The 60,948-nt window shown below is 35.9% G+C and overlaps 3 protein-coding genes, 1 long non-coding RNA gene and 1 pseudogene across 4 annotated transcripts; all 5 read left to right on the top strand.

Moving 5' to 3' along the window:
• Nucleotides 1–2,249: 2,249 nt before the first annotated feature.
• Nucleotides 2,250–4,536, top strand: LOC101245977 (uncharacterized). Its single transcript, XR_182296.5, has 3 exons — nucleotides 2,250–2,579; nucleotides 3,404–3,563; nucleotides 4,276–4,536. It is a non-coding gene; the product is annotated as an uncharacterized lncRNA (long non-coding RNA).
• A 23,212-nt stretch (nucleotides 4,537–27,748) lies between these two features.
• Nucleotides 27,749–33,335, top strand: LOC104649391 (ABSCISIC ACID-INSENSITIVE 5-like protein 5). The gene is made up of 5 exons (XM_010328438.4): nucleotides 27,749–27,868; nucleotides 30,296–30,463; nucleotides 31,146–31,375; nucleotides 32,377–32,448; nucleotides 33,022–33,335. Exons 2-5 carry the CDS (start codon nucleotides 30,298–30,300, stop codon nucleotides 33,100–33,102), a joined length of 549 nt encoding a protein of 182 aa, XP_010326740.1. The 5' UTR covers nucleotides 27,749–27,868; nucleotides 30,296–30,297; the 3' UTR covers nucleotides 33,103–33,335.
• A 2,079-nt stretch (nucleotides 33,336–35,414) lies between these two features.
• Nucleotides 35,415–38,778, top strand: LOC101245686 (large ribosomal subunit protein uL1z). The gene is made up of 5 exons (XM_004228405.5): nucleotides 35,415–35,600; nucleotides 36,780–36,999; nucleotides 37,560–37,725; nucleotides 38,220–38,425; nucleotides 38,508–38,778. The coding sequence occupies exons 1-5, from the start codon at nucleotides 35,596–35,598 to the stop codon at nucleotides 38,559–38,561; spliced, it is 651 nt and encodes a 216-aa protein (XP_004228453.1). The 5' UTR covers nucleotides 35,415–35,595; the 3' UTR covers nucleotides 38,562–38,778.
• Nucleotides 38,779–39,164: 386 nt separating this feature from the next.
• Nucleotides 39,165–40,713, top strand: LOC101245789 (uncharacterized; annotated as a pseudogene).
• A 12,269-nt stretch (nucleotides 40,714–52,982) lies between these two features.
• LOC138340789 (uncharacterized) lies at nucleotides 52,983–60,205 on the top strand. The gene is made up of 5 exons (XM_069293013.1): nucleotides 52,983–53,222; nucleotides 53,472–55,676; nucleotides 55,794–56,512; nucleotides 56,758–58,949; nucleotides 59,004–60,205. Exons 1-5 carry the CDS (start codon nucleotides 52,983–52,985, stop codon nucleotides 60,203–60,205), a joined length of 6,558 nt encoding a protein of 2,185 aa, XP_069149114.1.
• Nucleotides 60,206–60,948: the final 743 nt, after the last annotated feature.

The raw sequence follows: 60,948 nt of genomic DNA on the forward strand, positions 1-60,948 counted from the left end.
AAATTTTTAAAGTAGTTACTTATATACATATACAAAAAATTGTATATGTATAAAAAAAAGTTAATATACGAATATAAATAAAATGCATAATTCGATGTACAAACAACTATATTCACAATATTCAAGCAAGTAATTCTTACGGAAAGAGATGAATCTTTCATTCTGATTTTGAAGAACTTGTAATTTAATAAGAAAAATAGATTTTTTAAAAAAATGTATATGAAAAAGTAAGAAGTATAATACATATACAATTGTTGATGAATGAATTTTTTTTTTTAAAAAAATAGATTCATGGGTTGATTTTGGCGATTACCTGCGAGAATTAAGAGCAAAACAAATGAAGAACGTGAAATCTCCCATAGTTTTATACAAATTTTTCTTCCAAACTATACAAAAATTAAAGTTTGTTTAGCCAAACTTCTAAAAAATGTCCCAAAATTGAAGGGATCAATTGGTTCTGGTGTTTTATCTATGATCTAACGAATAAACTATAACACAAGTGTGATACACATTCTCAATGTATATTTTTTAAAAAAGCATAACTCAATTTTGTAAATATTTTTTTGAGCTTGAAAAATCAATAAAAGTTTAATAATCAACTAGAGTTAACATTTTTAAAATTAAATTTTGAACTTAAACTTAATCATAAAAGCTATATCAAGATGTGAGAATTATTCAAATTATATCAAACAGACCTCTTAAAGAGCGATCGATGCAAAACACTTCATACACATCTCACCACCCATAACATTTTATAAAAGAAAATTTTCCTTTTTATGCATTTGTTGCTTTGATATCACCATTTTAATATATTATAAACTTGTTTGAAGCACGATCTTTTTATTTTAATAAACAAAAAGATATATTGTAATTTAATAAGCATCAGTACAAGTAAATGGCCGAGTATGGCTAGTAACGTCCGGGAAAGGAATTGGGATTACATTATACGACTTTTTTGGCCTAACATAAAGAGTTTCTACTTTATCTACTTCTGTTCTACTAGAAATAATCAACAGAGGAGCTATCAAAAATACGTAAAAAATATAAATATATATATTTTACCGATATATAAAGAATTATATTTCAACAATATAAGTCAACTAAGAGTGTGTAGGAGACAAGATCCATTGATCCAATCTAGCCATAATTAAATAATAAAATGGAAGCTACGCATAAATCTTGCCAATCCGTTAAGGAAGCTACAAGGTTCACTCTCTTAGAATTTGACCTAAAATATTTAATCTTACTCAAATATCTATGCACATTTATATTTACATAATAAGATTATTTATAGGGTAATTTTAAAATAATTTATGTTATGAACGAAGTTCATCCCAATGTGGATATTAACATCATATAAGTAGTTATTAGACCGACAAGAGTTATGGGCCGAGAACAAGCAATATGATTAGGTTAATTTAGGATTCAGGTTGAGTAGTGGACATGGAAACAGTTCCAAAAAAAAAAGGATAGTGGTATGTAATTTAGAGATTATGCAAATTGTCGAGAGCAAAATGTCTAGTCCTCTCAATCCCTTTCTTTGAATCTATACTTCTCATCTCCCTTCTAATTATCTTTTATACAATACTTTTCTTTGTTAGTTTCATTTTCCGTTATAACTTCAAATTTAGTGATTTTAATATTTGAATGTTTCTATCGTGAAATAGTATTTGTTACAATTTATGATATGCCTTAATTGATAATTTATGATGACATATGTAGGGCTCCTTTCTTTTTTTTAATAATCGGTCTCAAAAAATATATATTTCTATATTTGATACTTCTTCTACCCAATGTTACCTCTTCAGTATTGCGATAAATAAAATAATAATTTTATTATATTAATTTTTGAATATAATAAATTTAATATTTTGATAAACGTATTCATAAAATTTAATATAAATTAACAATAAAGATCAATTAAAAACTAAGTTATAAATTTTATCTTGTTTTTCAAACTGGACAAATAAAAATTCACATCTATATTTAATATTGTAAAGTGTGAACAAGTAAAAAATAAATAGAAAAAGTAACAATTTAACTTTAAACAACTTACATCAGAAACAATAGTTTTTAAAGAAGTTCTTTCATTTTTTTATAACAAGAAAAACTCACGATCAATATCCTTTATATGTATACAAAATAAAACCCTCATTTTTATATAATAACTCGCAAACCACACCAAAAAAATTTCCATGCAAATAGAGAGTTAAACAATCTTTATATATAACTTAGATCCAATATTGTCCATCTAATAAAACCTCAATACTTGCTACAAATTTCTGCATCATTCTTTTTTACCAATAGACAAAAGTTTATAAAATTGCCCACCACTTCTTGAGATCTATGCATGCATTAATTGCTTCATTCAATAAAACCTTAGCCTCTCAATATATATATATCACTAGTACATATATCATGGACTTAAGTCTTAAATAACCTTAAAAGAAAGAAAAAAAAAAGTTCAATTATTAGAGATGACAAATATTAGGGGATTGAGTTTAACCATTTTGTTAATTAGTGTTGTTTTAGCTTCTACCCTCCTACATGGAGCTTTTGGAAGTATTGACCCCTTTCAGGTAAGTATGGATTCAGGATTTAAGTTTTATATAATTTAGATTATCAATATATTATTTTTTTTATTTTAATTTATTTACCTTAATTTAAATTGTAATGAAAGTTTAGGAAAATTAATCTTTTTTTAAAAAAGTTTTCTTATATTATATTTGCAATACGTGAACTCAAAAATCTTTGAATCTTGTAATCTTAATAGAAAGGGCTATGAGGAGTTACTCCTACTAAATATTGTCTTTATTCGGGTAAAATTTACCCGCATCGGGTGTACACCAATCCAATACATATGCACCACGTGTTTAAAATTACAGTTCATGTTATCCAATCTTTATTAGTTAACATGTGTTTTATTTCATTAAATCACATAATAAAAGATTTTGGTGTAAATACTCGATGCGAATAAATTTTTTCCGTCTCGATTCCTAAATAAGTTAGTTTTTAACTTTTGCATTTTGTTTCAAAATAAAGTGATGTTTATATCATCAAAAAGACAATAATATTGTTCATTCAATTTTACCTTATTAAAATAAATAAAGTTTTACATAGTCAAGAAACTAAAACATATTTTTTTTCAAGGTATTTATAAAGAGAAAATTAATAAAAAAATACTTTTTTATTTTCCAGGAAGAAGTATATTTTCACGGGGTATACACAAGCTAAAAACACCATTTACTTAGAAACAAACGAAGCGTAAAAAGTAACAATATTTTTTTTAAAAAATAGATTGAAAATAACAGTGTTTATAATTTTCATGAAATTTAAATATATTCCACGTTAGAAATAATGAATTCAGATGAATCTGACTCTGTGTCTGTGCCCCTTATTGCAGGCAGCTTTAGTTCATTGCAATGCTGGCCCTATTGAAAAACAAAATTGTTGCAAAGCACTAAGTGTTGCTGTAAACAATGAGAGATTTTGCTGGTCTTCTTTGTTTGGACAGATTTTTGTTGCTGATCTTATTAATTGTCGTGTTATTCCAAAGTGCTAAAGTAAGTTAATTATATTACACTATATGTACTATATTGTTTAACGAAACAAAAAAGATTTTTCATATATATTAAAAGGGCCGGCCTAACTCGAGATATAATAGGGTTGGACTAAGATTTTTGGAGCCCATTTAAAAAAAAAAATTTTTTAGTCCGACCTGAATAAGTCTGCTAATTTGTGGGGCTTGAGAAATATTGGTAGGACTGTCATGTGGGTCCAATAAAAATTAATTAAAAATATAATATAATTATTAAAATATAAAAATAGAGTTCAAGCTCAAAACAACAGGTTAATATTTCTATTTAGATATTTATATTTTTAGTTGAAAAAAATTTAATAAATATTATAAAGACAATTTTATTTGTGGATTTGATTAACAAGTAGTAACATTAACATAATGTAATATTGTTTTGTCCATATTTAAATTATAATTTAATTTAATAATTATTAAAAAAAACATAATTTTTAAAAAAGTAGACTAGCCTGGCAAGCCTGTAGCCCACGTTCTTGTGGGTTACGCCAACCGTTTTCTGGCCCACGCAAAAAATGGGCTAGCTCGGCTTGACCCATAAAATGTCAAAGCCTGTATGAACTAGCTCAGATGGGATGAGTTAGACCATATTGACAGCTCTAATTAAAAATAGTTTTAAATGTGTTATTCTGAATAAATATTCATACTTATTAAGTCTGATTTTGATTTTATTTTATGTGCAGGTACTTGCCTAACAACAAAAGAATGTCAAACAAGAAATCAATTAGCTGGTGTTTTGACATTGATTTTCTACTATTTCTAGAGAGGGAAAAAAAAAACAAAGAATGAAAAGTTGAGTGTTATAGTTCTATATAATATTAATATTACCTCAATATTGAGTACTTAATTAGTTTGTGCAACTTTATGATGAATAAATGTGTTTTGGTACCAATTACATCGTGTAATTTGTCTTAAATAATATATTTTAACATGTTTTTTTTTTACCTCTCCGTAGAGCTTAGCTTTCACTATTTTGCTTCCTTGATGACTTAAGCTTACAATCTTAAGATTAGAAGCGAGAATTGATCAGGATACTTACTATCCGAATAGTTCTCTTAATAAAGACAATTTATTATTTAATCCTTGTATATAAAAGTGAGTATGATTACTAGAATATATATGTCCTCAGTTCAAAGAAAGTCAAAATTATTTCAATAAATATTTTTAAAAAGTTTAATTCAAGTCAAACTTTGGTAAATTGGGGTTATAAGTAATGATCCTCATAGACACTTCATAATTTTGTGTTTTGTCTTAATTAATTTTTTTTTTCGTAGCTTAAATGTGGTATTTGTGATCTTTGGAAATGGGTGATATAGTTCTAATGTAGTTGAATATGTTCTAAAAGAGGTTTTATCTTTGAAAAGTTGATAAGTTCGATTAAAACCGATATTTGAGTAAGAAGAGATCAAATAAATTTTCGATAATTTCGTTTAGGTCCAAAATGTGATTTTTGATTGGGATGAATGTGGATAGATCTCGTGAGGCTCGAGTGTGATACGGGCCCTTGGATCAGTTTCTAGTTAAGTAAAAAGAATAAGTTTGACCACGGTCAACTTTTGATCAAGTCGATATTATATTCGTGATTTAATGATTTCAACAAGTTCATAACGCATTTTACAAACAATACAGGAGAAACACATATTGTTAAAGATCACCAAGTTTACCTAGGTTTTATACCCAATAAAAGTCACCATATAAGAACGAAAAATTTATTAACAATCATAGAAACACCAACATGAGTAGAAACATGAACAAGAACATCAAGCGAATCATAAATTATATATAGACCCACCACAAAATAAATACACATAAGAGAAAATGGAACCTAGGTCGAATAAAATTTCGAAGTTGGGGTAGGTGCAACCATCTCCTGAAGTGGTGCCTCCAACTCATCCAGAAGCTAATTTGGATCACTAGATACCAATTGTAATCAAGTAATAACACGAAGAAAGAAAAAAGAAATTAGTTTTCCTATTGCCTATTAGCCTCTCGAAGAGCAGTACAAACATATTTGTACCATTCAAATCTACTAGACATGTTTTTATACAATGAAATTGACGAATCTAAGACTCTAATATCAATCTTGTCACAATCCAAACCCCTTGTGATTGACACACACTAATCCCTCGATGATAATCATATCTAACCAACTAAAACATGTTGTAACTAAGTCATTAGTCATTATTTAAAAGCTTTTAAGCAAGAAATGAGAGGTTCAACATGCTTTGTGTTCTATGTACAATGATTTCAATACAATTGTATAACCTATGTATCATATTAGTCTCATCTATCACTTATTTAATCACTCATATGTACACACTCGCTAAAGTAGGATCAACTACCTCTAAAGTACACACCTCTCGGATACGTCTCTACCGCTGAGTCGAAGTAACTTTGCGCTATTTTTGCAGATGTCGCGAAATAACTGAGTTAACTCTGGTGGAGGGCTCGGCCTAACAACCCCATTATTCCACAAGTAGGATAGAAGTGACCCGACTTGACGGTATTTGAGGATATGATGGATTGTCCTCTCCCAGCAAGAAAATGGATGTGCGTCTAACGCGCAACGGCTTTCGCGCTAGCTCAGTCCGTTGCTTGTTCGATCTGAAGGAATCAAAATTCCTACTTATTACTTATTGTCGCTCAGACAATTATTTTATTACTGATCAAGTAGCGTTTCGTGAATAATAATATAGAATATGTAATTCACCACACTAAGTCCAGAATAAACATTCTAAGCCCAATCACGAGCCCTTAAGAAATAAATGAATATAACAATGAATATTCATTTATTGTTATAATGAATATAACAAGTACATATTACAAACAAAAGCTTCAATAATTCACATCTTATTTATAAAAGCATTATCAACCCAACTGAAATTAATCACAAACTACGGCTAAAGACCAATCAATATGATTTATAGATTCACAACACACACGAGAATAATCAAAGTATAAAACTCTCGATAAAATATAACCTACCTCAACCAAACACTTGGACAAGCAAGATATTTCATGTGAGCCTTTCTTTCCTCAAAGTCACAAAATGCTCAAAATCTAAAACTAATAAATAGAATAATATTTCATCATATTATTTTTTATCAAAATAACCTTGACCATTCAAAACTCACTTAATTCTATCCTCTATCAAGGTATAAGTCATTAGTGGAGGGTTATATCATCATACAATAGTTTTTCCATCATAATAGTAGCCTAACAAATAGAGTTTCTACTTCATTTGCCCCTCTAAGGGAATTTTTTATGCCATAGGAATCATTTTAGGAAAATTACGCGGTTAATCAAAACTTATACTATTTAATTACTCATAATTGCTGCATTTTGTTATAATTACCACTCACGACTAACATTATACATTAATTATGTTGGTTGACTTCTTTGTATAATTAGTCATATTTGTATATGTATAATTCACCAGAATATACAAATACATATGTATAATATACAATTATCTAATCAATATACATATACAATTCACCCTCTCCCACTCTCTGCCTTCTCTTGCTCGCCTATCTCTTCTCTCCATTCTCTCCCAATCTCACTTGCTTTTTTTTATACAAACGAATGTGTATAATATACAATTATCTAACCAATATACATATACAATTCACCTCTCTCTCACTCTCTACCCTATCTCGCTCGCCTTTCTCCCATTCTCGATCGCCTCTCTCATCCCTCTCCCAATCTCGCCCGCCTCTCTCCTCTCTCTTCCAATCTCGCTTGCTAAATATACAAATACATATGTAATATACAATTATCTAATCAATATACATATACATTTCACCTCTCTCCCACATTTTGCCTCTTTCTGGCCTCTCGCCTCTCTCTCCCAGTCTCGCTCACCTCTCTCCTCCCTATAACATGTAGCTATGAATTGTAATTATCAGACTATAGCTATAAAGAGTAATTAGGCTAACTTTAGTGGCTATATGTGAAAGTTCCCTATTATTTTATGGTGTTCCAGGTCCCACAACATCATGAACAATAACTAGATTATCAATTTCATGCTAAGAATAATAAATTAACAACTTAAAATCAATGTGACCTCTAATCAGATCAATCCATATGCTTCCTCAAAAAAATCTAGGGTTTTAATCCATAATATCTCCATTAAGAATATCCCTTTCAATTTGAGGATGATATCGAATTACTAGATGAAATGGTTGACAAAAAAGACTTACCTCAAAAATGAAAATAGCCTTAGACCTAGAAAAATTACCTATTTTGAGTTATCTGGTTCGAATATTTTAAGTTATGACGAAGGACTTGGATAAAATTAATTTAAAACGTACATTCTGTCTCGTATCGTCTGCTACAACGATAATTACTTTTGCTACAGAGGAATCATTGTGTTGATCCTTGACACTTGAATCTATTTTCGCTATGGCGAACTAAAACTTGTTATGATGGTCTCATTGTAGAGAAATACCCAATTAATGCAATAAAAGCCCCTAACAAAAGTAGCTCGGGGGAGATAATGGAAACCCTATTCCAGAACATGTATTTTTCATTATAATAAACAGAACAACATAAAATGAATGTGTCAAGAACCAAAAATACTTGTTTTGAACTCTCTACTCAGACTTTGAGTCTCATATAGAGGTCTAAATCACTATGTTACTGTCATGACGCAAACTATTTAGACGTGATCTGGCGAATAGGATCCTAAAAGATTCCAAACAAGGCACTTAGCATAATCATAACACTAAGATGGACAAGATAAAGAAATAAAGAGGTAAATCTCGATATAAGTCTCTATACTTCAATGGCATACGATACCAAAATTAGAGTACAACAATCTCATATGAGAAAATATACTAAGTCTAGCATCAAGCCTTTATTGTGACTAGAACAAACCTTTAGCTCACAAAAGAAGTCTAAAATTAAAATGACGTGAAACTTGTTATTTGTAGTTTTGATGATGTAACAAACTCAGGGACCTTGTGAAGGTACCAGGTTCTCAACATGAACAGCTTGTTGACTGCCAGTTGGAGAAGGTACAGAAAGTTGGTGCACATTTCCCAACTGCGTCAGAAAAGTCAGACCTTTCCAACCAATGACATAAGTTTAAGGAAAGGGACTTGTCTATATAATGTCACTTTTCTTAACATTGTTCTTTAGTTTTTGCAACTTGAAAAAGTACACTCAAGAAATCTTGCAAAGGCTATAGAAAATCAAAGTGAAGAATTATTCAAGAACAACCAAAAACCCAGGCATATAGTGTGTAGTTGTTTGAGAATATATTCTTTTGGTCTTACATTGTAAACTGATCCTAAATCTATAAAGGAATCAGTGTGGTGGGTGTTGAAATTCTAAGTTGTCTAGAGTGATAGCTTAGTGGGTAATAACTTCTACTTAGGCTCATCGAGCAATAGAGTTATTGCTTGTTGGTGAGATTAAAATCTTTTTCTCACATTTGTGTAACTGGTTTTACTTTTGCTTGTGAAGATTAGTGAAACAGTTGTAAAAATCCTGTGAGACAGGTCGTGGTTTTACTCCCTTGAGCAAGGAGGTTTCCACGTAAAATTTATGTGTTGTTAAACTGCATTTGCTTTCTGTTATATTCTTGTTTGTGTGTCAAGGGACCTGGTCCATTGACTGATAGTGGATGCATAGATTCTAACAAAAGCAATAAAAAATAGGTCCTTGAATCATGAGAACTCACTAATCTGCTAGGAATGTTGAATCAATACGATCTATCTAAGGTTAAATGAAGAAATGCCAGACGCTATATTATGAAACAATATATATATATATATATATATATATATATATATATATATATATATATATAGTACTTTGAATGTACTGAATATGGAGAACATGCATAAACATAAACGTGAAATATGATAAGTCTTGAAAACATAATGATGCATGACCAAATAATACATATCAAGTCTTGATAAAGTTAATATCATAAATCATGAGACAATGTCAACGTAACAATTGAAAAACATAACATAATATTAAATCATAATCTTTGAGGAAGTCATAACTTTTTAAGAAAATCATAATCCACTAACCGATATAAATCATGTGAGCTAAAACATGGTGGTGTCTTATTCTCATACCAAAAAGAGATTGTCCTACTTGCCAAGGTAAGTACCTTCATACTTAAGCTTAGGTTGATCCATTAGCTATGTCTAATCGAGACCATGTCGTACATGCATACACAGTTTTGGGACAAAAAGATTGCTTCTACAAACCCGACCTTTACTAACGGGAGAGACTCCATCCCAAAGTTCTCTTGGTATTGAGGAAACTTCCAACAAAATAAGCATAATCATATTATAATTATAATACTTGAAAAGGTAAGAATCCAGTAATACCGACCCAATCATAAACTTCATATCATAGAATAAATCCTTTAAAAATAATGATCTCCATAGAATATTAATAAAAGCACTTATCTCCGAGCAATTAAATCATGATCATCTTTCATAATGAGAATACTTCAATTTGAAGCAACCTCTTTCATAAAACATAATGATACTTTATCTAAAAACTATTGAAGAAGAAGGAAGCTGACGATTGGAACATGTTAGAGGAACAGGTCTAACACAGTTGACTGACATGTCTACAACAAATGTTAATGAAGAAGGAAGCTGAGGATTGGAACATGTTGAAAGAATAGGTCCAACGAAGCTGACTGGCGAGTTGACATCACTGTTGTAGAATTAGAGTCGCATTAGGATTAGACTAATTATATTTATTTGGATTATATTTCGTCTAGAATTATATTACGACTAGGATTAGATTACTATTATAATTATAGTACAACTAGGATTAAATTATTTATAATTTTCTTATTATTATTATAGTAGTAATAGATATTCTAGTAGGACTCTAAGTATAATTAACTTAGGACTCAACAATTCTCTCCTATATAAAGAACTTGTTACTCAACATTATTGATCTTAGGCATATTTATATGCCTAATTAGTCAAAATGTGTCCATAAATTGATTATGTTTGAGGACGATCTTGAGTTATTAGCTTGGTTTTTGGGTGTACTTGTGATGATTTTGCACTTACACACGTGATTAGTGATTTCAGGAACCCTCGGAGAAATTGGAGTTGGAACAACAAAAGAAAAGAGCAAAGACGAGCATGAAAATGGCTAAGTATGGAAGCACCTAGGTGATGTGTGTCGCGCCAAGGACTGACATTTAAAGAGGTTCTAAGTCGCACTTCTAGGCGCCGCACCAAGGCCTGACGCTCAGAGTCATTCTTCAGACACACTGCTAGGCGCGCTGCGCCACGAAGTCAATTAGTGCTAGGCACTGTTAGGCACGATGCAGGCGTGCCGCCCCAGCCCAATTCCGAATTTGCCAAGTTTTAAACATTTCCTAGGAATTCTAATTTGAGTAGGATTTGTTCTTAAATGTCTCTACTATTGTAAATAAATCCTTAGACCTCCATTGTTAGGGGTCGATGTTTGTTTAATCTGAAGGAGCAAGAAGTTAAGTTTGTAATCCTTTTAACTTTTTTATTTTTTTGATTTTGCATGAACGATTATCTTTTCTTGATTTCTAAAAGCATAAGTAGCTGAATGCCCTAGTTCTAGGGTTGTGTTTACGAATTGATTATTGAATATGTGAGGCTAATCTCCGATTATCAATTCAAATTATTTCTGTATTCTTGTTTTACTATTTTATACTTGCGCACCATAAAATATACCTAGTGTCTAATCTTAAAATCGACCAGAGAAGAGATTAGATAGACAAGAGAATAATAATCGACCCGATGAGAGATTATTATTATCTCAACATGCTCTGCGTTCCTTATTTCTCAGGACAACACAACAAGTATAATGAATATAACAAGTACATATTACAAACACAAAAAGACAAAGCTTCAATAAGTCACATGTTATTTATACAAGCATTATCACCCAACTGAAATTAATCACAACACATACTAGAAATCAAAGTATAACTCTAGTCTAGATAAAATATAACCTACCTCAACCAAACACTTGGACAAGCAAGATACTTCATGTGACCCTTTCTTTCTCAAAGTCACATAATGCTCAAAATTGAAAACTAATAAATAGAACAGTATTTCATCATTTTTTTTTTCAAACAATAACCTTGACCATTCAAACTCACTTAGTTTTATCCTGTATCAAGTTATAACTCATTAGCGAAGGGTAATATCATCATACAATAGTTTTTACATCATAACAATAGCCTAACAAATGGAGTTTCTGTTGAAAAACTATATGCACAGCGGAAGCATATCATGATCTTTACTGCTTACATGAATAATAGATAACCAATACCGTTTATACTAGAACACATAATCATGCTAGAACACATAAACATGCAAAATTTAATTCGATACAACCTCTTGAAGCGTGAGCAGATACCTTCAAGCGAATCCCCAAGATAGATAAACCTTCAAGCGAATCTACAAGATAGTTATGGTCTTCTACACTGATCCCAAGTCACATCCGAACTCTCTCAGTACTTGGGTGGGAAAGTATCGAATAGAAAACTAATTCCTCTATCTTCTAGGTTAGGAGAATCCCTATTTATAGAGATGTCTTCATAATTCAAAAAGGACTAGAAAACCTAGTTTTTCTAGAAGACTAGAAACACCTATATTATTCTTCCTTTTATCATAGAATTAGAATTTTGAGTTTTAGTGAAATATGGGCAGTATAGGGACCACATAATTAATTATTGAGGCTTCCTATTATGGAAATAATTCCAAATAATTAATTTGAATTATTCTTACCATGATTAATTACAAATGACTCCATTAGAAATTCATAATTGCACTCCTCTATTTCGTAATTGCCTATTAAACACCTGTGTAATTCCCCATGTTAAGATTTTAGATACTAATCAATACATTAAATTACTGACGAATTTAATTTAATGATTAATTTCCTTTAGAGCATTGCTTAACTTATTTCATGTGTCGGATTCATAAATCCACATGCAAAATTTGGCACGATGAAAACTTATAAGTTTCTCAAAAAGACATATCAATCAATCTTATAACGAGACATAAATTCAATCAACTAACTTATTATTTCACCAATATATATTATTATCATCTAACTTACCAAGCATATTGATTCATCTCAGAATCTCACCTTTTTATAAATTAAAATGATAATTAATATATACATATCATAATAGTTATATAAGGATTAAGAATATAAGTACATTTAATAGTTTAGAGAATATGTTTTTGTTAGTCAGTCTATAACAACTATCTCTACTTAGTCTCGTTCAATACATAAAAAATCTACTAGTACAAGAAGTTGGAACTATACCGTTTCCATAATTAGGATAAATTACATATAATCTTGAGCTATAAAGCTATAATCGTATCCGATGACATGTCCAATTTTCATCCTAGATTGTGAACCAAAAACTTTATACTTATAAGAACCGATGATTTAGTTCTCTGTGTATAAGCTAAAACTCTACACACTAAATCATCTACTATATAAGTAATAGACACCATAAACGAATATATGATCTATTGAAATTGGACAAATATTTATTCTCTATTAAATATTATTTCTTCACACATGGTAAATAGTATATATCTCAAACAGTTTCTACTTTATTCTCCCCCTTAAGGGCAGTTTTTATGCCTAAGGAATCATTTATGGGGTTGTAAGTCCCACAACATCATGAATGCTAAGAATTATAAATTAAAAACTTAAAATCAATATAACCTCCAATTACATTAACCTATATGCTTCCTAAAAAAATTCATGAGTTCTATGGTTCTAACTCAATAATCTCTCCATTAAGAATATTCCTTTCAATTTCAGGATGATATCAAATCACTAGAAATGGTTGACAGAGAAGGCTTACCTCAAATATGAAAATAACCTTAGACCATGAAAAAATAACCCCTTGAATATCTAGTTCGAATATTTTAAGTTATGAGGAAGTGATAGAATATATGTCTTCACTTAACAAAGTAATGGACCAGGTCCCTTACTACACTAATGAATAAACCAGAAAGTTAAATGTAGCAAAATCAACACAATGAATCTACCCACTAAGCTATCCCACTTAGATAACTTAGAATTTCAACACTACCCACTGATTCCTTTATACTTTCAGGAATAGTTTACAATATAAGAACAAGAGAATATATTCCTAAACAACTACACTAAAAGCTCCAGAGATTTCTGTTGTTCTTGGAATGATTCTGCCTTTGCTTGGTAGTAGCCTGTGCAAGAGTTTTTGAAAAGTTTCTTATCAAGTTGCAAAAACTACCAAAGATGTTTAGGAAAGTGCCTTTTATATGGACAAGTCACTTTCCCTAAACTCTTTGCCATTGGTTGGAGAAGTCTCACTTTCTGACGTCATCGGGAAGTGTGCACCTACTTTATGTACCGTCTCCAGCTGGCAGTCAACTGGCTCGTCACAATGAGAGTCTGGTACCTCTACAAGGTCCCTTGGTTTGTTTCATCTGCAACATTCAAGTAAGAAACCTGGTACCTTTACAAGGACCCTAAATTTGCCAAATCATCAAAACTACAAATAACATTTTCCCCCTTTTTGATGATGACAAACAATGATCTCAGATCTTCTCCAACTTTGTTCCCCCTTGCTATATTCCCCCTTACTGTGTTCCCCCTTGCTATATTCCCCCTTACTGTATATTCCCCTTCACTGTATTCCCCCACATCAATAATCATTTAGCTACTTACAGTTTTACTTCCCCCTTTTGGCATCATAAAAAAGATATGCAGTAAACCAATGATGTCAACAGAAATACTAAACAAGATCAAAGCTAAAGAGCAATCAATCAGTAAGGGAAAGCATGCACAAAAGAAGATAAGCAGAACAACAAAGGAATAAATTAACCAGCATGCCATCATACATTAATACATTAAAAACAAACTGAATATTCATCAACACAATGATAAGCCACAAAAAAAAGACGACACAGGGGATGATTGTTTAACAGGCTAGGAAGAGGGGGGAGTATGAGACAGGGACTAGATGACAAGAGTGAGTCGTGCATTGGCAACATCATTATCTTTGATGGCCTTTTCCTGCAAGGCAGTTATCTTTGACTTCAACTCAGTATTCTCTCTCTCCAGAGCTTGTATCACTGAAGAAGCAAGTCCCTCACTCTGTGCAGTAAGCAGTTCTGCTTTGAGTGTAGCAATCTCTGCCTCTTTACCACTCAACCGCACAATGAGCTCCTCAACCTCGTGCTTAAGCTGATCCTGATCTTCGATAAGTTGAACCATTTTGATCTTTGGATAGCCTCTTCCTTCAATGCACTCGCATTCAACCAAGGTACTCTCGGAGATAGTCTGCTTAACCGTCCCAACCTTTCCAACACTGAGAGGAATTTGAAAATACTTGAATACTTTCGTGAGAAAGTATCCGTAACCCATTCCGTGAACACCTTTCCTCTCAATGACAATTTTGTGGATATGCTCAAGCATTAGACCAGGGAGGTTCAGGTCTTCGAAGCTACACAACATCTCCATCACAAACAAATCAGCAGCAGTTTCTACTGTCCTCTTTTCAGTGCGAGGAAGGAGAACTTTTTTGATGAACTCAAAGACCAACTAGTACTCACTCTTCATGATTTTCGTATAAATCCCAGCAACCTTTGTTGTGGGTGTCTTAGAAATCACAGAATCAAACTCAGAAGAGCAAGTTCTGCCCAGTACAGACCGGGTCCCCTCTCTAGGCACCCTGAGAATTTTGCTCAACACACCCTCATCTAAATATACAGCAATGTCATTTACCCATGTGAGGATGCTCCCATCGTCTTTGAATTGAACATTATAGTGAAATTCGCGCACTTCTTCTTCATGGAGGATGGGGGATTTCCTGTCGAACAAGTGTAACCAAGATTAGATCTCTACCATATCATGAAGAGAATCCATGCCAGGAAGAGTTATGATTCCCATATCAAAAACTCTCTCTGCCAAGACGGCTTGGTTTCTCAGGCTGTCAGCAACTTCCTGCATGTTGACACTTTCATCTCTCCTGGCGTGGGAACCAGTCCCTGTGACCTCTTCCTTTTTCCCTCAGAACATCTTTTTCGACTTAGTGTTTTCAACCTTCTTTGTGACCTTTCCCTTTTTCTTCTCTGACCTCTTCTTCTTAGTTTTCTTTTCCATCTCCTCGCCAGACAACTCAACAACATTAGTCTCAGGCATTTTGAAATTTGATACCTTGAAGGTTCTGGCACTTCTAACTGCAGTAGTAGAACGTGCACTGGCCTTCAAGACATCAGCCGTCAACTTTTGAGCAGCAGACCTAGTGGTAGGTATTCTCCTAGGGGCCTCCTCTATAAACTTTTCCTTCCCTTTTCTAGATATATCACCTTCTCTTCGCTAAACCTTCCATTTTAAAGGTTTCCTCCTCACTTTCAGAGTCAGAGGAGGAGGAAGAAGGATACCTTTCTATATCAGGCGTTTTATCAAAAATGGGTTGATTAGTTCTTACCTCTTCCCTCTGTAAAACTTCAGTTTGCTCCGCCATTGCTTCTTCCCTCATCATAGCCAAGCTCTCAATCACCAACTCTTCACTTGATGTTAATATATTGGACTTAGATGCTTTATGCTTAGGCAAATCTCCTTCAAAGAGATTGTCAGGAAACATATCTTGAAACGGACCAGGTCCGGTAGGCACACAAGAACTATTTAGATCTATGGCATAAAAAGGGTTATCAGGTGTGTTTTGTTGAGAACTGGAAGAGGGATTGGGTCTGGCCTGTACAGTTGCCGGAGAATAGAAAGCAAGAGGCTCGATTTCGCTAAGAGCATCTAGCATCTGTTTAGAGGAAGATGAAGGAGAAGACATGTTTTACACACAAGAGAAAGGTTTCGTTGTACAGAGAAAAGAAAAAGAAGAAACAAATTTTGCCTTTTTGGCTTTTGCTAAAAACCTTCGTGAAACAAGAAGAATGTTACAGGACAGGTGTGGATTTCAAAAGAAGTAAATGGGGTTTTTAAAAGGCGTGAAAAGGTGCCAGGTCCGTGATTGGATGTGTCATTTGAGAGAGAAACGATGGGACTAACGGTCAGAGTGACCGATGACTGACATGTGGCATTATCAACAGTCATATTTTTTAGTTTCAATTTAATGTATAAATGCTAACCTGGACAGGCACCAGGTACCATAGCACAGTTAAATCTCATTCCTCAGTTGTTCTAGTTGCTTCCCTAACTGAGCAGGTCCTTACTGAGAGTATACCTACAAAAGGTACAAAAAGAATCTTTGTTCAGATATTTAAATATTCACACAAAGGATACCTGCACTGCAATTTTAGTCATCAAGGGAGTTCAACTATTGGAAGCTAAGAACATCACTTGGAGATCAACATGCCCAACTTCAATCGATTTCTCTCAAATTGATCCTTGCTGAGAGCCTTGGTGAAGATGTCTGCAATTTGCTCCTTCGTTGGACAATATGTGAGCACAATATTTCCCTTCTCAACATTATCTCTTAAAAAGTGATGTCTAACATCAATATGCTTTGTTCTCTTATGATAGACTGGATCCTTTCCCATACTAACAGCACTAGTATTGTCACACATAAGAGGAATTGCTTTGATGTGAATCCCAAAATCTTCCAAGTGTTGCCTGATCCACAGCAACTGAGAACAGCAGGCTGCAGCAGCTACATATTCAGCTTCAGCAGTTGAAAGAGCCACAGAGTTCTGCTTCTTGGTACCCCAAGAAATAAGTGATGATCTAAGGAAATGAGCCATTCCAGAGGTACTCTTCCTGTCAACTTGATAACCAGCAAAATCAGCATCTGCAAAACCAACCAGATCAAAAGTGTCAGCTGCTGGATAGAAAAGAACCAGGTCCCCTATTTTCTTCAAGTATCTGAGAATACGTTTTGCAGCCTTCAAGTGTGAATCACGAGGACATGCTTGAAACCTGGAACACATTCCAACACTATACACAATATCAGGCCTGCTAGCTGTCAGATATAACAAGGATCCAATGATTCCCCTGTACATTGTTTGATTCACAAGAGGATCGGTTTCCTCTACTACCATCTTGGAATTTGTTCCCATAGGAGTATCAATAGGTTTAGAATCAAACGTATTGAATTTCTTCAGTAGCTCCTTAATGTATTTCTCTTGACAAATTAAAATCCCATTTGATGACTGCTTGATCTGCAGACCCAAGAAGAATGTCAATTCACCCATCATGCTCATTTCAAATTCCTTTCCCATTAATGATGAGAATTCTTCACACAAATGTTCTGAAGTAGCTCCAAAAATTATGTCATCCACATAAACTTGAATAATAAGCAATTCTTGTTCTCTTTTTAATAAGAACAAAGTATTGTCTATCTTGCCTCTTTTAAAACCATTCTTCAGCAGAAACTTTGACAACCTTTCATACCATGCTCTTGGAGCTTGCTTCAGACCATAAAGTGCCTTATTCAATCTGAACACATGATCTGGTAGCTCTGCATCTTCAAAACCAGGAGGTTGTTTGACAAATACCTCCTCCTTGAGATCTCCATTCAGAAATGCACTCTTCACATCCATTTGATACAGCTTGAACCCCATTATTGCAGCAAAAGCTATTAAAATTCTAATAGCCTCCATTCTAAAGGTCTCATCATAGTCTATTCCCTCTTCTTGATTGTATGCTTATACTACCAACCTGGATTTATTTCTAGTAATCACTCCATTTTCATCAAGTTTGTTTCTAAAAACCCATGTGGTTCCTATTATTGTTCTGCCTTCAGGTCGAGAAACCAAGTACCATACCTTGCTTCTTTCAAACTGATGAAGTTCTTCTTGCATATAGTTGATCCAATCTGCATCACCCAATGCTTCTTTCACATTCTTGGACTCAATAGATGATATGAATGCTGAGAATGCAACTAGATTTCTTGTTTTTGATCTAGTATGAATTCCAGAATTCAAAGGAGAAATAAGATTATCAAGAGGATGTGATGAACTATGCTTCCATCCTGATCTTGGAGCAGACTGGTTGAGTTGAACAACACGTTCTTCTTCATCAAGAGAGACATCATTTTCTGGGGAGTTTGATGTACTCTGGCTGGAATTCTGAGAAGTACCAGGTACCTCATCGCCCTTTTCAACCTCATCATCCTCTTCAGGTAAACTATGATTTTGATCATCACAGTCATTTCCAGTTGTTGTTCTGCATCATCTTCACTCCCTTCAATTTTCTTTGAATTGAATAGTTTCATCACATCTTCTTCATCATTTGATCCATTTTTCTTCAAGCTTCCATCTTCATCAAATACAACATGAATGTTTTCTTCAATGCATTGAGTTCGTTTATTGAATATTCTGTAAGCCTTGCTGGATGAAGAATATCCAACAAACACTCCTTCATCGCTCCTAGGATCAAATTTGCCCAGATCATCCTTTCCATTATTCAGCACAAAACACCTGCATCCAAATGCTCTTAGATAGCTCAGCATAGGCTTTCGGTTGTTGAGCAGCTCATAGGGGGTCTTATTCAAAACAGCTCTTATCAGACACCTGTTGGTAACATGACATGTTGTGTTAATAGCTTCAGCCCAGAAATTTTGAGGAAGATTTGATTCAATAATCATAGTTCTGGCAATGTTCACCAAGGTTCTATTTTTCCTTTCCACTACTCCATTTTGTTGAGGAGTTCTTGGAGCATAAAAATTATGACTCGTACCATTCCCCATGCAGAATTGATCCAGTTTTGAGTTCTCAAACTCAGTACCATGATCAGATCGAATGCTGCAAATAACTTGATTCAATTTGGTTTGAATCATTTTGAAAAACACCACCAACTCTTCAGTTGTGTCTGCCTTTGATTTCAAGAATCTTGTCCAAGTGTATCTCGAGTAATCATCAACAATCACCAAAATATACTTTTTCCCATTTCTGCTTTGAACCTTCAAGGGTCCACACAAGTCCATATGAAGCAACTCTAGTGTTCTTGATGATGTTACTTGCTTTTTGGGCTTAAAGGATGATCTAATTTGGTTTCCTTTAACACAGGCTTCACAAATTTTATTTTCAGCAAACTTCAGCTTTGGCAGACCTCAGACCAAGTCCTTATAAATCAGTTTGTTCAATAAAGATAAGCTCACATGCCCCAGCCTACGATGCCAAAGATCAACATTCTCATCCTGAGCACTAAGACATGTCAGGTCATCTCCATGAGACATTTCTAAGTTGGCCACATACATATTTTTACTTCTTTGAGCACTAAAAATTACCTTCTTTGTAGTTAAACTCACCACAGTGCACTTCTGAGAAGTAAATTTTTGACTTCATTTGCTTTGTCATAGATTTGATACACGCTCAACAAAATGTACTTCAACTCATCCACATGATACACATTGTCAATTGAATCTTCAAGAGATCTTCCCACTTTGCCAACTCCCAAAATGTACCCCTTATTTCTTTCACCAAAAGAGACACCTCCTCCTTGAAGTGTCTTGAGTGAGAGAAAGTTTTTTACATCACCAGTCATATGCTTAGAGCATCCACTGTCCATATACCTGCACTGACTGCTGCTCCTCTCACTCACCTGCACCAATAATCACCTGTTTAGCTTGGGAACCCATTTCAATTTGAGTTTCCAGAAGGCAAACAAACGAGTGATTAGATTGTATTTATTCCAATAGGGTAGATTTTGAAGCTTTCTAACAAAGGATATTGGAGCAGTAACAGATACACTCTCCTGATAAATTTTGTCTTTCAGCATAATTAGAGAGTCTTTCATAGGAATTCCTCCAGCTAGCACACTCTCCCTTTAAATGCCCATTCTTCCTACAATGAAGACATAGCAAATTACTCTGATTTGTTGCATTTGACAGTAACTTTGAGGATTTTGTCCACTTAAGGGATTTTTCAAGTTCTTTCTTAAGTTTGACAATATCCTTTTCTAATTTGTTACTCTTTTCCAGCGACAGACCAAGGTTTTTCTCAGAGTTTTTCAATCTTTCTTGAATTTCAACTTGTAAACCATTTGACATTCCATTTAGCTTTTTGGCTTCTTCAGTTATCTGATTTAACTGGTTCTTAAGTTCAGAATTATCAGACTCTAGAGACACCATCCTTGACATTTTCTCTTCATGTTTAACTTTGTTTTCAGTTAAACTGTCAAGTTCAGCATTCATGGTGTCTCTTTCAGATGTTAACTCAATTACAGAATCAATCATGACTTTTGCAAAAGTTCTCAATTTTTTAAGAGAGTATTTATCCAGGTCATTTTTCATATCAAGAAGAGTTACCTGGTTGTCCTCTTCTTCATTTTCTGTATGAGCCATGAGAGCAAACATTTCATTGAAAACGGTTTCCTCCTCATGTACAGCCACCATAGACACATCATTTGGTTCATCATGGTCTTCTGAATCACTTGAAGAATCACCCCATGCAGCAAGAGCCTTTTTGACCACCAAATCTGCAGTAGCTCTTCGATCTCTCTTACCGAGTACCAGGTCCCTTCTATTTTCTTTGTCACTTCTTGGTTTTTGATGTTCCTTGTTTTCATTCTTGAGCAGAGGACACTCTCTGATAAAGTACCCAGCTTTTCCTCACTTGTAGCATGTATCACCTTGAGTAGCATTTCGAGTACCATTTGTTCCTCTTTTAAAAACCTTGTTCTTTCTCACAATTTTTTGAAATCTGCTGATAAGATATGTCATATCATCATCACTTGAATCTTCATCTGATTTGTACTTCAGCATTAATGACTTATCCTTCTTGTCTTCCTTCTTTGATAAATCGTAATTTCGATTCATCTCATGTGTCTTCAGATTTCCAATCAAAGCATCCATAGTCAGCACCTTCAAATCTTTGGCTTCTGTAATGGCATCAACCTTGCTTTCCCAAGACTTTGGAAGAATTCGAAGCACTTTTCTGACTTGTTTGTTCATACTTATAAGTTCACCAAGACTTCGCAGCTCATTTGTAATGGAAGACAATTTTGTGAACATGTCATGAATTGTTTCTCCTTCCTTCATTTTGAAGTTCTCATACAGTGAGGTAAGCATGTCAATCTTTGATTCCTTGACTTGTTCAGTTCCTTCATGAGCAGTCTTCAAACAGTCCCAAATTTCCTTAGAAGACTCACAAGCTGAAACCCTGTTGAACTCATCAGGTCCTATCCCACAGACAAGAAGAGTTTTTGCTTTGTAGCCCTTTTCAATCTTTTTTCTATCAGCTTCGTCGTATTTTTGTCTGGGCTTTGGAATAAGACTAGTTTTCTCTCCATCCTTTTCTTCCATTATCGGAACAAACGGCCCATCAAGTATAATATCCCATAACTCGTTGTCTTCAGCCATGAGGTAATCATGCATTCTAACTTTCCACCAACTGTAGAAATGTCCATTGAAACGAGGAGGTCTTGTCGACGACTGACCTTCTTCGAGATTAAGTGGAGCAGCCATTCTAGAACAAATATCACTTCCTTGGTGTTAACCAAATAGGGAGTGCCTGCTCTGATACCACTTGATAGAATATATGTCTTCACTTAACGAAGTAATGGACCAAGTCCCTTACTACACTAATGAAAAAACCAGAAAGTTAAATGCAGCAAAATCAACACAATGATTTTACGTGGAAACTTCCTTGCTTAAGGGAGTAAAACCACGACCTGTCTCATAGGATTTTCAATCGTTTTCACTAATCTTCAGAAGCAAAAGTAAAACACGATTACAACAAATGTGAGAAGAGTTTTTAATCTTACATTTAAGCAATAGAGACTATTGCTTAACAAGCCTAATTAGAAATGAATCTACCCACTAAGCTATCCCACTTAGATAACTTAGAATTTCAACACTACCCACTGATTCCTTTATAGTTTCAGGAATAGTTTACAATATAAGAACAAGAGAATATATTCCTAAACAGCTACACTAAAAGCTCCAGAGATTTCTGTTGTTCTTGGAATGATTCTGTCTTTGCTTGGTAGTAGCCTTTGCAAAAGTTTTTGAAAAGTTTCTTATCAAGTTGCAAAAACTACCAAAGATGTTTAGGAAAGTGCCTTTTATATGGACAAGTCACTTTCCCTAAACTCTTTATCATTGGTTGAAGAAGTCTCACTTTCTGACGCCATCGGGAAGTGTGCACCTGCTTTCTGTACCGTCTTCAGCTGGCAGTCAACTGGCTCGTCACAATGAGAGACTGGTACCTCTACAAGGTCCCTGGGTTTGTTTCATCTGCAACATTCAAGTAAGAAACCTGGTACCTTTACAAGGTCCCTAAGTTTGTCAAATCATCAAAACTACAAATAACAAGAAGGATTTTGATAAAATCAACTTAAAACGTACATTTTGTATCGTGTCGTCTTCTACAACATTCATCACCTTTGCTACAAAGAATTCATTATGGTGATCCTGAAACTTGAATCTACTCTTGCTATGGCTAGCTAAAACTCCCTATGATGGTCTCATTGTAGCGAAATACCCAACAAATGCAGCAAAGACCCCTATAAAAAGTAGCTCAGGAGAAGATAATGTGAACCCCATTTCACAACATGTGTTTTCATTACAATACATCACGACAAAAATCGAATGCGTCAAGCACAAACAATACTTGTTTCGAACTCTCTACTCAGTATTTGAGTCTCTTATAGGGGTCTAAATCACTAAGTTATTATCATGACCCAAACTACCCCAGACGTGACCTAGCGACTAGGATCCCAAGAGATCTAAATAAGCCATTTGGCATAAGCATGACACTAAGATAAACAAGATAAAGAAATAAAGAGGTAAAGTTGGATATAAGTCTCAATATTAATGGCATACGGTACTAAAATTAGAGTACAATAATCTTATAAGTGAAAGCATAGTAAGTCCAGCACCAAACCTCCATTTCATAAGTGTGACTAGAACAAACCTCTAGCTCACAAAAGAAGTCTCAAATGACATGTAAGCAATAAAAGATAAGTAGTGGAAGGCTCTTGAATCATGAAGACTCACCGATCGCTAGTAATGCTTAATCAATCTGATCTAGCCACAACCAGATGAAGGAACGCTAAACCCTATAGTGTGAAATAATATAGGCACAAATATATATGTGTCAGTACTTTGAATGTACTAAATATGGAGAACATGTATAAACATGAACGTGAAATATGATAAGTCTTGAAAACATAATGATGCATGACCAATAAAACATATCAAGTTTTAATAAATAAATTCATAAATCATGAGACAATATCAATGCAACATTTGAAAAACATAACATAAGCTTAAATCACTGTGTTAGAGAAATTCATAAATGTTTAAGAAAATCATAATCTTTTGTGGGATATTTACAATTAACCGACATATGTCATGTGAGTTATAACATGTAATCTGGTGTCTTACTCCCATATCCAAAAGTAGATTATCCTACTTGCTAAGGTAAGGACCTTCATACTTAAGCTTAGGTGGATCCTTTAGATATTTCCAATTGGGACGATGTCATATGGGGATACGTAGTTCTGGGACAAAATGATTGCTTATATAGACCAGACCTCTACTAACGGGAGAACCTCCATCCCAAAGTTCTCTTAGTACTAAGTAAACTTCCAACAGAATAAGAATAATCATGTCATAATTATAATACTTGGAAAGGTAAGAATCTAGTAATACCAATCTAACCATAAACTTCATATCATAGAACAAGTCCTCTCAAAATCATGATTTCATAATGTATTCATAAAGACACTTATCTCAAAGCATTTAAATCATGATTATCTTTCATACTGAGAATACTTCGATTTGAAGCAACCTTTTTCATAAAATATAATGATATTTTATCTAAAAGTATTTTTGATTCATAAATTCCTTAATTTCATGATGTATGCATAATCTTAAAACATAGTTCACAAGCATAAAATAGACATATGACATAGGTTCATATGAAATTCATTGAAAACATGTAATTTAGATAAAATCATGCACAATAGGATCAAATGGGATGAATTTAGTCATAAATAGTTGAATCCATGAGAAAAAACATGCAAAACCCCTAGAATTTGGGTGAAATCTTAAAATAGAATTTTAGAAATCTTTGGGACTCAATGGATGAAAGAGAATCCATTGATGAACTTTGTAACACTCCGTAGCCAAAACAGACCAAATATTAGTTTTTCAGAAAAATCTGCAGGTGCTATCAACGGTGGCATCGACGGACCATAGCCTGAACCACGGTCCATCTTGCACAACCGTCGATGGGATCAGAAACTCCCAAAAATTTTAGCCTAGAAAAATTGGTTAAGTCTTGGACGACGGACGGACATACAGTCCGTAGGTCAAACGACAGTCCGTAGTCCGTGACCGTCTATCAAGACTCCCTTCAACCACTCTCTGACAAGAGTTATGGATGACCAACATGGTTCGTAGGTGGACCTACAATTCGTAGGTGGAAAATTTGCATCCAGTTAAGGGGAAATGCAGTTGGGTCAACTTAAAATGATCATAACTCTTAGCACAAAAGGAATTAGGTCTCCCATGGCCTACCCACAAATAAATAATTGAATTATCTTTCCATATCCACCAATCTTGCTAAAATCAGACCTCCTAGTAAAAATTTATGCCTATTTTAGTAAAGGCCTACCGAACAGGCCCTCACGACGGACCCAACGATGGGCGCACGACAGATCGTCAGTCCTGGCCGTCGTGAGGCCCGACAACAACCTTCTCAGGGGTCTTTTTGACCTTTACCACTCCGTTTAAACCCTAAGTTACATCATTTTGACCCTAAATCATCAGAATTTAGTCAGTTTAAGCCTAAAAACATAATTAAAACATATCCAAGTTAAATCATTAAATCAAAACTTAGAAAATTACAAGCAAGAGAGGAGAAAAAAACTCAAGAACCCTAGTTTAAGAACGCCACAAGCTCCAGCAATTCCAGCCCCGAAACTTAAGTATTTCTCTGTGGATTTCATCACCAGGTATATGGGATTTCACTAGTGGGTTCCTTTCAGCCATTAGGTCCCTAGTTTTCAGTCAGTTTCTTGATTCTCTTATCATGATTTAAACTTTCATAGAACTTTATGAATTTATTAGTTTTATGTTCCAAATCAGATTATCATGTTATTACTCAGTTTATCGCATGAATTTTAGAACCCTAGATTTGTATTTCTTTAGTTCTTGAATTACACATGCTAGGTCAGATATTTCAGACACTTCAGATATACATGCCTTAGTTATAAATGCATAATTACCAGATCAATTGTTGCATTCTCAGTTTGCATATTCAGTTTTGAGTTATCCAATATTTACAGAAATTCAGATATAATTAGTTAATTTACAGAATTCATGGGGAGTAGCATAATACCGAGTTGGACTAGGGTTTAGTGTACCCAATAGTCCCAAAACTACTAGACTAGTAGGTTGTAAGTCCCCTCTGTAGGCAATCAGTTTAGTGATCACGGCAACATGCCTTTATACCTTTGGCAGGGTATATTGGGTCCTCTCGATGGGGCGTATACATCGTACTCCACATTTAGCTCATGTAGTTTTATTATCGGTTATTAGTAGCTCCCACAGTTCAGTCAGACTCTCTGCATTGACCATTTATCAGTATATTCAGTATTCAGTTTCAGCATGTTATAAATTGGCCATTGCATCCAGTTAGCTCACAAATCAGCACATCACGTTCAGATTATTATACTTGTTTTTGTGCTTGTTCAGTTATGTTTTATTTCAGTTTTGTTTTATTTCAGTTTTACTCTATCCTACATGCTCAGTACCTTTCAAGTACTGACGCATACGTACGCTACATCTTCTCGTGATGTAGGTTCAGGTTTTCAGCATCCAGATCACGCATAGATCGATTTTCCAATCTCCAGTTCAGCAGATTCAGTGGTGAGTCCTCATTCTCCGAGGACAACAGTCATGAGTTTCATTTCAATCTTTAGTCATTTAGTTTCAGTTTTTCCTAGATTTAGCTGGGGCTTGTCCCAATATTTCTAGTCTAGTTTAGAGGCTATTTTCAGAGACAGTTAGATTCAGCTTAGTATTGAGTTAATATTCTTTTGTATTAAACTCATTGTTTTCAAATATCTTAGTTATAGAATATGGGTATTCCCCATCTTTTCATTTTAAGTATGATTTAGCTTCTGCAACAGTTTATTATCTTTAGTATGCTCATGATCATGCCAGCAAGGTTAGCTTGGGATCACTTGTGGTCTTAGGTTCTATGTCTGCATCTCGGGGATAGCTCGGGACGTGACAAACTTTCCATATCTTTTGAAGAAGCCTAGCTTTCCTTGAAAATCCTTGGAGAGAATTTAAAGAAGATGTCTTAGAAGCCTTTGGGGATTTTGAGTGAATGAGAGGGAATGTGGGATTTTGAAGGGTAAAATCAATTATAGAACCTAAGAATGTTCTAGAAGTGATATAACTTAGGTGTTAAGGGGATAGGAAAAGATTCAAATAACCCTGAATAAAAATTGTCAAACAACCTATATGGATCAAACGAGGTCCGTACAAAATTCTACAGACTGTCCCAGTCGTTCCTAGAACCAAGTCCTGGAGACCGAAATTCCACGAGCATTTCCTACGGTCTATAAGCCACAACTATAGAACCCTAGGTCACTCAAAATTTTTACCAAGTCAGAAACCTTTCCTACGGGCTATATAACCTTCTACGGCCCGTCTTGATGATTCATAGAAATTCTTCTTGAAATTATCAAATTTTCATTTTCCAGGACCCATTCTACGATTACGTCCTACGAACTGTAGGACCTTTTATGGGACATAGGTAGGCTCGTTGGAACTGCATCAAAAGCTAAATTTCAGATTTTTCATTCCAACTTACAATTACCTACTTACAAAATACAACACAACATAACAACCAAAACCATCAAAATAAATCAAGAGATACCATTTTTAAAGCTTTCTCATATTGAGTTCTTATTAACTCAGTTCACTATGAGGTGTAATGGGCTACCATGACCTTAAGAACCCGTAACGACGACATGAATCGTTACACTACATAATTTGGGATAATAAGTAGCATATCAACTTAAGAAATGTGAAATATTAATTTAGTAAAAAAATAAATAGTTAATTAGAGGCGGAGTTTTCCAAGCCTAACAAACTTCAGAAGCGTACAAAGTAGGATTTGTAACGCTCTTACTTTGAGTGAAAATTGTTGGCAAGTGTCATGAACATGTCAACAAGAAATTCTCATTAACTCTTCTTCTCCATTTTCTTCCCTTTTATACTTTACTCTTTTCATATCTTTTGCTTCCAGTGCAAAAAGAGAAAACTAAAGCTCTCCCACAAAGGAAGCTATTGGAGTTCATCTTTCATTTAAGGTATGTGACCTCATCCCATCTTTTCCACATATGCAAGTCCTTTTTTCCTTTATTTTATCAATGGCCATTGTCTCTATTTCAATTAGTAGTATATTTTTTATTTATATGGATTTTTCTTGTATAAAAATCATATTTCTTTAAATTGTGTACAATTTATAGAATGTCTGGTACATGAAAACGTTAAATCAAATGAAGATTTCACTTGTCAAGAGATCTCTTTTATGTGAACGATGTTTCCTTTCTCTCCAAGAATGAGAGATGATAGACTTTTCATCGTCTTAGCATCAATCTATTTTTAAAAATTCTAGATAAATGATTGAGTGAAGGTGTTGGGTATATACAATTTAGGGAAAAGGGTAAAAAATAATCCTCAATTTTGATTTATTGGTTGCCTATGCCCTTACTATTAAAATAAAGTTATTTTTACCCCTACCGTTACCAATTTCATTATTTATTTCCCTCAATTGGATATAAAACCCAAATTAGTCCAAATTTAACAAACGACCCATTTTCCGTGTTAAACCTATGTCGCGGCCCCTCTAAGACCCATTAAACATTTCACCCATTTCCGTTACCCATTCTCTCAAAAAATCTCAAATCCCACAAACTCCATCATCCTTCTTTTCTTTTAGAACTGTGTGTCTATTCTCTTAACATACTTTTTTTCACTCATTGTTGACTTGTGAGGATTTAGGAATCCTATGCCTTCCCCTCTATGCTTTCTTCTTTCCTCCTTTTTTTTCTTCTTATATATGTTTTCATTACCATTATCACAGATCTGAGTTTTTCAATCTCGGAGAATTTTTCTATTGTCGTATTCATTTGACTCTTTTTCAGAGCATTAGAATGGAAAGCAATACTAGTCTAAGAACGTTGTTGTTTAGGGATAAAATCGAACTCCAAACCTTGTTGATTTTCTTAGAGTCAAGCAAGACAACAACAATATTGCAGGCCTTACATAAGGCGATATGTTGAACAACAAACGAGAATCTTCACTTCTTTTTCTTCCCTTATTCACCATTTTAGTTCTATCCGACTTCATTCGAAACATCCCGGCAACAACAACACAAAACCCAGGAACTAGAAGCATTTTAGTAACAAAATCCGTCTCAAACCTATCATTTCCATTCAACACAATAACAATCCAATAATTCCGGTTGACAATTTTGCATCTGCATCTGCATCTGAGTTATTACTTCTGAAACAGTAAATAATTTATTAGTTCTCGACTTTGTGGGCTTTGAGATTTTTTTGAGAAAATGGGTAATGGAAATCAGTGAAATGTTTATGGGGTCTTAGAGGGGTCGGGCATGGTTTTAAAATGGGAATGGGTCGTTTTAAAAAAAAGGGTTAATTTGGACTGATTTGGGGCTTTCAATCCAATGAAGGGGCATAAATGATGAAATTGGGTAACAGTAGGGGTAAAAATAACTTCATTTTAACGGTAAGGACATATTCAACCAATAAATCAAAGTTGAGGGATATTTTTGACCCTTTTCCTTACAATTTAAGTCAAAATTGGATTGACTCTTATAGCTATAAAAATTAGTAAGATGATTTAAAAATTGTAAATGTACAATTTAATTTTTATTCTATATTTTTATTATTATAGCGGTATTCATGTTTTGGACCAATTTATGAATATCTCAACTATTTCACTAGGTGACGACAAAACTATCAATCAACTTTATTTACTATTACTTGATAAGTAAAAAGAAATTCTCTACTGAATTTCAATATGCCAACCTTAGCGTAGCCACTTTCCTCTTCTCTTTGGTAATCACCTAAAAAAATCAACGTTTATTATATATATCAAAAAAAATTATCCTTCTCTATACAAATACTTTTTTGGCGAAGGACGTTTCAATCGAATGAATTCCTTCAAATATCCCAATTTGACCCATGAATGAATTTGATTTTGTATATACAATATACTTTCCTCTTTTCTTTGTTGTTTTCTCTTCTCCAATTTTGAATTTTATGATTACAAATTTATCACCCACATTAATTTACCCCTTTAGAGAAAATTGGTTGAGAAATAATAGCATTACTCATAAACACTATAGGTTCTTTATTAAGACATGTTAATTAAGGACCTAGTTCTTCTAAAATTATTTGTCAATCATCAAAATCAATTTCGGCTTAGCTCAACACATAGAATCTACCAATAAAGTTCTAATTATTGACTAAACATATTCTTAACTACTATCACGTATCTACTTTATTTCATTGTGCCCTATATTTTGCTAAGTCTGCATGCATACAGATTCATAGAACCTTCTCGCACATATGATCATTTCTTATCTTGTATGACCATACATCAATCAACATCACATTTAGTTTCTAAACATTCATCTTGTGAATGTATTTAACCTTCGCGATCCAACATTCACTCTTACACTAACAATATTTTACTTGTTACTGAAGGTATGGATGTTTCTGAGGAAGAAAGTGTTGGTTGCTATAAGGTCCAACCGCCGCAAGTGCAAGAAGGATTTTCAGATAATCTTCCTGACAGTGCCTCTCTGAATGAATTGTTCAAACATTTTTATCAACCTGAAGGACATGACGTTGGGTCCAATTCAACTCATGAAGGTAACATCATGTTTATAATACTATATACTTTTTATATATGTAATTTTTAATTATAATGAAAAACTAATGTTTGAATCCACATATATGCTCTCTTCATTCCATTTAAACAGTCGTTTTTAGCTATTTTCACCCATTAAGAAAATAATAAACACAATGTATAGTTTATTAAATCACACTTATTTAATAAAAGAATGATGAGTTTTTCCTCTTCCTTATATTGACTTAGGTAATTCTCCACTCATGAACTAGCTTTTGGAGTTGAGTTAAACTCACATATCAAATACTTACATGGTATCAGAGTCTGGTATCATCCCGTTTGAGCTACCAATCCACGCTCTAGTTGGGCCTGGGCGTGAACATGGTTGTTAGAATGGGTAAAAGTATTTGGGAATGGACTGGTGATCTCATGAGTTAATTTCTGGAGATGAGTTACACTCAATTATCATATCTATACGATTATGAATCATTTTGACATGGGACAATCTAATACATCAAGTTGTACATTTTGTGCACGTAGTTTAAATTGTACCATTTACTAAAAGAAAAAGGGCACTCATGGCCTCCTGGGAATGGTCAGACCACAAATGTCTATTGTATACAGTCTTATTCTGCATTTCTGTTAGATATTATTTTCACAGCTCGAATAAAACAAAGAAAACAATAATGCATCTTTTTTTCCCAGGATTTGGTTTGAGTTATGGTATTGATCAAATCTTTGAACAAGCTGCTGATGTAATTGCTCCTGCTAGAGGAAATGCTCAAAATCTCAACAGTGATGGTAGTGATGCAGCTGGAGGAGGTAACAGGAGAAGAAGGGCAGCTACAATTGAACAAGAAACACTGATGGAGAAGAGGCAACGTCGAATGATTAGGAACAGGGCATCTGCTCAACGATCCAGGGCTCGAAAACAGGTTAGTATAGATATATTTCCATATAAAATTAAATGTAACGAGTTTTTAGCTAGAGTTATCTGATACATGTTGTTGTGTTAGATAACAACTCTTATAGATTGTTGTTGAGAAAGGAAACATAGCTTCATTAAATTGGATGTGTCTTGCAATATGTGTATTTTTTTCATGGGATTTGTTGAGACAAAGGTAGTCATGGTGTGAGGGACTATAACTAAGGAATAATACATAAGGGTGACTTTGGAATTACATCTTTGTGTTGATTATAGGACAGAGGCGAATTTGAGATTTGAAGATCACGGGGGTACCATTATGTTAACGTAGGCTATAGTAAAACTTTCAGTGATGATTGAGAGATAATATCATGTTCGATTGTTCATAATAGTGTGAGCAATAGGGAAAATACAAATACATAGGTCAAATATGAGATCTAACACTTAGGCAGATACGAATTCGGGATTTAAAGACCGCGTGCGGGCTCCATTTTATTAATGTAGGGTTTAGTAAGACTTCCAACGATGATTGAGGGATAATATCAAGTTCAATTGGTCATAATAGTGTGAGCAGTAGAGAAAATACAAATATATAGGTCAAATATGAGCTCTAATACATAAGCAGAGATGAATTCAGGATTTGAAGACCACGCGAGGGCTCCATTTTGTTAATGTAGGGTCTAGTAAAACTTCCAATGAAGATTTAGGAATAATATCGTATCTAATTGGTCATAGTGGTGTGTGCATTGATTATGAAAAATGTGTTATTTTGACATCAATCTGGGGCGGCAGTTATGGAAGCAACAACTTCAACCAACACCCTAAGGTGCACTTCTGTTTATAAGGATGTACAATTAAATATATATACATTACTCAAAGTATATATACATACGTATACATACAATTTTTCGAAGTTAACAAGCATATATACGCATTCACCTATATATGTGGGTCCGCCTTTGATTATTATAGGGTAATTACTTGAACAGAGTAATCATTGCTATGATGCAGGCATATACAGCTGAATTGGAGGCACAACTCGAAAAAGTGAGAGATGAGAATGAGAGGCTCAAGTCAATTGTGGTAATTATTACTCACTCTTTTTATTTATTTTTGACATGAGCAAGACTTGATTTGCATCTACAATAAAAGAAATGATATTGACTATATCCTAGGTTTTATAAAATTATAGTATAATATAATATATTGATGGAAAAGAAATATTTGTTTATGATTAGTTTTATATCATTTTAATCTTATAAGTAGTTCAATTAATCGATTATCTAAACTTTCAGCTGATTGATGATGTTCGATTCCTCATATTGCAATCATCATTAAACTCCCCTAGTTCCCCTTCCCCTACCCCCAACTTTCGAAAAATAATATATAAAAAGAAATAGTGTAGTTTTTGTTTTTAGAGTGAAAAATGATATTTAAAAATTTTGATCATGAATATAAACTGGAGGTTTTTTTTTTACTTTTTCTAAGTAATTTGAAGTGAAAATAACTTTATGTTGATTTTCAAACTTTGGAGTTCAACTTCAAGAAGTTGAATTCCAGAATTTTATTATCAAATATGTTTTTCGAAGTTCAACTCTGAAAAAAAAAGTGAAAATTTCATGGCTTAGTACTTATAGCTATGTTCCTATGATGTAGGAGGAGAAAAAGGAAGAAACAACAAAAGCTCAATGGATGGGTAACACAATGAAGAAACTTAGGAGGAGTGTTTCATTTTGAAAGAATCAACAAAAGTCAGTGAATGGTTAATAAATAAAGTGAAAACACTTGGAAGGATCTCAAGTGTTTCATGGTGAACATCTCTAGTTTTTATTATATTAAGGATTGCTAAAGGATTATGGTGTTGTTAACTATGTTTTCCTTTGATACAAGTATCTTAGTATGTGTGTGTGTAAGTTAACTAATGTGTTTACTTTCTGGATTTAGTCTTTAATATATATATAAAACATAATTTAAACCATAATGCTCTTTCTCTATATATTATTTGTGTGATGTTATTTGAAGTATGAAACTTTAAAATCATAAAAGGAGTTTTGAAATTTATAGTTTATAGCATGTTTGGTCAAATATTTTAAATTAGTTTATTTTGAAAAGTCTATTTTTAAAAATAGTTTTGGTGATAAAAAATGCTTCAGAGTGTATTTTTTTCAAATGTGTTTTTAATAGAAGTATTTTTAGAAAAAAAAATTACTTTTTAAGCATCTTGAGAAATAGCTTTGGCTACTCCTCAAATACTTATTTTCTCTCAAAAGTTTGATGTTTGTGCTTTCTAATTTCCATTTTAGTTTGGTTCCTTTGAATTTATTATATTATTGTATCATGTTTGATTTAATAAACTTTTATTTAAATTTCTTTAACTTAAATTTTATGTTGTTTACAACAAAGTCTGAAATCATCATAAATATGTCTAACTCACTTATCGCTTGTTATGCTTCTATTACTAAATTAAAATATTGATTTTTTTGTGTGTCTAGTTATTATATGAATAAATTTATAAAATAATTTTAAGAATCTTATAATATATTTGTCTTTTACATCACCAATTTATTAAACCGCTCTTCATGGAATATCCAAAATTCTCAACAATCTCCTCTATTTATGAACTAAAATTAGGAACACTAGAACTAAGGAATATTCAACCTACTAGTAGGGTAAAGAAGAAAAAGAGCAATAAATTTTATACTTACTTTATTAGTTATGATAAAATTCATATGTACTTTATCAAAATCACAATATACATAAATTTTATTTATAAAAATGAATATATTTTTACAAATGTCTAACATGAATTTTAAACAAAATTTATACATAATTCATAGATATTTTTCTTTTTACTACAATCTTAAATGATCTATACTTTCATGGTCTATTTCTCTTCTTCTCAACATGAATTTCTTAAATTATGAAACCAGCATGCCTACATTTTAAATTCTACGGATCATTGTGTATTAATTCTTTTACGAAAAAATTACATAAATACACATCTTTTGTTTAATTTATTTTCATTAGTTTTTATTATTTTTTAAAAATTTAAAATTTCTTATTTCTTTAATGTGTCTGAGCTGCATGTTAATGTATTCGAGCCAGTATTTAATGTATTCGAGCTACATATTGTGTATCCGAGCTACATATTAATGTATTCAAGATAGTATTTAATGTATCCGAACTTCAATTATTATTATCCAATTTTTTAATTTTTTAAGGGATTAATGTAATCAGAAAGTTATTAGGGATAGATTGTCATTTCATATTAAAACTATGAGATTTTCAATTTACACGCTTTTTTTTTCACTTTTAGTTTGATAAATACTTTAATCCACATTTGCTTTTTAAATATTGCCTTTTTATTTTTTTATCAAAAAAAAAAATGGTTCTGTGTCGAAATCAAAGTGAAACTTTAATGGTGTTTATGAGAGCTTTTGATAGTGTATCAAAATTGATGAAAACATAACTTCATTGATCACTATATTTCTCATTTGTATACCATTTTGTAATATGTATCTTGTTATGTTTCGTAAACTAGAAAATCTTGTTACTATAGGTAAATATGAATCCAATTTTCCGTTATTAAATTAATTTTTTTTTAAAATACGATATTTTGATTATTTTTTTTATATATATATATATATATATATATATATATATATAAAATAAATAATAATCAAAATATCGTATTTTAAAAAATATTAATTTAATAACGGAGAAATGACAAATATACTCTGAACTATTGTAAATGTATGCAGATATCATTCGTCATATTTTGGAACATCTGTATCTTTACCATTCAAAAACTAGAGTTCACATGCCGTTCACTCTAACAGAAGACTAAATATGGACACGTGATACAATCTTATCAGTCGATCCCAATATTTAATGAATGTCGGGTCGATAAATAAAATTATGACACGTGTATGCCTGTTAGTATAAATGGTATACATGCTCTGATTTTTAGACGGCAGGAGTATCAATATCCCAAAAATATGACGACAAATATCTATATATCATTGACGATAGTTCGAAGGTAATAAAATATGAGTTGGGATCTCATTTTTAAAACATGTACAAATATATACTTTCTTAACAAAGCCCATATATCTTTTAGCAAGACCCAACAAGCCCATTGAGAACTTAGCTTTAACCCTCAACTTCTTTGCCACCACTCCGCCGCTCACTCAATTTGCAGAGACGATTCTTCCCATTCTACTTTGAGCCATGAGGTATATACACAAAAGCTTCAATCTTTTTTGCTTTTCCTTCTATTTTAAGCTGTATAGTTCTTTTTTTTTTTGCACAATTTGAGTATGTTTTGATTCTTTTAGTTTTTGCTGGAGTTGTTGACAGTAGGCACATGTTCATTCAATTATTTCTTTGATTAGAGATGTGGGTTTTTTTAGTTTTCAAAAATGGGATCTGGGTTAGTAACATAATTGTTGATTAAATATATATTGACATGATAATGAGAATTAGAGATGGATAGGTTGAGCACCACGAGGTCTCAGGTTAATACTCACACCTGTTGCTGATGTATCGTGTGGAATTAGTCGAGGTGGGCGCGAACGGGTCCTGACATTATGATTATAAAATAAAAAAAAATGAAACTAGAGGTGTATAATTTCTCATTTTGTAGGTTGTTTTATTTTGCTGAATTGTATGTAAAATGGCATTTGTTGATGTGGGGTTGTCTTGAATGTGCAAGTGAATGTAATGCAAGGGGAAAAACTGATTTTTGAAGTTGAAACTTATAGAAAGTTGAGTAAAATTTACTGCTTTTCGCTAGGTTTGATATATTGTAAGTTCGGTGTAGAATTTGAACATTTTAAATTCATTTTGATAAGGTTAGTATGGTGGAGGGAGAAGGATGAGATTTAGAGAATCAGTAGTTTAGAGAAACCTTTTTTTTTTTGAAGGATGGATTGTTTAGTGTTGAAATAAATTTGGCCGCAATGACGCCAAATGGATATGGTATGTGAGGTTGCTGCTGCTTCCAGGCTATGTGTTGAGTCTTGAAACGGATAGACCGAAGAGGAAAAGGGACACCATTGACTCATAGGTAGTAGGTTCGAGGGTGGCGCTTACCATGTCTTGGGATGGGGAAAAGCAGGAGCAGAGCTAGCATCCCGATTATGTGTAGTTTTGATGCTGCCTGCACCTTTTATATGTTAAATATAATCACTTGTTATGTATAAAAAATTTATCAAGAACCCACTAACTTTCTTTTCTTAAAATTTAAAACTCATAAACTCAAAATCCTAGTTTGGATTGAGGTATAGTTGATTGAGTTGTAGAGTTAAGATCATATTTATTTTTGTGCCTTTAGCATGATATATTGGATAAATACGCCTGTTATTTGGGTTAATTACCTTCATTAATCTAGTTTGATGTTGATTCTTCTACAGTAAGCTTCAGAGTGATGCCTTAAGAGAAGCCATCACCGTGATTAAGAATGATTCAAGTGAGAAGAAAAGGAAGTTCACCGAAACCATTGAGCTTCAGATTGGTTTGAAAAACTATGATCCTCAAAAGGACAAGCGTTTCAGTGGTTCAGTTAAGTTGCCACACATTCCTCGCCCCAAGATGAAGATTTGCATGCTTGGAGATGCTCAGCACGTGGGAGAGGTAATCCGCCTTAAATAGTCATAGGAATAATAATTGAGTTGCATTTTTCCTGTATTCTCTATCCTTAACATTTGGGGAAGCTGCAGCCTCACATTTGCATAAGCATCGCTTCGAAATTACTGTTGAAGTTTTAGGTGATGGATCCTCAAACTCTTATACTCAACTTGAACAATACTAATGTTGATTCAATTATCTTCTTTGTAGCTTTAGAGTCTTAATAAGATGATAGCATTTGTTATCAAAGAACTCTTGAAATATTTCTGGTCAATCTGTAGCTTCGATTACACATGTCTTGGCAGTGAATCCCGAGGTTTAGTTTCTAGTCATACAACACTAGTGCCTTGTATATTAGTTAGTGCAATTTCATTTTTGACTGACAGTTTCTTAGCTTTGAGGAAGCAGCAATATCTGTAGAGGTCCAATTTTATATGCAGTGGACCTGCTTAGTTCTCGTAACTGTTTGAAATTTTGTGGTTGCTAATGTACCTAAAGGCTAAAGTTACTGCTATAGATGATTTTGTGCAAAGTGTGATCAAAGCTTTATTGCATTTGTTTTTCAGGCAGAAAAGATTGGTTTGGAGTACATGGATGTGGAAGGTCTGAAGAAGCTTAATAAAAACAAGAAGTTGGTTAAGAAGCTCGCAAAGAAGTACCATGCTTTCTTGGCATCAGAAGCTGTTATCAAGCAGATCCCCCGTCTCTTGGGGCCTGGTTTGAACAAGGCAGGCAAGTACAATAGACTATTTCGATGTTTTAACTAGCTGTAGAGATGGTTTGGTTTATGTCTGATGTCTTTGGTTTATTGTTGTACATATTGGTAGTCGTGGCTGATTTTGATAGAACTACTTCCGTTAACTCATTATCCTGACATGTAAGTGCATATGTAAGAATGAACAATTCACCTTGTACAACAGTCTTACCGGCCATGCTTACTAACCAGACATTGATTGATTTAGTTTCACCTCTTTAATAATTCACCGGACTTTCTAATTAGCATTTTTCAGCAATTAATGTAGTAATATCCAAGCGGTCTCCATTTTGTGAGAAAAGTTGGCACTTTTTCTTCTTGTTGTTCGGGTCTCGTTAAGTATCATGCCTCAACTTTTTACAATTGCAGCTGTGTATATAAAGAGCATAAATGCCAATCTCACTTAAAAGTGGTTTATTTATATCGTTTTTTGCCCATCTCTTAACTAGTTTTCGTTATCTTTATAATGCAGGTAAGTTTCCTACCCTTGTTTCCCACCAGGAATCACTCGAGTCTAAGGTAAACGAGACCAAGGCGACTATCAAATTCCAGTTGAAGAAGGTTCTTTGCATGGGAGTTGCCGTAGGTAATATGGATATGGAGGAGAAACAAATCTTCCAGAACGTGCAGATGAGTGTCAACTTTCTCGTGTCCTTGCTAAAGAAGAATTGGCAAAATGTGAGTTTACTTCATCTATCCACGAGCCTTTACCTTAGAGTTTGTACGAGTACTAATGTTTCTTTGTCGTTAATGCTCACAGGTGAGATGCTTGTACTTGAAGAGTACCATGGGAAAGACTCAACGCATCTTCTAAGGACATTGTATTACAATCTTTGCAGTTTCAGGCGTTTTGACTTGTACGCGTTATAGATACTATTGCATTTTTTGTTTAGTTGTGCTCCTTGGATACTGAGTTGAAAACTTTATATCAGTTTTGTTATGATTTTACTTTTTCTTTTCTCCTTTCTGTTGATTTTCTTGAATATTGTCAACTTTCATATCTAAAGGAAAACTCAAATTTTGTGGTTTAACTGCTATTAAACCTCTTTGCTTTTCAATTTTGTTTGATTGTTACGTTGCTTAAGGGTAAAGTCTGCGAATACTCTATGTCTCTATCTCTCAGGTCTCACTTATGGAATATGTTGGGTATGTTATGTATTACCGCCCCATCGTTTCCACTACAACTAGGATTTCTTTTTTGATTTTTTTCATTCGTTTTCGATATTCATATTAGAGTCTGAATGCCCCATAAGTCTATAATGGCTTCTTTGGTTGGCCTTCTAGAAATCCATTGCTAACAAAAATCACTACCAGTTTCCTCCATCACCACCACCAACAATCCATCCATAGATCTAATGGTAGCAAATTTCAACTCAACACAAGTCCAAAACCCTTCAAATATGGGCTACACTGAAAACATGTCTGCAACTTATCATTCTCCTACAAGCCCTTAGATTTCTTCTTCAATGTTGTGAATGATACTCCTTCCAAATCACTCATCCAGTACTTACACCGCGCTTGGGATCATAACCCCCTAACAGCATTGAAACTGATCTGCAATTTGCGCGGTGTTTGTAGTACTGGAAAATCTGATAAGGGAAGTTATTACACTGCTGCATTGTGGCTAAATGCAAAGACTGAAGTTGAAAGATTGAAAGAGAAAGCGAGTATAGATAAAACGGTAAAGAAAATTGAATATGGCGAAGAAGACGTTTTTTGATAGATACAGTGTTGATCCGGATGATAAATTCTTGCATAATTGCGTATCTGATTTATCCGTGAATTGTTTGAAGTTGGATCTTGACTTGTTAGGCGATGAGAAGTTGACGGTGATTAGTCTTGCTGCTAAATGATGTCCATCTTTAGATTCAGATACTTTTATGTGAAACTATAGCTAGAAAGGTGTTTCCAAGAGAATTGTGTTGTGAATACGAAGGGATTGAAGATGCACATTACGCGTATAGAGTGAGGGATCGATTTAGGAAGCAAGTTCTCGTCCCTTTACGTGCTGCATTAGAGTTGCCGGAGGTTTATATAGGTCGAAAAGATTAGGGTTTGATACCTTACAATAGAGTAGCATCAGTTGCTATGAAGATATACAAAGATAAATTCATGTAATACGAGGGAAAAGAAGTTTAAAGAGTGTATTGAGAAAGTGAAAGAGGGGAAGGCTAAGATTCCTGCTGGTGCATTGCTACCTCATCGATAATCGGAGAGTTAAACGACACGGATGATGAGGATCAAGTTGCTACAAAGAAACTGTGAATTACATAGGATTTTCCTGGGGATTAGTATGAAAATTCAAAAGAAACTTATTTTCCTGCAAATTTTCACACTAATTCCCATGAAAATCTCTATGTAATTCACAGTTTGCTTATAGTATAGTAGATAACTTGTCGATAAAGGGGAAGTTGAAAAATTGTCTTACTGTTTGTGACGTATCTGGTAGTATGACGGGTACTCCAATGGAAGTGTTCGTGGCATTAGGAGTCCTTGTTTCGGAGCTAAGTGTAGAGCCATGGAAAGGCAAGCTTATCATGTTCAGTAACAACCCGACCCTTCAAATAGTCGAAGGGGAGAGTTTGATTTCTAAAGTCGAGTTTGTGAGATAAATGGAATGGAGAATGAACGCTGATTTTCAAAAAAAGTTTTTGATTTAATACTGAAAGTGGCTATTGATGGAATTTGATCAAGCCTCGACGAATCAATGGGAGACGGATTATGAGACGATTGTTAGGAAATTTAAGATGAATGGATACGAAAATCGTGTACCTGAGATTGTGTTTTGGAATTTGAGATATTCGAGAGCTGCACGAGTGAAAGCAAAGAAGAAAGGAGTTCGAGCTGTGAGTGATTTTTCGAAGAATTTGGTTACGTTGTTCATGGAAGAGAGGGATTTTAATCCTGGAGATATAATGGAAACAGCAATTTCTGGTGAAGAATATCAAAACCTAGTTGTGCTTTGATTGATAAATGAAAAAGTTATGAAAAATTGTCAAGCTTAACTTTTTTGTATTTCATTGTCAAATATATGGTCTGTTTGTTATATTTTATGAACAAAAAATAAGGTTACTCAGTCCAATAAGACTTGTGAATGATTCAACAAATCTTTGTTGACTCAAATGGTTGCATTTAGAGTTTAATTATAGGTCTATATAGGATTCAGAGGTCCTGGTGTCACGTTGTTCAAGTAAGATAAGCGGACGAATTATTTTTGGATTATAATTGAGTTACTTTTTATTTAAATCAATCGATCGAATATGCATATTTTCACACTAAAATTTGAACTTGTATAAATCATCTAATAGGTGTTAAACTTTATATATTCGTATTCCATTGATTTTATGTAATAAGACAAACATGTGATATGTATTTTATGATAAACTACTTTAGTTTGAAATAATTACAATTTGTATAGTCTTATCTCTTTCCCTCTTTCTCTCTCTCGTCCCTTTCTCTCTACTACAACTAAATAAAACATTTATATAATATGACAATTGTATTATGTATTTGTATTTCATATAAACTATATATATATATATATATATATATATATATATATATGTATATATATTACATATCAATTGTATATATATTATGTATCAATTGTATTATGACAATTTATATTCTGTAAATTGTATTTGTCGATACAAATTGTATTCATTAATATAATTATATACTTGTTTTCACTAATATAATTGATACAAACCAATTGCATTTGTGATAAACTTGATACAATGAATACAATATGTATTGATCCTCTCGGTCGAATGTATTATGTATCAATTGTATTCAATCAAATATAAGTGAGAGGTTTGTATTTTATATCAACTATATTTGTAATATTTGTCAATGGTAGTCGTGATACTATGAATATAATGTGTACTCATCCTCTCTCCTCCCTCTCTCAATCTCACTCGCCTCTCTCAATCTTGTTCGCGTCTCTCCTCCTTATATGTAGCTAAATACAATAGCTTCGTGATACAACCTGAAACAACGAATACAATAGGTATTCAACATTTCTCTCCCTCTCTCTTTCAGATCTTGTTGGCCTCTCTCCTACCTCAAACATGTAACTGTAATTCGTAATTAGGTAACCTATAGCTATAAATCTCTAATTAAGTCCTAACTATAGTCATTTTTGAAAGTTTCCATTTTATTATGCTGTGCTATTAAAAATTAACTTTTTGTTGTTTAAATTTTTTTGTCGCTCCTTTTAAAAAGAAAAACTTTTTTCTTTTCTAATTGTTTCACCTTCTTTTTGGTTGGAAAAATGAATATTTATGTCTTTTTTTAATCTTTTATTTATTAAGGTGGAAATGCTTGATAGTCAAATAAATATTAATATCGATACATTACATAATTGTTTATATCATATCGATATACGATTATACATCATTTATATAATGCTTATATATTACATACCTATTTATATAATATCGATACACGATTATACATCATTTATATAATGCTTATATATTACATACCTATTTATATAATATCAATATATTACATGATATACACTATATAACTATTTGTACATTGTATATACATGTTTATACACTATTTATATTAGACAGATACATTTTATATAACTACTTATAAAATATTGATACATAATATATACACTGCATAACTATTTATACAACCTATATATTTATTTTTACACCATTTATAGAATATTAATAGATGGAAAAAATTGCATGAAATTTTTTTTAGTAAAAAGGAAAAGAATTTTTTTAAATTATTCAAAAATTGCATCTAACAAACAAAATAATTTTCTTTTTCAAAAAAATTAACACCGGAAAAAGGAAAAATTGCGTGGATAAGTAAATATATACGAGTTAATACGACAACACAGTTATAGTTTGAATTAATTACGATTCACAACTTGATTTTAGCTATGGTTACGTCACTCACAGATATAATACAATTAGCCTCTCTCCACTCTCTCCACTCTCACGCTCGCCTCTCTCTTTCCTCTCCCAGTCTTACCCGGCTCTCTCCCCATCTCCCAATCTCGCTCGCCAGAAACACAAATGCATATGTATATTAGTTACATATATACAATTATCTGACATATATACATATATAGTTTGCATCTCCCCACTCTTTGTCGTCTCGCTCGCCTCACTATTCTCTCTCTCAATCTTGCTCGCCAGATATACAAATACATATGTATACCAGCTACATATATACAATTATTTGACAGATATGCAATTTGACGGACATACATATACAATATGCCTCCCTCCATCATCTACAGTTTCTCGCTCGCTTCTCTCTCCCTCTCCCGATCTTGCTCGTTTCTCTCCCCTCTCTCCTAATCTCGCTCGTCTCTCTCAATCCTTTAACATTCATCTATGACTCGTAACTAGAAAAATATAGCCATGGAGCATAAGTTAATTATTTTTGACTGGCTATAGTGATGAAGTAAAAATGGACTAATGGCCTTGGGCCGAGCTATGTTGAGCCCATGACCCTTATGGAGTTTTTTTTAACAACTTTCACATATAGTAAATATAAAAATCATATTTGTTGTTGGAGCTATAGTTTGCATAATTGCGCTACATGATAAATTTTATGTTTGCTATGAAGCTTTTGATTTGCATAGTCTTATCTCTTTCCCTCTCTCTCGTGCGTCCCTTTCTCTCTAGTACAACTAAATAAAAACATTTATATAATATGACAATTGTATAATGTATTTGTATTTCATATAAACTCTATTTATATTACATATCAATTGTATATGTATTATGTATCAATTGTATTATGACAATTTATATTTTGTAAATTGTATTTGTCGATACAAATTGTATTCATTAATATAATTGATATACTTATATTCACTAATATAATTGATACAAACAAATTGCATTTGTGATAAAACTTGATACAATGAATACAATATGCATTCATCCTCTCTATCGAATGTATTATGTATCAATTGTATTCAATCAAATATAAGTAAGAGGTTTGTATTTTATATCAATTGTTGTATTTTGTATCAACTATATTTGTAATATTTATCAATTGTAGTCGTGATACTATGAATACATGTGTACTGATTCTCTCTCCTCCCTCTCTCGATCTTACTCACCTCTCTCAATCTTGTTCGCGTCTCTCCTCCTTATATGTAGCTAAATACAATAGTTTCTGATACAATTATATTCATTTTGATACAAAACAATTGTATCAATTATATTCGTGATACAACCTGAAACAACGAATACAATAGGTATTCAACATTTCTCTCCTCTATCTTTCAGATTTTGTTGGCCTCTCTCCTACCTCAAACATGTAACTATAATTCGTAATTAAGTAACCTATAGCTATAAACCTCTAATTAAGTCCTAACTATAGTCATTTTTGAAATTTTCCATTTTATTGTGTTGTGCTATTAAAAAACAACTTTTTGTTGTTTATATTTTTTTGTCACTCTTTTTAAAAAGAAAAACTTTCTTTTTTCTAATTGTTTCCCTTTTTTTTTTTGGTTGGAAAAATAAATATTTATGTCTTTTTTTTAATCTTTTATTTATTAAGGAGGAAATGCATGATAGTCAAATAAATATTAATATCGATACATTACATAATTGTTTATATAATATCGATACACGATTATACATCATTTATAATGCTTATACATTACATACCTATTTATATAAGGGAAACTTACATAAATATACTAAAATAAAAAAATATTTACCATTTATAGCAATAATATCTTTTTTTCACTTGATCACTTTTAATTCATTTTTAATACAAGTTTAATACATATTACAAATAACAATTTATTATTCATATATAATACAAATTTTAATAATGGATAATACATTTATCGCACATTTTAATACACTTATAATACAATATGTCAAATTTTTAACAAACAAACATAATATATTTCAAAAAACAATTATAATTCATATATATTGCATACATAATTCACTTTTAATTCATATTGTAGATTTGACATAGCATTGTTATAAATGGTAATAAATAAAAAGTATTGCTAAAATCAGTAATTATTTATTAAAATGTACTAATTTATGTAATTTTTCCTTTATATAATATCAATATATTACATGATATACACTATATAACTATTTGTACATTGTATATACATGTTTATACTCTATTTATATTATACGGATACATTTTAATAACTACTTATAAAATATTGATACAGAATATATACACTACATAACTATTTATACAACCTATATATTTATTTTTACACCATTTATACAATCTTAATAGAGAAATAAAATGCATGAAAATATTCTTTTAATAAAAAGGAAAAGAGTTTTTTTTTTAAAATATTCAAAAATTGCAGCTAAACAAACAAAATAATTTTCTTTTTTTAAAAAAAAAGGTAACACCGGAAAATGAAAAAATTATGCGAATAAGCAAATATATACGAGTTAATACGACAACATAGTTATAGTTTGAATTAAATACGGTTCACAACTTGATTTTAGCTATGATTACATCACTCACAGATTTACAAACACAATTAACCTCTCTCCACTCTCTGCCCTCTCTCGCTCGCTCTCTCCTTCCTCTCCCAGTCTCACTCGGCTCTCTCTCCATCTCATAATCTCTCACGCCAGAAACACAAATACATATGTATATTAGTTACATATATACAATTATATGGCATATATACATATATAGTTCGCATCTCTCCACTGTTTGTGCTCTCGCTCGCCTCACTATTCTCTCTCTCAATCTTGCTCACCAGATATACAAATACATATGTATACCAGCTACATATATACAATTATTTGACACATATACATTTACAATTCGACGGACATACATATACAATATGCCTCCCTCCATCATCTACAGTTTCTCGCTCACATCTCTCCTCCCTCTCCCAATCTTGCTCGCCTCTCTCCCCCTCTCCTAATCTCGCTCATCTCTCTCATTCCTTTAACATTCAGCTACGAATCGTAACTAGAAAAATATATCCATTGAGCATAAGTTAAATATTTTTAAGTGGCTATAGTGAGGAAGTAAAAATGGAGTAATGGCCTTAGGCCGAGCTCTGTAGAGCCCATGACCCTTATGGAGTTTTTTTTAAACAACTTTCACATGTAGCAAATATAAAAAGCACATTTGTTGTTGTAGCTATAGTTTGCATAATTGCGTTCCATGACAAATTTTATGTTTGCTATGAAGCTTTTGATTTGTATAATTCTCTAATATATACAATTTGATACAAATTATTCGGCTTTGTATAAATTTATTTATACATTGTAATTTGTATAATAAAATATGTGTTTATATTATCACAAGTGTATATGATGAAAAATATATATATTTGTATTTGTATATATATTTTCTCTCGCTTTATACAAATACAAACACATTTTATATACTTTTATACTAATTATATACTAAATCAGATGTCAAAAATAGGATGTTTGTTACGAATTACAAATAAAATAAACTATGACTAAACATTAATTTGAATTAATAATTTGCTATTTCATAAAATTTCCCCCCTTTTTTCTATAAATAGAAAATTGACTATTTTTTTGTAAGCTTTTTATTTGTTTGTATATAAATGAAAATTTTACAGATCTCTCACGTATATTTAATGAAATACAATTGATTCATAATATATTTGATAGAGAGGATGAATGCTCATTATATTCATTGTGTCAAATTTTGTCTCAAATACAATCTATTTGGAATAAAAATACATTTATTAAATCACACAATGTTGACACCCAATTTTGACCCGCGTCGGTATGAGTTAGTTAGTTTTATAAACCTTGCGAAAATAAATATATGTACATATATACATATATGTATATACATATATGTATATGTATATGTGTATATCTTAAACCCATTCCTTTACCCCAGGCCCAGCCCCTCTTAATCTTCAGCCCCAACATTAATTCCCAGGCCCAATTACCTCAACCCAACCCAATTCAAACCCAAAAACCACCCAAAAAACCCGACCCAACACCTGACCCAACCCCAATAACCCGTTTCCCCCCCTTTCTTCTTCAGCACATTCAATCTGTTCCCAACAGAAAACCAGAACAAAATAGAAACCCAGAACAACAAACGAAACCCGGAAAACCCCGCGTCTCCCCCACGCTCTCGTCTCCCTCACGCGTCTCTCCCCACGCGACCTCCCTCTTCTTCTTTCCCTTCTCCCATCTTCCCCACGTCTGTTTTCAGAAAACAGAAATACACCAAATTCCCAAGAAACAGACGCGCGACAGCCCCAAATCGAAAATCTCTCCAAAATGCTCCGCGTCTCTCCCTCACGCTCTCTCCCTTTCTCTCCCCATCCCATCGCAGCCTGTAAAAAACGCAGAAAAACAGCAGCCCCACCCGCGTTTCTCACGCGACCTCTCTCCCTCGCGCGTCCCTCTCTCCTCGCCAGTACGCCTCGCAGCAGACCTGCTTTCGGCGGTGGCAGACCTGTTTTCGGCTGTAGCAGACACGCTAGCCATCCCTTCCCCTTTTTTCCGTTTCCGCAAAGGACGAACCTTTTCAGAAGGGATGGTGCACCATTAATGGAAGAGATTTCAAATTTTGAAATCAAAGGTCACGTCCCCGCCCTCCCTCTTCCGCAACCTTTTCCCTTTCTATTTAAACCCCTCTTCTCCTTCAGAAAAGGGGTTGGAATTTTCGGAATTGAAGAATCGTTAAACATTTAGAGATTTTTATCAAAATTTCAGAGGGGTTAGAATTTTGAGCGCTAGAAATTTTGGGAGTTGAAAAATTGTTAGATATTTGAGATTTTTGAAAAGAAAAGGAAAACACAGAAAAAGACATCATAGCGCAGTCTCCCTACTTTCCGTCGCCTCTGTGCTGCTTGTTGGAACTCTTAAACTCGCGTCGTGGTGGAAGTTGCTGTCGTCTTGCTCGCGCCGTCCCAGTCGCTGCTCCTCAACAGGTAATATCTCTTCCGTTTTGGATATGTTTTGTTGCGAATGTATTTAGCCATTTGGCCTCTCCCGAATCCGACGCATAGGGTGATTTCTCGTGTGGTTTTGCTGTTCGTCAACTGTTGTTCCTATGCTTTCATCTCTGTTTCTCCTCATGTCAAGCTTGTTTAATTGTTGTTTGCTTAATCTGCTGGCCATGTTTTTTTTTTGTTTGTTTATAAATTCGATTCTGTTGACGAGTATTGCTTGTTATTTAGGGTCATCATAGGTGTTGTTTCGTCCTTTTAAATTAAATGTTCGCTGTATCCTCACGTCATCCATGCCCGCTGGTTATTCTGTAGCTCTCTCAGGATTTGGTTTCTTTAAGAGATTCAGTGGCATCGATATTTTATTGATGGTATTGTTGAGTTATGTTATAGTTTCTTTACTCCAAGTATTTTGTTGCTCCCAAGCTGTTAAGTGTGTTGCTTTCGAGGTGGAATTGTATCTTAGAATTGCATCAGTTTTTTTTCTTTCGTGAGATTTGATTAAGTGTGATAGCTTTGTTTGGGTCCGTTTGTTCAATAAGACTGTTGCTCATTTTTGTTAAATAGTGGTGGTATAATCTCTGTATATGACAAGTGCATCAGTATGTGTGTGTGCACGACATGTCACCATTTGTTTCATGTCTCGGTTCTTTGGAAATTATGTTTAAGTTTTCTGTTTCTCTTAATTTTTGACTTCGTAATAGTCTGTTTTTTTTTTATCTCCGTTTATTCAAGATGCGTGTTATTAGTCCATCTTTCGCATACTAATTCGTTTCTACTTTGTTGCATGGGAAACTTCTTCTCGAGTCCATTTTGGGACTCCCCTTTATCCGTCCTCCTCCGTGCATCTCGGAAGGGCCTTAAAGGCTAAAATTCCCTTCATTCGAGTCATATATAATCAAGCGTAGCGGAGATTGAAGAAATCAAAGAAAGCGAAATTGGATTTTTATTTACTTTCTTTTGTATTCTGTTTGTAATGGGCATAAGCCCTTGTTGCTTTCTTTTCTCGTATTTATTTTATATGTTTAGATTAGGACAGGTTGAAACGGGTTAAAACCCAAAAGCAGGTGGGTCCAAAATTCGGTCAAGGCGAACAGAATCCGAATTTGGACCCAAAAATTTCTCTCTCCCTCTCTCTCTCTATCTCTCTTTGCTACTTGTTTACGTTTTATTTTGAATGTCGTTAGCTTAAGATTAGAAAACTCCAAACCCCCTTCGAAGCGCCTTCTATTTTATCAAATCTCAAAACTAAAATGGAATCTCAAAACGATAAATATTTCAACTCGTAAGTTGTTTAAAACTCTAACATGTTCAAAATTCAAATTCTAAGTTAGTTTGAATTTAAAGAGCTTTAAAATCTGAAAATTCGCCTAAGTAAATTTCTCATAAGTTTAATGATTTCAAAATTGCAAAGTTAAAATAAATAATAGTCAAATAAGTTAATCGCTGGAAAACCGTAATTAGCGGAGTGTCTTAGGTGCCTTTAACACCTTCCTAAGACACTAATATGAATCCCGAACCCTTAAAAGTTTTCAAACAATTTTCTGTTTAATTATTTGAAAACAAGTTTTCTTAATTTTCGCAAAATTAAGTGGCGACTCCTAAAAGTCAAAAATACCCTCTTTCGAAAATCACCTCTTTTCGATAAAACAGAAATGGCGACTCCGCTGGGGAATATTTGGAGGATTCTAACCTTAAGACTAACTTGTTTGACTAATTGTGATAATTGTTCACTTGCTTAAATACTTTAGTTTTCGAATAATTGCATTTCATGGCATAACTTCCGCCAAACGGCAAATAGACTGCATTAGGAAACGGAAGTTACGCGGCTTACCGCGACTTCTCTCAGAAATACCTCAAGAAATCATTTGGGAGTATCGAATAAATAGTTGGAATGCGGTCATCCGACGTTATTCGATAGCTCCACCCCGATGTTTGTCCGACTCGGGTAACCGTCTATTTGAAAACATTTCTAGAAAAGCCTAAGTTAGAGCGAAACCAAAACCAAAATTAGGCATTAGCCTAGGATGACTTAATACCCAAGGCGTATTAAGTCCATTTTAGTAGAAAACCACCAAAATCGCGTCTAAGGTCATCGACCTCACGACGCATCATGTTATTTGACATTCGAAAGTGTATGTGTGAAAACCAACTTGGGGGTAGGGGAAAGTCTAACGGGTTTCTGTTTTGCAGGTATGGACCGCTTCCCCAAATTCAACATGGTCATCTCAGCGCCACCCCAACTAACAATGTGGCACAACGACTTTGACGGAGATCATAGGTGGACTCTAAACAAGTATGTAGGGGCCTTGACCGAGCTAGTCAACATGAATGGTTGGCCAGAGTTGATAGAGGTACTCACGGGGTATTGGGACAGCCAAAGAATGGTCTTCCGTTTTGGAACGGCCGAAATCACCCCTACATTAGAAGAGATCAGGGATTGCATAGACACCGTGGGAACGGGCCTAGAAAGGAGAGCCCGAAAACAAGAGGACGTGTTTATTCCCAACAAACCTTCCGTTGAGGACATCTCGGATTGGTTAGGACTAAGAAAAGATTTCACTTATTGGTGTCAAGATTCCCACATAATGTTCAGAGATCTATACGTTAGATTTGGACACGCGAGTTTCTATGCCGCGTATAATCGGGAATTTAGAATTTCCTACAGGGAGTGGAACGAGCTCCGCCCATTGGCGTTTGCCATAGCCTTGTTGGGAACAATGGTCTTCCCGCACGGCCCGAGCCTGAGTATCAACACTAGAGTCATAACACTCGTCCAGACGCTATTCAAAGGGTACGAGAATCAAGGAACGACAAAGTACTACTCCGTAGCCCCAGTCATATTATCAGACATATATCGCGCTTTGGGTAAGTGCAAAGAGGGACATCGGTACTTCCAGGGCTGTAATCTGCTCCTCCAATGGTGGATTCTCAGCCACTTGGGCGAAGCGTGCCGGAACTCGAGAGCTGCACACTCTCGACAACAAGAACACCCTCAAGGACTTGAACGACTTGTTATTCTGGGCAAACATGAACAATCGGAAGACGAGAGGGAAATTGGCCCAAATTTTCTCCGAGTTGAGAGAAGAGGACCTCCAATGGATGCTCGACCGCTTCATATCCAAAGAGGTTGTCGTAGAAAGTCGAAGATGTGTCGTGCTTCCTTTACCCGGTATCCGAGGGATCCGCCCTTACGCGCCGTTTCGAGTCTTGCGACAGTTCGGAAGAGAGCAGACTGTGCCTAGAGAAGCGTATTATGGTGCTTATGTATATGACATTGGGGACGACAGGGTGGACGATGCTACAGAGATGCTCAGAGAATGGAAGAATGCCAAGCGCATGGGCAAAGACAGTATCGCCCCTGACCGATTCAACGCTGGATGCGACGAAGGCTACAAAGCATGGTTGAAGAGGGATATACAAAACATCTCCTTTCAAATTCCGCGTAGCTTTCGTAGTGTGACAGACAAAGAGGCCAAAGCAGAGGCCGAATTACGAGAATTAAAGGAAGAAGCTAATGAGGTCTACGCCAAATTTGTAGAGAATCAAGACGCACTCGAGAGGGCAACTCGAGAGATCGAGAGACTGAAGCAAGGGTATGACGAGTTCAACAACTGGATCCAGCAGAAAATTGAGAGGATGCGATATGAGAGCTTGGAAGACAAAGGGCGTCTGGGCGAAGGCTTTCTGTTGATGCTGAGGTACATGTTCCAACAGCACAAAAACCAGAAAAACGACGACGGAGCGGGATCGTCCGGAGCAGCATAGTGGATATCGCCCCTACGCGGGTTTTTCCTTGTTGTATTCGCATTGCTTTAGCCCCTGCGTGGGCCCAATGTTATCGCACTTTCTAAATAGCCCCTGCGTGGGTTTGTTTTTCCCCTTTAAAACGTTTCACTCATTGTTAAGTATTATTTTTGGGGGGAATCACTTGACTGGTTTAAATTCACACGTACATCATTCGAATGCGTTAGGCCTACCCTTGGCACAAAGGGTCCCCATGCATGATTAGGACGCGTTACCTATGTGCACTTAAATGCTTATGTGTTACGTTGCTTTGAATGAAGATATTGTAAACCCACTCCAAGCCCAAAACTCTAAAGAGTATACAGAAGCCACTATTAAAATGTCCGACCAAAATTTCTGAGTCTCTAGTTTCTCACGCAAAATCCATCTCCCACCACAAATCCTAAATACCGCTCTATCATCCCAGGGAAGTTGAATCACCGCTATGGACAAAGGCAAGAACATCCAGACGGAGCTCACTGAGGAGGAACTACGAAGAAAGATCGAACGAATCACTCGAGAGATTCAGAGGGTTGAAGAAGAGGGACTCAAAGTAGACGTGACCACGGCGATCTACAAAGCTGCGGTCTCAACCTTGGATGAAGATCTGGCGTCACAGATAAAGAGAAAGAAGGAGGTTGAGATGGAAACCGAAAGCCTAAGGAAAAGGTTGAACCTGCTTCGTTTGGAGATACACAAAGGAAAGGCGAGAGAAGCGAAAATAGATATCGAGACTGCCGTGTCGTTGGCCAGAAGTGCGGCACTCGACGAAGAATTGGCAACCCATAACCACTTAAAAGGCGGAAGACATCCCGCCCGTGAACAGGGAACAGATAACAGTAGCCCCGGCTATGAAGTAATTGAGGAGGACGTTGAAGAAGAAATCGTCTACAAGCCTCCGTTTCCGACTGTCTGAAAGGAAAGAAAAGACGCCACCACAAGACAAGAAATATCCAAATGTTGTTTTCCAGAAATTTCAATGTTGTTTTCCAATTCCCTTGTAATCATAATGAAAGAATGAGTGGAAAATTTTCATCCTAAATTCGAACTACGTTGGGCCTGAATTCTCCTCGTGAGATACGTAGGCAGCCTTTCCCGGCCCGGCCCCTATCACCAAAAATTTTCATTCTCCTCCGTGTTTCGGAGATACGAAGATAAGATCAACGGACGACGAAAAGCAGCTGCAAGAAAACCATAGCTCAACGTGATTCAGCTTTCCCGAGATGACGTCAAAACAAACAAATTCCTGTTTGTTCAAAATATATTTCCGTCCTCATTCGCGGGTTAAGATATCCTCAAACAAAGTGACTTGTGTGTTTATCTGTTTTATGTGCGATATTATGCATTTTGTACTCCGGATATGCACTGACAAATTTGCCTTTGAGTTGTTTTTTCATCACAGGTACCTCTTACTGATCTGTGTCGATAAAGCTGGCAGATCACCACTACTTCACCAGATCAAAAGGTCGCGCAGATTCCTTCCCCAGATCAAACGCAAATACAGACATGTGCGACAACAATGAACAAATCAGCCTCACAGATGTCGTGGTGGCTCAGCCCACCGCGGCAGAGCAGAATGAGCTTATTGCGCAGCTGATGCAGCAAATAGCTGACATGAGGGTAGAGATGCAACGGAGGCAAGACACCCCTCCGCCCGGATTCGGCCCCAACTTTCTCGACGCAAGACCCCCTACATACTTCCCCTCGTCCAGCTCGGATCCTACTCAGCAACGTCCATCGACACCCGTGCATAACCCCTCCAGAATAGATATAACCACCCAAAACCCCCAATACGCGTCAGTCTCATATCAGGCTCCCTCACCACCCCCAGACAATCCTCCACAAATACCACCACACCCCCAAAGCATTCCAATAGCCCCATCACCCCAAAATCAAACCTAAAATCCCGCCGCCGTCAATTCCCAAACACCGCATCCCCACTTTAACCAAAATACCAATCCACAAAATTTTCCGTAAAATTATCAAACCGCACAGAACGTTCCAAGCCCTTCCATAGCTCCACCCCTCCCCAAAAGAACCACTTTTCAAGTCCCAATCCCAGTCGAGCATGAGGTGCACGGCTCCGAGCTGGACCACTATGAGGAGCAAGAAAGAGAGTGGAGGTCGAGGGAAGAAGCAAAGGTAGACATAAAGGAGGAGATCCGGAAGGCAATGAGGGAATTGCAATGTACTCCAGACGTCGCCGGGTTAAGCTACGCAGAACTATGCATCCACCCAGACTTGAACCTGCCTGAAGGGTTCAAGATCCCGAAGTTTGATACCTTCGGTGAGGCGGGCAACCCCATGGCACACCTCAGAGCGTACTGTGACCAACTCGTGGGAGTTGGCAAAGATGAAGCCTTGCTAATGAGGTTATTCAGCCGGAGCCTGTGCGGTGAAGCCCTGGAGTGGTTCACGTCACATGAGACTCGACAGTGGCCCAGTTGGAGTGCACTGGCTAAGGAGTTCATCGACAGATTCGCGTACAACGTCGAAATAGTCCCTGATCGGTACTCCTTGGAGAAGATGAAGCAGAAGCCCACAGAAAGCTATCGCGAGTTCGCGTACAGATGGAGGAAGGAGGCAGCGAAGGTGAGGCCTCCAATGACCGAGAAGGATATTGTGGAGGTGTTCGTGCGGGTGCAGGAGCCCGAGTATTATGACAGAGTCATCTTATTAATCGGCGCCAAGTTCGCCGAGATAGTCAAGGTGGGTGAGACTATTGAAGATGGCCTGAAGTCGGGGAAGATAGCCCGAGTGTCTGCATCACCTGGGTCTTCCGGACTGGTAAGGAAGAAAAGAGAAGAGGTTAACGCTATCTCACACGGGGGAAGAAAGGCCCCCAGAAACTTACCACGTCCCCAAGGCCGCCCTTACCCTCCATCACAGCCTCATCAAGCCTACCGTCCAAACTCAAATCATTCCAGCCACTACAATGCCGGCCCCACTTATCCAGAAGCCCATATTGCGTCGTATCAGAATCCACCCCCGATTCCCCAAAATTTTCCAAACTACCCCCAAGCCTATCAAGTCCCTCTCCACTACCAGAATGTCGCTCCCAGCTGCGCTAATGTACAGCCAAACTATCAAGCGCCATTCCCCGCATATCAAATACAAACCCCAGCATATCAAAGCCCCCATCCAAATTACCAAGCCCCAAGGCCAAACCACCAAACAAATCCCTACCCCAGAACCCAAGCTCCACAACCAAACGCCCGCAATTACCAACAAGTCCCTCCCCCACAGCAGGGCGGGTATGATCCCCCTCGCCCCAGGTCTGAGAAGAAGCCCTCCAGAAGCTTCACCGTGTTGGCTGAAAGTAGAACTAAATTGTTCGAAAGGTTATCCGCGGCCGGATACATCCACCCTGTGGGCCCCAAGCCCGTGGATGTCCATTCCAGATTCTACAGACCGGAGCAGAGATGTGCTTACCATTCCAACAGTGTTGGACATGATACAGAAGATTGTATCAATCTCAAGCACAAGATCCAGGACTTGATTGACCAGGAAGTGGTCTCTCTTCAGCCCGCGGCGCCAAACGTCAACACGAATCTGTTGCCAAATCATGGGGGTGGAAACATCAACATGATAGAAATTGACGATGATGAGCGTGAAGCCAAGAGAATTACTCCTATTGTTCAGGAAGACTTGGAGAGGGCTGTCGCTTCTTTGAGCGTCAGGGAGAAAGGAGAGTTTGTCATTCTGACACCTGCAAAGGCTGTTGCCTTGGTGCCCTCAAGGACTCTCCCCAAACCCAAGTTTGTGATAGAAACGGCCGTGGCTCAAGGCATGACTAGGTCCGGAAGGTGCTACACCCCTTATGAGCTTGCTCTCGGAGGACAGAAGAAGGACCATGCTAAGAGGCCGATAAGCGAGGGGGAAGCAGAAGAGTTCTGGAGAAGGATGCAGCCGAAGGACTATTCCATCGTCAAACATTTAGAGAAGACTCCAGCTCAGATATCTGTATGGGCCCTGCTGATGAGCTCTCAGTCCCACAGGCAGGCCTTAATGAAAGCTCTTGATGATACATACGTGCCCTCAGGCACAAGCAGCGACAATGTAGCTGCTATGATTCACCGAGTCATTCAGGGACACCGTATCAGCTTCTGCGATGATGAGTTGCCATCCGAAGGGAGAGCCCACAACAAAGCTCTACACATCACCGTGGTATGCCGCGGAAAGATCGTCAACCGTGTTTTGGTAGACGACGGATCGGGCCTAAACATATGCCCCTTGTCCACGCTAAAGCAGCTGAGGTTTGACCTCGGAAAGTTGGAGAAAAACTAGGTCAATGTGAGAGCATTTGATGGTGTGCAGAGAGAGACGTTAGGGGCGGTGAACTTGATCATCCAAATGGGCCCCGCGGAGTTCGAGGCAAAATTCCAGGTGTTGGATATCGACACCAGCTATAACCTCCTTTTGGGAAGGCCATTTATTCATATGGCTGGAGCCATCCCTTCCACTCTTCACCAAGTGATGAAACTAGTATGGAGAAATGAAGAACTAGTTATTCACGGGGAAAGGAGCCATTCGGGTAAGCAGGTGCCGATCTTGGACGAGACGCCGCAAACTTCGGATTTCTACACAGTGGAGTTGGTAAATGCCACCGATGAGGGCCTGGCACCACAGACTCCCATGCCGGCCGTGTACAAAATGATCGCCACGGTAATGCTGCAGAGCGGATTCGAACCAGGTTTCGGATTAGGAAGGAATGCGCAAGGGATCATCGAGCCAGTTCCGGTCCTTGCTACAGGATCAAGGTATGGTTTGGGGTTCATCCCCACAGATGATGATATGAAGATGAAGAGGAAAAGGGATCAAGGGTTGACTAAGCCGATCCCGCATCTCTATCAATCCTTTCCAATCCGGGAGCGTGCCGAGTCTGCAGACGATGGGGAAGGAATCTGTGACCTGTTCAAGGAGATCAACGCCGTCATCGAGGAGGAGGCTGAGCCTGCAGGCATTCGTGATGCTGAACCAGGGGAGATGCTGCAAAATTGGACGTCCACGCCGATCCTGATGCCCCGAACTCTGTGGTAGAATGGAGTTATTTTGTGCATGCCAAAATCGGTGGTCGTTCGGAAGAGGCCCGAGACCCACCATTTCTGCATTTTCTTGATTTTGAATTTTGTTATGATTGTTTAAAGGGCGACGTGGCCTCGTGCCATGACCCAACTTTGCATCTTGATTCAATTTAAATGAAAGCCTCCTTATTTTGACTTTGTTTATTCGATTGCTTGTTATATTTTGCTTTTCTAATTTTGTCTGTTTATGATTTCAGTAACGTAAGTTACAAACCTGCCAACGTCATGTCATGTCATGAGCTAAACGAACAAAATGAGGCAAATGACGATGAGGCTGACGACTACGACGAAAAAAGTGGGGAACCAGACTATGTAGTAGAAGAGTTTCGACAGTTTGAGAATCAACATAAACCGAATCTGGAGGAAACAGAGACGGTAAATTTGGGAGATTCAGAATGTGTCAAAGAGGTTAAGATCAGCACTCACCTGAATAAAACTCAGAAGGAGAGCCTGATTCATTTGCTTGCCGAATACAGCGATGTGTTTGTTTGGGAGGTCAGTGATATGCAGGGGCTGAGTACCGATGTCGTATCTCATAAGCTGCCTATCAACCCAGGGTTCGAGCCAGTGAAGCAAAAGACTCGGAAATTCAAGCCTGAGTTGAGTTTGAAGATTAAGGAGGAAATCACCAAGCAGATAGAGTCCCGGTTGGTAGAAGTAACGCAATATCCCACCTGGTTGGCGAATGTCGTTCCGGTCGCCAAGAAAGATGGAAAAATCAGGATTTGCGTTGATTACAGAGATCTCAACAAGGCTAGTCCAAAGGATAATTTCCCGTTGCCAAATATCCATATTCTGATTGATAACTGTGCCAAACATGAGATGCAGTCATTCGTGGATTGTTACGCGGGTTATCACCAGATTCTGATGGATGAAGAAGACGCGGAGAAAACGGCCTTCATCACGCCTTGGGGGGTATATCACTACAGGGTGATGCCGTTTGGGCTCAAAAACGCCGGTGCCACTTACATGAGAGCCATGACGACTATCTTCCACGACATGATTCACAAGGAAATTGAAGTGTACGTGGACGACGTCATAATTAAATCCCGCGAGAGTTCGGATCATTTGACACACCTGCGAAAATTCTTTGAACGTTTGCGTAGGTACAACTTGAAGCTAAATCCCGCCAAGTGTGCTTTTGGAGTCCCAGCTGGGAAATTGTTAGGGTTTATAGTCAGCAGAAGAGGTATTGAGCTCGACCCTTCCAAGATTAAAGCAATTCAGGAGTTACCTCCGCCGAAGACGAGAAAAGAGGTGATGAGCTTCTTAGGGAGATTAAACTATATCAGCCGGTTTATAGCACAGTCGACGGTGGTATGTGAGCCTATCTTCAGGTTGCTGAAGAAAGATGCCCCAACTAAGTGGACTGAGGAGTGCCAGACCGCTTTCGACGCTATCAAGAGCTACTTGTCTAATCCACCAGTATTGGTTCCTCCGCGAGAAGGGAGTCCTTTGTTGCTGTATTTGTCTGTTTCAGATAACGCCTTTGGATGTGTACTGGGTCAACACGACGAGACAGGGAAGAAGGAAAGGGCAATCTACTACATCAGCAAGAAATTTACTCCGTACGAGTCTCGTTACACTCTGCTGGAAAGAACATGTTGTGCTCTGACGTGGCTTGCCCAGAAGCTGAGGCACTATTTGTCGTCGTACACTACATATCTTATCTCCAGAATGGATCCATTGAAGTATATTTTCCAGAAAGCGATGCCGACCGGGAAGTTAGCTAAATGGCAAATGCTGTTGAGTGAGTTTGACATCGTGTACGTGACTCAGAAGGCAATAAAAGCACAAGCTTTGGCTGATCATCTTGCGGAAAATCCCGTTGATGAAGAGTATGAACCTCTCAAGACATATTTTCACGATGAAGAAGTGTCATTTGTGGGTGAAGATATCTCTGAAGCTTATCCAGGTTGGAGATTATTCTTCGATGGAGCGGTGAACCACCAGGGTAAAGGTGTTGGAGCAGTCTTGGTATCAGAATCTGGTCAGCACTATCCTATAGCGGCTAAACTACGATTCAACTGCACAAACAACATGGCTGAGTATGAAGCTTGCATTCTCGGTTTGAAAATGGCCGTTGACATGAATGTATACGAGTTACTGGTTATTGGAGATTCAGACCTCTTGATTCATCAGGTTCAGGGAGAATGGGCTGTGAAGAACCCGAAGATTGTACCTTACGTACAATATGTGCAAAATCTGTGTAAAAGGTTTCGCCAGATCGAGTTCAGACATACTCCCAGAATACAGAATGAATTAGCTGATGCTCTTGCCACCATCGCGTCAATGATCAAACATCCGGATACTGATTACATCGACCCGTTGGATATAGACTTGAAGGAACATCCAGTCCATTGTTCACATGTTGAATCAGAACCAGATGGTTTGCCCTGGTATTTCGACATAAAGAGGTACTTAGAGTCTGGGACATATCCAGAAGATGCCGCATCTAATCAAAAGAAGTCGATACGTCGTATGGCTCTCAATTTCTTTTTGAATGGAGAAGTCTTTTACAGGAGGACTCCAGATTTGGGCCTTTTGAGATGCGTGGATGCTACTGAAGCCGTGAGGCTTATTGAACAGATACATGCTGGAGTCTGTGGCACACATATGAACGGGCTTACCTTGGCAAGAAAAGTCCTTCGAGCCGGTTATTTCTGGATGACTATGGAGCATGACTGCTGCAAATTCGTGCAAAAATGCCACAAATGTCAAGTGCACGGCGATCTGATACGGGTGCCACCTCACGAACTTAATGCTATGAGTTCGCCTTGGCCATTTGTAGCTTGGGGAATGGATGTCATCGGTCCTATAGAGCCAGCCGCTTCTAATGGACACAGATTCATTTTGGTTGCCATCGATTATTTCACCAAGTGGGTGGAAGCAGCCTCTTACAAATCGGTAACCAAGAAAGTGGTGGCCGACTTTGTCCGCAACAATCTGATATGCCGATTTGGAGTTCCAGAATCCATCATCACGGATAACGGTGCAAATGTCAACAGTCATCTGATGAAAGAGATATGTGAACAATTTAAGATTGTTCACCGAAGGTCCACTGCTTATCGCCCTCAAATGAACGGAGCTGTAGAGGCCGCCAACAAGAACATCAAGAAGATTCTGAGGAAAATGATTGAAAAGCAGTGGGGTTGGCATGAAATGTTGCCATATGCTCTACTGGGTTATCGAACGACGGTCAGAACATCAACTGGAGCTACTCCATACTTGCTAGTGTACGGAACAGAAGCAGTCGTACCTGTTGAAGTCGAGATACCGTCACTGAGGATCATCCAAGAAGCTGAGCTAAGTAATGCTGAGTGGGTTAGCAAACGGATTGACCAACTAGCTTTGATTGATGAGAAGAGGATGGTTGCTGTTTGCCATGGCCAGTTGTATAGACAAAGAATGACTCGCGCTTTTCACAAAAGAGTAAGAGCCAGAAATTTTGAAGTTGGTCAGTTGGTTCTTAAGCGTATTTTTCCTCATCAAGACGAGCACAAAGGAAAGTTCGCACCGAACTGGCAAGGTCCTTACATGGTTCGCAAAGTACTATCTGGAGGTGCTTTAGTCTTGTCAGAGATGGATGGCGCTGTATGGCCCAAGCCTATCAATTCAGATGCTGTCAAGAGATATTACGCGTGAAGTTCGTTTTGCATTTTCCATCATTTACTTGTAATCTTCTGTTTGCTTGTATTTGTTCGAATTTGAATACTTATCCCTCTTGTAACGAACTACGTCTGACCTGAATTCTCGAGAACGAGATACGTAGGCGGCCCATGTCGGCTTCGGTCACCCCATTTATCCCCTTTAATCATTTCTTTGCACCTGAACTACGTTCGACCTGAATTCTCAAGAATGAGATACGTAGGCGGCCTTTGTCGGCTTCGGTCGGTTTCTTTGTAGATTTTATTCTTGTTAACCTTTAAGGGGAACTACGTTTGACCTGATTCCTGCCTCAACGGGATACGTAGGCGCCACAAGGGCTCGGTCATATATCTCGTAAATTTTATTCCCCCCTTCTACAATAGAAACTGGGACAGAATTTTTTTTTAGAGGGACTCAAAAAATTCTCCAGAAGGAACCTTCTCTTTAGCGGATCAAACTAAAGACATTTCGAATTTGCGACTGGGACAGAATTTTTGAGAAGATCTCAAAAATTTCGAGATCTGTGCGATTACAATGGAAAGAGGAGCAAGATACTAAACTGGGACAGAAATTTTGAGGATAGCCTCAAAATTTTGTCATGGGACTTCCCTACAAGTCCGGAATGCCTCTGAAATTCATTCGACAAGCGACGGACTCAAAGAAGCTCGTTAAGCCTGACATGACATGACTTGGCATTGACTTTTCGAGATACTATTTCCTAAAAATTTCTTGCTTCTCTT

Source organism: Solanum lycopersicum, chromosome 1 (assembly GCF_036512215.1).
Source record: "Solanum lycopersicum chromosome 1, SLM_r2.1".
Classification (NCBI taxonomy): domain Eukaryota; kingdom Viridiplantae; phylum Streptophyta; class Magnoliopsida; order Solanales; family Solanaceae; genus Solanum; species Solanum lycopersicum.

Bases quoted from the DNA above. Each gene is read 5' to 3' on its own strand.
- LOC101245686 (XM_004228405.5), top strand. The intron at 37,000-37,559 runs GTAATCCGCCTT...TTTGTTTTTCAG, and splicing joins ATGCTCAGCACGTGGGAGAG to GCAGAAAAGATTGGTTTGGA. The intron at 38,426-38,507 runs GTGAGTTTACTT...TAATGCTCACAG, and splicing joins TAAAGAAGAATTGGCAAAAT to GTGAGATGCTTGTACTTGAA.
- LOC138340789 (XM_069293013.1), top strand. From the start codon at position 52,983: ATGTGCGACAACAATGAACAAATCAGCCTCACAGATGTCGTGGTGGCT. The intron at 55,677-55,793 runs GTAGACGACGGA...GATGGTGTGCAG, and splicing joins AGATCGTCAACCGTGTTTTG to AGAGAGACGTTAGGGGCGGT. The intron at 56,513-56,757 runs GTAGAATGGAGT...TTATGATTTCAG, and splicing joins CTGATGCCCCGAACTCTGTG to TAACGTAAGTTACAAACCTG.
- LOC104649391 (XM_010328438.4), top strand. From the start codon at position 30,298: ATGGATGTTTCTGAGGAAGAAAGTGTTGGTTGCTATAAGGTCCAACCG. The intron at 30,464-31,145 runs GTAACATCATGT...TTTTTTTCCCAG, and splicing joins GTCCAATTCAACTCATGAAG to GATTTGGTTTGAGTTATGGT. The intron at 32,449-33,021 runs GTAATTATTACT...CCTATGATGTAG, and splicing joins AGAGGCTCAAGTCAATTGTG to GAGGAGAAAAAGGAAGAAAC.